Source organism: Monodelphis domestica, chromosome 2 (assembly GCF_027887165.1).
Source record: "Monodelphis domestica isolate mMonDom1 chromosome 2, mMonDom1.pri, whole genome shotgun sequence".
Lineage (NCBI taxonomy): Eukaryota > Metazoa > Chordata > Mammalia > Didelphimorphia > Didelphidae > Monodelphis > Monodelphis domestica.
Genome location: NC_077228.1, coordinates 398,672,496 through 398,744,584, shown reverse-complemented (window position 1 = coordinate 398,744,584; position 72,089 = coordinate 398,672,496). Strand labels below are relative to the sequence as shown.

The 72,089-nt window shown below is 34.7% G+C and overlaps 1 non-coding gene across 1 annotated transcript; it reads left to right on the top strand.

Annotated features, from left to right (window-relative positions):
• The first annotated feature begins 56,850 nt into the window (after nt 1-56,850).
• LOC130457712 (U6 spliceosomal RNA) lies at nt 56,851-56,954 on the top strand. Its single transcript, XR_008916998.1, has one exon. It is a non-coding gene; the product is annotated as a U6 spliceosomal RNA (small nuclear RNA).
• The last annotated feature ends 15,135 nt before the right edge of the window (nt 56,955-72,089 follow it).

Sequence of the window (72,089 nt, the reverse complement as noted above, 5' to 3'; positions counted from 1 at the left end):
GGGGAAGAGACAGAAGAGAAAATGCCTTTAAAAGAGAGAATGCTACACAGAGTTGTGGAATTATTGAAGTAGAGTTCAACTTGGACTTCCATTTCTGCTGGAGGAAAATTCCTCATGCTTTTGAGTTGAGCTGGTAAAGAGGGGCAGAAGGATCTGCTGACTGGACTGATATGTGGTGAGTGAAAAAAAAAAACTGCCTCTTAACTGCTGGTTTTTCTCTGAAGAGACTGGCCTCAGGAAAAGACCTATCTTCTTGAGAAACTACCCAGTTCCTCAGTTTTGCCAAGGCCTGCTGAAACTAATTCTCCCTGCCCAGAGAGGCCAGGAGTAAATTACTTAGTGCTCAGGCTAGATATTTTATCTTATCCTCTCTCTGATTTCTTTCTTCACTTGTTCTACATTTTGTAAATAAATTGTAAATAAGATCTCTTCGGAATTGATTAGATTTTTGGCAACTATCAAGTTCAACTCTCAAAAATTAAATCCTTTTCCCCCCTTACAGTACACAGTAGGGGATTAACTTTTGTAGAACAATTGGTTGATTCCATAGCTTTTAGCACAGGAGTATGTATGCAGTAAGTAGTTAATAAATGTTTATTTAAATAAATACCTTAAATCCAAATTGGGATATACCTCACCAAAAAAGTATGAGATCTTTTCAAGAGGCACATATAGTAATGGCCAAAATTATTTTATATTTTTAGTACAACTCAAGCATGAACATATACACATTTTCCAATGAAAATTAAATTCACAACATAGTCAAAAAAGCAAGCTAAGATTTCAATTTTACTCCAACTGACAGTGGATGCAGGGCAGCGATTATTTAATATAGTATGTACAAATGAGGCTAAACTTTTGTTGGCTCAAATTTCAATGCCAATATGATCTGCCATACTCTTGAAGGTGATTAGAGGTTCATAGTACAGATGAATTATGTTAGTACACTTCTTGCTACATTTGAACATGAAATGCATAAACTTGAAGTTAAACAAAATTGATGAGTAAATTAAAAGTACTATAATGTTTGTTATACTTCTCAAAATTATTTTGGTGAGTACAGTATAATTAACTCTTTACCACTAAATGGAAAATTATTAAGCACTGAAGTAACTTAAAAATAGTCCTAGAGAATCATAATCTTTTTCTCAATTACATATAATTATACTTAATTTTTATTACCTTTAACTTTGAAGAAATGAAATATTTAATGATGAGTACATACATTTCAGTTCAATCACTTTACCCATGACTGACTCTTTGTGACCTCATTTGGGATTTTCCTAGCAAAGATTCTGGAGTAATTTGACATTTCCTTTTTTCCACTCATTCTGTAGATGAAGAAATTGAAGCAAATGGGGTTATGTGGCTTGTCCAAGGTCACACAGGTAGGATGTGTCTGAAGATGGATTTCAACTCAGGTCTTCTTGTCTCTAAGTCCAGCACTTTATACATGGCACCACCAGCTACACATACCTAATTGTATTAAAAAGAAAAACAATTAGAATTGGTGAAATGAATATGAGTAAAGTAGCAGAAATTTAGGGTGAAAAAAGTAAAAAGCTTAAATACAGAAAACATAATTTCATAGGGATTCAACCATACTTCTATTGATGGTGATAAAAGATGAATTTGCTTTCTAGAAATATTTCTGCTAGGTAGCAGAAAAAAAAAGAAACCAAACCCTTGAAATGACAACTTGAAAAAATGTACATGCAGAAGTACAAGACATTTTTTCCCAATGAAAATTAACTTTTAACAAGAAAAAAGGAACTTCTGAACTGTTGACATATTATATGCTTTACTAACAATCTCTTTTCCTTAGAAATATGAATGAGTAGCTAAATTTAGTTTTAGTAGTTATTTTAAGAATCATCATGTGAGCAGATAGTTAAAGTTTGAAGAGACTTTGGAGACATTTTAATCATATTTGCAGATAAGGAAAATGAAGTTGAGAGAGTGTAAGTAGCTTTCTTGGGGGCATATAACTAACTAGTAGTTGAGGGAAGATTTGAACTGAGAACTTCTGATTTTATGTTCCACACTCTACATTTTGTTTCACTATCAATTAAAATGAAATATCTGGAAATGTATGTGTTAAGGGGGCAGAGAATTTTACTAATGTTGTTAAGGCTATGATTATTATTTTTAATACCCTTACCTTCTCTCTTAGAATCAATACTGTGTTTTGGTTCCAAGGCAGAAGAGCAGTAAGTGCTAGGCAATGGGGGATAAGGAACTTGTCCAGGGTCACACAGCTGGGAAGTGTCTGAGACAAGATTTGAAATAGGACTTCCTGTCTCTAGGCTTGGCTCTCAATCCACTGAGCCACCTAGCTGCTCCCAAGGCTATTATTTTTTTAGAAATAAAATTTAGAAAGAATTTCATCATTATACAAATATCTGTGTTTGTTGAATTATTTCTTTTATTTTGGATTTATTTGTTGTAAAAATTATAATAGGGATAATTTTATTTGAATAAAATATGAGCCAAGAAAATTATCATTAGAGTTCTTTTTATAAAGAGGGATTTCTATATAGAGTTTGGTAAACATTTAATTACTTTATAATTGGCCAAGAAATTCTTATGCATGAAGCAATTCTGAACCAGGTAATGCATGTATATGTATATACTAGCATGTGATATGACAGCACATCACCATTAAGTCTATTTGTACTTCTAAAAGAATGACCTATTCCTCAGAGTCAAACTATGTTCTTTGCAGGTCTGCCTACCCTCAATCTGCTAGTCTATAGAAGAGAGGGAGTAAAGAAGTGAGAATAGGCTGGTTTATGGAAAAGATTGATGGCAAGAAACTCAATGGCAGCAACCTGGGACTAAGGAAGTGGGAGCAGTCAAGCTTTGGATGCGGGAGGCAACAGGATAGAGAACATGGAGTGCTTTAATGATTGATATCAAAGAAAGACTTCTATGTGAAAGAAGAAAGCTCCCCAGACATTGGTGTCTTGGAACATATCTCTTTTGACTCTTCCTTTGCTCTATATTGATATGTATAACATGTGTACATTTATATGCATATACTGAAAATATGTACCTATGCAAATAAACACATAAAATATCACTGTTCTTCATTTTAGAAGTAAGAATTCAGTCCAGAGTCCATGCTATTTGCCTTCTTCAGCCTTCTGTTTGCTTGAAGAGAAGTTTATTTTCACAGCTCAACCGTTTTTCATTTTTGGCTCTTGGACCCTTTGACTTAACTAGCCATTTATTTCTAATTCCCCCCAAACTCCCATTTCTGAGTTTCCCTGACTACTGCATTGGTGAAGACACTGTTGCCTTTCAAGTTTTCTGGTCATGCTGTGGTATTGGAAGCTTTGTTTCCTGGGGACTTTATAAGCTTTGCTTTTGATCACTGCTTACTCTGCTTATAAAGATTCTATTTCAGCTAAACATGCCTCAACTCTTGAGTCAGCTCCCTGTTGAACATACTGTGCCTGGGGATAATCCAGGAGAGGGTGTTAGACTGTGCCTCAGTTATTCTACTAAATGCACATACCTTTACAATACTCTTATTCTGTCTTTCTACTTTCTGCTTTTAAATCTTTCTGTAAAGCCCTACATTGTTTGCTCCATTTTGTCTCAAAAGAGTATGATCTCCCAAATTTCTTTCCGTATTATTTTGGGGACAACAGATTGGAGGTTTTCCTTGGCCATCAGTCTCTGGTTTTCTTACTCATAACCATTTATAAATCTTTTCTTCCTTTCACCTTTCTCTGATTTAGAACATTCCTTCCTCCTCTGGAAGATGAACTCTCACAATGCGCTTCTTGACCATATCCTCTTCAGTCAGAATGATAACCTCTGACCCTAATACTCACCTCTGCCTAGTATCTCATTATTAATGTATGTTTTCCTTCAGTGTCTTGATAAACTACATTCAATCATAGAGAGGTTCCCTTCTTCATCTTTGTAATACCTTAGCTCTATTATCTAAATATAGCCAAATATTTTTTTTTCCTATGAATAGCTCCTAATTCACTCCACTAGTGATAAAGGATGAAGGTTTGAAAGTACTGACAAATTTCATAGGTACATAATTTTCAGTTAGGAGTAGTGTTCCAAGTAGGTCAAGAAAATCTGGCTCCATGAATTCTAATGGCAAAGAAATATTAAGTCTATAAAAATGAGGACAAAATGGGAGTAGATTATTCTGCGTTTATTTTCTATGGCTATTGTGGACTACTTTTTAGTTGTCTCAATGTTTTTGGTCATTTTTTGTTTTTTCTTTTGATTTAGTTGATTAAATGAATAAAAAAAATTAATTCCTTACTACATGCCAAGCATTTTTTTAATTGTTGAGGATTTCTAGGAAAAAAGGTAATGCCTCCTATCATCAAGTAGGGGAGACAAATAGGAGGGTACAGCTGCCAAATACATGGAAAGAGATGATTAAGATGGCAGGCAATGTGCTTAGACTTGATTATGGAGGGACATGATAGGATAATAGCTTATTTCTTCCGCTGTAAGGCTTTAAGGGAACTTAGGGGCCATCAATTTCAATCCTCCTTATTTTTAAGAAGTAAGAACTAAAATTTAAATGACTCACTCAGCATTGTACAACTTGTAAATATCTAAGACAGGATTTGAATGTAGGCCCTTCCATTTTCAAGTACAGTGATTTATCAGTTATTTCTTACTGCCTTTTAGGATTGATAAGGGATGAATCTAATGTACAAATATATTTCTTTTACTATCATTTCTATGTATTAAATTATATCAATTTCTTTTTTTAAATAATATTTTATTTGATCATTTCCAAGCATTATTCATTAAAGACAAAGATCATTTTCTTTTCCTCCCTCCCACCCCCCCCCCCCCCATAGCCGACCCGTGATTCCACTGTAAAGCTTCTGGAGGAGAGAGAAGCTTTAAGGTTGGAAGATAGAGGAAGGATAGAAGTTTTGGATACCGCGAGGGGGGTGGCGGAGCCAAATTAGAGATATGAGGAGGCAGGAATGAGTCAGAAATGCAGTCCTTATTAATTATCAATGAGCCACAGCAAAACTCTGATCAGTGGACTACCCAGAAGGCTTGTACCTGTCCAGTGATCCAAACTTAATACCACACAGGTCAGAGAGATGATAGAGAAAAGAAAGTGCCTGGCCAAAGGCCAGGTCCCAGGTGAGAGATAGAGAAGGAACGGAATTAAAGATGGAGCTTGGCTAGAGGCCAAGCTCCACCAAGGACAGACATCCTTGGGAGCTGAGATCCAAGAGGAAGAGAAAGAAGAGAGAAGGCGGAGCTTGCTGTGGCTGTATTTAATCTCTTTGATATGCATATATGCACAATACATAGGGATCATTATCATTGGTTAACGACAAGGTAGAGGTGTGGTTTCTCTTAGCAAGGTGAGCACAAAGAAACTTGTTTTCCCGCCTAATCTGGGGGAAGCTGGGGTCAAAGGTCAGAGACTCTCCTAGCCAAGCGCAAGACTGAGCATGCTCAAGACTGAGCATGCTCTCTTCTAAAATAATCTTTACATACTAACTGTTTCCCTTGCCCATAGCTAGGGGTGGACTGCTACACACTGGGTATCACATGTGTTCTTGATTCGAACCTATTGCCATGTTGTTAGTATTTGCATTAGAGTGTTCGTTTAGAGTCTCTCCTCTGTCATATCCTCTCAACCTCTGTAGTCAGGCAGTTGCTTTTCCTCGGTGTTTCTACTCCCACAGTTTGTCCTCTGCTTATGGATAGTGTTTTTCTCCTAGATCCCTGCAGATTGTTCAGGGACATTACACCACCACAAATGGAGAAGTCCATTATGTTCGATTATACCACAGTGTATTAGTCTCTGTGTACAATGTTCTGGTTCTGCTCCTTTCGCTCTGCATCACTTCCTGGAGGTTGTTCCAGTCTCCATGGAGCTCCTCCACTTTATTATTCCTTTTTGCTCAATAGTATTCCATCACCAACATTAATACAATTAGGTATTATTTCTATGATTTCTTCTCTAACTAAATGATTTTGGAGTATCATATTGTTTAATTTCCAATTAGCTTTTGATTTGGTTTTCCACGTACCTTTACTGATCATTATTTTTATTGCCTTGTGATCTGAAAAGGCTGCATTTATTATTTCTGGTTTTCTGCATTTGTATGCCATGTTTCTGTGACCTAGTGTATGGTCAATCTTTGTGAATGTGCCATGTGGTGCTAAGAAGAAGGTGTATTTGTTTTTGTCCCTATTTATTTTTCTCCATATGTCCATTAATTCTAATTTTTCTAAGATTTCATTCACTTCTTTTACCTCTTTCTTATTTATTTTTTGATTTGATTTATCTAAATTTGATAATAGTTGGTTCAAGTCTCCCACTAATAAGGTTTTACTGTCTATTTCTTCCTTCAATTCTCCTAGTTTCTCCATTAGAAATTTGGGTGCTATATTATTTGGTGCATATATGTTGATTAGTGATATTTCCTCATTATCTAAAGTCCCTTTTAAAAGAATGTAATTACCTTCCCTATCCTTTTTAATCAGGTCTATTTTTGCTTTGGCTTCATTAGATATCATGATTGCAATTCCTGCCTTCTTTTTGTCAGTTGAGGCCCACAAGGTCTTACTCCATCCTTTAATTCTGACCTTTTGGGTGTCTACCCACCTCATATGTGTTTCTTGAAGACAACATATGGTAGTGTTTTGCATTCTAATCCATTCTGCTATTCGTCTACGTTTTATGGGTGAGTTCATCCCATTCACGTTCAAAGTTATGATTATCACTTGTGGACTCCCTGGCATTTTGATATCCTTCCCTAATTCTAACCTTTCTTCTTCAGCTCTATCTTTTTAATACAGTGATTTATTTTAAATCAGTCCTCCTTGTCCCCTCCCTTGATATATTTCCCTTTCTAGCCCCTCCCTTTTTTCCTCCCCTAACCCCCTCTTCTTCCCTCCCTTTTTTATGTTCCCTCACCCTCTACCCCTCCCCCCCTTGGTTTTCCCTTCTCCCTACCCTTTTTGGGTAAGATAGAATTCAAAATCCCAGTGGATCTGGATGTTCTTCCCTCTCAGAGTTGATTTCCCTGAGAGTAAGGTTTAAGTGAAAACTCTCTTCCTCTCCTTCTTATAGGAGTTTTTTCCCCTCCCCTTCCCATGTGAATCTTTGTGTAAGAAAGATTATTCTATTTGGTCTTTCTTTCCCCCCATTAACACATTACATTATCCCCACATATTAATATACATAGATTGATATAAATATAGTCCTTATAGAAGAGAGTTTGAACAAAAGAAAAAGATAACATTTTTCTCATTTTCCCTTTCTTTCATATTTACCTTTTCAGGCATTCCATGCTCTTTGTTTTTCGATATCGAACTTTCTATAGAGCTCTGGTCTTTTCTTTGCAAAAACTTGGAAATCTTCTATTTTGTTCCAAGACCATACTTTCCTTTGGAAGTATATAGTCAGTTTTGATGGGTAGCTGATTCTTGGTTGAAGGCCCAGCTCTCTTGCCTTTCTGAAAATCATGTTCCATGCCTTATGGTCATTCAGAGTAGAACTTGCAAGGTCTTGTGTGACCCTGATTGGCATTCCTTTATATCTAAATTGTCTTTTTCTGGCTTCTTGTAAGATTTTTTCTTTTGCTTGAAAGCTTTGGAATTTGGCAATTACATTCCTTGGAGTTGTCTTTTGGGGATTTAGTGTAGAGGGTGTTCTGTAAGCTCTTTCAGTGGCTGTATTGCCCCCTTGTTCTATAATCTCTGGGCAATTTTCTTTGATTATCTCTTGTATTACGATGTCGAGTTTGCTGTTTATTTCTGACTTTTCTGGTAGTCCAATTATTCTTAAATTGTCTCTTCTCCCTCTATTTTCCAAGTCTATGACCTTGTCAGTGAGATATTTTATGTTCTCTTCTAATTTATTGGTCTTTTGGCTTTGCTTTATTAATTCTTGCTCGTTTTCTTCCAGTTGGCTGATTCTGACTTTTAAAGCCTGGTTTTCCTTTTCAGTTTGGTCAAACTGGTTTTGTAGATGTGTGAATTTCTTTTGCATTATTTCCCACTTTTCCTCCCAGAAGGCTTCCATCTTTTTGATCCTTTCCGATTCAAATTCTTCATGGGTTTGTGGAGAGTTTCCATTTCCTTTGGAAGGTTTTGGAGCATTTGCTTGTGTTTCCTCTTCTATCTCCTCTGTATTTTGTATTTTTGCTCCATAAAATGTGTCCAAAGTTGCCCCCATCTTCTTGTTTTTCTTGGAGTGTTGAAGCTTTTCTGTGCTGTTTGCCATCTCTATCTGAGTGGGGAGGTCTAGCTTTTCTTATCTCTGTCTGGTGTTCAGAGGCTTTAGCCCCAGGCAAATTGTCCGTTCGTGCATGTTACTGCTCTCAGTTCCCTCCAGATGCTTCTTCGTTGCCTTACTCCCATGCTCTGAGCCTGGCTTTGCACTGTCCCTGAGGTATCTCAGAGCCTTTGTGGGCCAGAGAGGCATGCACTCTGAGGGGGGAGGGGCCGAGGCTTTCTGGAGCTCTGAGGGCTCCTGATAGGATTAACTTCAGTTGGGTTGGATTGAGTGGGTCTTAAAGCAGGGACCTTCCCTGAGACTCGGATGGAAGGATCCAGCCAGGGGGCTACAGGCTCCCCTCTGTCTCTGTTTCCCTGCTGTCTGGGTGCCCCCGGGACCGGCTCAGGTTGTTTTCAGGGTGGGGCCTTCAGAATAGCCGCCCTGGGGTCCTTTTTCTGTCTCTTAGGTTCCCGTTGCTGCCTGGAACTCAGTGCTCTGGGTTGGGGGGGGGATGGTTCCTGGGACCTTCCTTCTGTCTATCCCTTAGATCTGAGTGATCTCGGGTTCTGGCTTTTGGGGGGCCATACCTTTTGATCCAGGTCCAGGAGGAGGGTTCCCTGGATCTATCCTATTGTTTGTTTTGAATTTCGGTGTCCTAGGAGCATACAGTTTGAGATTGGTAAGGAAGGGGTTTCCAGAGATCTGAACTTTAGCTCTCTCTAAGCCGCCATCTTGACCAGAATTCCATCAATTTCTGACATTGAACCCTTTGACAATACTAAGGATTTTGGTGGTGAAAATATTCTTGTCCATATCTTGAGTATCTGGGGTTGTAATTCCCATAGCAACATTTATCAGATTGTGTCTCCAAGAAATGACTTTTCTTGGCAATGGTTGTAGCCGTTAGTGGAAAAAATGGTTAGTTGCCCTGGGATCACTGCTACTTGGTGCTTTTGTACATGAGGTCCTTGTGTTGTCTCTATCTGTTCTGTTCTTTTCCTCCTCTATCTGTGCTGTTCTTTGGGGGAAATCAGGAAAATTGTCATTTTATCTACTTTCTCATGCTTTCTCCTGTCTCACTCAGGACACCTTGATACTTTTTTCCTGTTTTATTAATATGCAAAAATGTCGATAATGGCACATTTTGAATAAAATTATAGTTATAATATTATTATAACTGAGATTTCATTGACAAAAAAAGATAAAAAAGAAATAGTAAGAGTGAGAAACATAGGGTAAAATTAACATTAAGCTAAATGAGTATACTTCAAAGTTAAAAAAATATATATATATATACATGTATGTATATACACACACAAATATACACACATATAAATGTATATGTGTATATGCAGAGATAGATATGGATATAGATAAAGATATAGGTATAGTTTCTGAAGTCAGGAAGACTTGAGTTCAAGTCTCATTGCAGACACTTAATAGTTTTGTGACCCTAGGAAAGTCATTTAATCCTGTTTGGCTCAGTTTCCTGAAAAGTAAGCTAGAGAAAGAAATGGTAAACCAATCTTTTCCAAGAAAAACCTAAATAGATCACGAAGAGTTAAAAATGACTGAAAAATATGCACACATACATATATATATATATATAGTTTTGTTTTGTTAATGAAACAAATATAGAGGATGGGAGACATAACTTGCAGTTCTCCATCTGAAAAAGATCTGTGGTTTGGGGTTAGTGGATATTAAGTGAAATATGAGCCAGAAATATGATGAAGTGATGAGAAAAAAGTAAATATGTTCTTTTCTCTTTTGGCCTGGACTTAAAATTCATTTGTATGGGAACTCTAAAGAGGAAATTTCTATTACCAATGCAGGTTGGCATTTTCTCTGAAACTTGTGTGAATTTAATGAATTGTACCTTACTCCATTTGAAAACCCATTTTGGTTATTATCAACTCCACTCTTTGACTGGGCATTTGTGCGTACTATGGGAGGACACCAGAGGCCTCATGTCACCTGGTATTTGGAAGACTGACCCAGATTGAGATCAAGTTTGTCCAACCAAAGAGACTCAGGAAGAGTGACATCACTGGTGTTTTAAGAGAGAAGTGGAAGGAAGCTTAGTGATCTCTTGGGCTGGAGACTCTAACTGATGCTGCTGCTTTTGGCTAGTGAAGGGAGACAAGCCTTGGAAAAATTCAAATTAGTCAGACCTGGTGATTATATGATTTTCTCTCTCTCTCTCTCTCTCTCTCTCTCTCTCTCTCTCTCTCTCTCTCTCTCTCTCTCTCTCTCTCTCTCTTTCTCTCTTTCTCTTTCTCTCTACAACTTTTATTAATAATTATAAATTAATATGAAATCTCCAGAGAATTTTAATCACAAAATACTTTTTGTCTTTAAGACTGGAATTATGTATTACATAATAGAACACATAGGTTCTATATCATATTACCTGCCATCATGGAAAGGAGGCAGAGAACTTAAATCACAAAATTCAGAAAACATTTATTAAGATTATATCTACTTGTAATCTGGAAAAATATAAAGAATAAAACACGAAAAATAAAAATTTAAATTTACTAAAGACTCAGTTTACAAAGGAAAGACAAAAACCATCATAAAATGATTCTTCATGGCATTCAAAGAGAGATGAGAAAAGTTCTTTGGTAGGTATTCAATTCAAATCAATAACTATTTATTAAAAACCTATAATGATCAAGACTTACATGTATATAGTTTTTTTATGCTAAGGACTTTACATCTCTTATCCAATCTGATTTCTGTACAATCCTCTGAAATACTCAGGACAAATATTTTGTCTCTATTTTAGAAAGAAAAAATTGAGACTCACTCTGAAAGATGTATTCTAAGGTCAAATAGCTAAGTGTCAAGTCTGGAAATCAAATCAGGTCAATGATTTTGTCATTAAAACATACTGTGTTCCTAAAAGAAAGGTCATAAATGATAATTGCTTCCATCACAGTTTAGACATAGGATATACATTATGTAAAGGACCAAATACAGTAGAACTATAGGTGAATACCATCCCAATTTTAGAGATGGCAAAGTTGACACTAGGAAGGTGGCATCACATAGTGGATAGAAGGCTTGTTTTTTAATCATAAGACCCTTTGTTTTATTAACGAGGAAATGGAGGTCTAGAGAAAGTAAATGCTTTTCCTAATATCACATAGGTAGCAAGTATCAAAGTGAGTAGTTGAACCCAAGGCTTCTGATTAAAAATACAACACTTTCTGCCCTATATGCCTCCACTTATGTTATAAGGATAAAAAACCCTGATAGATGTGTGAAAATCCAATTTTCAAATTATTATAAAATAATCTTTTACTCAACTAATGATCACTCTTGTGAAGAAAATAAACTTTGGAGATTATGAGTGACATATTTTAAATCTCAGCCTGGTTTTCTCCAGCTACTTGTTGTGGTATGTTTATGTGAAAGATATGGAATGCCTAAAGAGCCAGTGACCTTTCTCTTCTTAGAGATCATAAGGTAGAAGTTGGACAATCTCTTCTTGGAATTCTTAAAATGGAATTCTTTTTGTGTATTGCTGGATTAGATGGTCTCTGAGAGATATAATCAATAAGCATTTACAAGTGCCAAATGCTAAGTGCCAGAAATATAAAAATAAATGTAAAAAACGTTTAAATAAAAAATAAAAATAGTCCTTGTCCTCAAGGACTATATGTATTCTAATAGAGAATCTGCAGAGATGTATAAAATATAATTAACTAAGTTCTTAAAAGAAATAATCCCTTCCAAACCTAAAATTTTTGATCCTATGACCTAGTTCAACACCTTTATTTTATAGATAAAGAAGTTAAAAGTTAAAGTTCAATTATTTGCACAATGGCATATTGCTAAGTTATGGCAGATTCAGGACTTAAAAGTCAGTCCCTATTTATCTTGTACCTAGCTTACTTTGCATATATTTGTTCATATATTTTCTTCCCATTTGGTTTGTAAGTTCCTTGAAGGCAATGATTATCTTTTGTCTCTTTTTTGTATCCTCAGCATTCAGCACTATGCCTGGCACATATAATGGGCTTAATCTATATTCATCAATTGATCTTCTACTTCAGAACATTTTTCACTATATATTACTATATATACCTCACTTCTACAATTTGAGAATGACCTTCAGTTTATCTCTAAAATAGAGATAAAATATTTGTCCTGTATATTTCAGATGATTGTTGTGGAGAGCAAATGAGATAAAAGATGTAAAGCACTTAGTCTACAAGAGCTATATGCATGTATATGGCCAATATACTCTGGAAGATTAGCAAAGGACTTGTTTTGAATTCTAGCAATACAACTTGCTATTTGCATTACCATGGGTAAGTCATTAACCTTTCTGAGACTCAATTTTCATATTTGCAAAATTTGTCAAATAATAATCATAGTACTAACTTTGCAGTATATATATATACACACACATATATAGACACATATAAATGTATATGGTATAAAAGTTTATGTCCATTAACTTGTGTGTTTTCAAGGAATGAAAACTGAAAGTAATGAAAAATTTAATATTACTTAAAAAACACAATTAGAAACATAAAAAATTCACAGAATGTATGAAGCCAGATTGTTGGAGAGGGGATGCTATCTGTTCTTTTGGATGATCTGTAATATAACTTTCTAGAATCAATTCTATGTCAGTAATTAAAATTGACTAAATTTGAAAGGATAAAATGATTGAAATTCCCAAACAGTAAATCCTTATCTGTCCAGAGATCACATATCTGTCAGCCTCAAGGATTTAGAAAACAGCCATGAACCAAAACAAAAAGGGTCCCTGGGCAGACAACATAGATTTCACAATGCCCATGAATTAAAAGGTATACACTTTACTCAGAGTGGTGTCCTTAAGCCCTTCACTTGCATTTATTTACTCCTATTTAAGGCATAACCTGCCTGGTTGCCTGGATCACAGTATATTAAAAATGGAAAATCAGCACAGATATACAACCAGTAGTAAGAAATGACTGAATTTGATAAAGAAAATTGGTAAAAAAAGTAGGCATGAGAACTAACAAAAAATAACACTTTGAAATAATTCTGAAAAGGGAAAAAACATCCCTCCAGACTTCAAATGCTTCTGATGTATCACTATATTATAATACAAAAAGTAATGCTGTATATTCATCAGGAAAGGGTGAAATTATATGCAATATACTTTCAGAGATTATCAAAGGATTTGGGTTTGAATTAGTAATACCACTTGCTAATTGTATGAACATGGGCATGTCATTAACAACTCTGAGCCTCAGTTTTCTTATTTGCAAAATGTGGCAAATAATAATTGTCATTCCAACTTTGTGGAATTTTTATTATGGAAAGTTCTTTGTAAAGTACAAAGTGCTATGAATATGAGTTATTGTCATTATGATTTTATCATTATTATTAGACAGTAAACTGTACAATATGTTTGGTAGATATTTCCATTACAAATAATTAAAAAAATTTTAAAAGTTGTGACACTTCAATAAAGTAAGCTTTAGTTACCCAGGGACTTGCATATTGATAAAATAAAATATTATTCCTAAAAATAATGGATAATCTAATTCTACTATGAAAAATATTTTTGTTGTTAAAACTTATGTCACCAAATATGAAATAAGATCCAATGAAAATATGTATTTGTGGAATATAAGACATTTTAGATATTGTATATATATATATATACATACATATGTAGTACATTATTTATAAAGTATATATTATACATAAAGTATATATATTATATACAAATGTATATATGGTTTGATGATGTCTTTTGCCTATTAAACTAAATTGTGAAGTTTAAGAAAATTTAAAAACCCAGTAGAACAGAATTTTGGAAAGAAAGTCTATATCCATCTAGTGTCATCTATATGCAAATGGAATCCCCTAGTGGTAAATAATCATCCAGTATCTGTTTCAAAACCTCCAAGTAGAGTTCATACTCCCCCAGGCAACTCATTCCATTTTTAGACAGCATTAATTGTTAAGATTTTCCTGACAACCAGACTAAATTGAACTCTTTGAATCTTTTATGTATATCTCCCAGTTCTTGCCCTTTGGCCAAATGGAATAAAAGGTAAAGCACTGAAAGCTTCCCAACAATGAGAATGCTTCCTGGTCATTTAAGAATGAGCCTGAGATTTCTGGCCAAGAAAGTCTAGGGTCTAATCCCCTTTATCCAGGGATTAGAGATCAATTAATTCTAAAAGGTGCTGGATTAAGAGTCAGACCACTGTTTGAATCCAAGTTGTTTCATTTACCACCTATGTGACCTTGGGCAAGTCCCCAAAACTTACTCAGATGCTTTTATAAAATATGTGTGAAACCAGGTAACATATAATTCTCTAATTTAAGGTGATGTCCTCTGGGGTGATGCCATGCAGAAGCAGATATTCTGGAGTTCTGAATAGGATCACTAAAGCCTACAAATCAAGGCTGGATATTTTGATGGAGGAGCTATAAATAAGTTTTAAAGACAAGAATCTGGTGAGATCATTGAAAGCCAGAGGAATTTGGACTTGATTATATTGGATTTGAATATAGAAATATAAACAAAAATATATTTTTATTGTTGTTTAAAGTAGATTTCTAATCTGCATGGCATTTCTGATTAGTAAATTTCAAATTAGAAAATGGAATTAACAAAACTAAATGAGCATTCGTGTCTAATTGGTTCTTTGAGTGTAACATTCCTCTTATATTTGGTCAGTGGTGACTTTGATATAAGAGAGAAGATAGTTTTGATACCACCTGCTCATAGGGCTAAGGAAAAGGACAATACCAAAGTAACTTGCTATCTGATGGGCTTTCTTACAGTTGTTCAACCGATTTTTTTGAAAGTTCTTTCCTTGTTTTAACATTCTGCCATCTTAAAGTTCTGCATTTTATTTTCTTTAATATACATATCTTCCATATGCCAAAATTGAAGGTAAATAAATGGGAGTATTTTAATACAAAGCAACGAAGATTCCCAAAGTCATGTATAATTTTGAATCACAGCTATTTTCATAAATAAAGTGTCTGACACAAAGTAGGTCCTATGATTATTATCATTAAAAATAAATTATTATATAAATGTGAACTATTCTGAATATGGATAGAATATCAGAGAATAATATCTCAAGTTAATATTATTATCTTTCTAAATACATTAAAAGTTAAATAATTTTTCATTTATCTTTGTCTCAAAAGGTATAAAAGCAAGACCTACCAGATAATAACTTTCATTTGAAAAGAGTTGATCCAACTCATTGTTTTGTATCTGGGAGGGGAAATGGGCAAACTGAGAGCTAGAGTTTTATAGAATCACTAATTTGGAGAACTGGAATCTAAGCAGCTCTCTAGTTCAATCCATACCTGAAACACAGGCATCCAACTTCTTGATGACCTTTCCTGGAAACCAGTTCTACTTTTGCTAGGAAGTTTATTTATTTTCCATTTTCTAAAGGACCAAATTTGCCATGTTGCAACTTTTACCCATTACTTCTACTTCTGTTTGCTATTATTTCACACAAGACCTATTTAAAATGTTTGTAGATCGCTTTCAGGCCACCCAAATTTCATCATCTGATTATATTTATGTCTCTTATTCTTGTCTCTAGTTTCTTTCTACAAAAGATTCTTTGTCAATCCTCTTTCTTGCTGAATTTATACACCATCTACATTCTTGCCAATGTTGTGTCACATAGAATCGTAAATTTTGAGCTAGAAGGTCACCTGAGGTCTTCATGTTATAGATATGGAAATGAAAGGCCAGGGATTTTAAGGGACTCATCCAAGGTTACATAGATCATAAAGAAAAGAAGCAGATTTTGAATCAAAGCCTTCTGAGTCCAGTATCAGTGACCTTTCCATGCTGACCCCTTTTTACTTGGTGATATAATTTGGTTTGAAATACTCTGAATTTCAGAACATGAAAAACCATAACTTTGTCCCTTCATTTCAGTTCTTCTGATATCCATTTATCCTGGTTTATTCCACAGAAAGAAACCACACAGTATGTGGGCTGGGTGGATGAAGAATATGGTGGAATTGAAGTCAAGGTGAGCAATAAAAAGTAATGGTCAGATTGAAAGATAATAGTGGGGTTTGGGGGCACTCATATTAGAGACAGAAGAAAACTGAAAACTTGTGATTAGGGGCAGCTAGGTGGCTCAGTGGATTGAAAATAATACCCAGAGATGGAAGGTCCTGGGTTTAAATGTGGCCTCAGGCACTTCCTAGCTGTGTGACCCTGGGCAAGTCACTTAATTCTCATTGCCTAGTCCTTACTGCTCTTCTGTCTTGAAACAAATACATAATATTGATTCTAAGATGGAAGGTGAAGGTTTACAAAAAAGATTTGGGAGTGCCAATAGTCATGAAGATAACAATTTGGGAGACAGCATGTATAATTGAAAGGTCACTCTCTCTAGACTCAGAGGACTCTGGTTCAAATCATGCTTTTTATAATTATTACATCTCTGAGCATGGCATCAGAGATTTTTGAGCTAGAAGAAATTTCCAAAGGAAATTTAATCTACTCTCTTCATTTTATAGATGTGGAAACTGAAGACTGGGAGGGAGGGAGCATTAAGGGACTTTTCTAAGGTTCCATAGGTCATAAAGGAAAGAATCAGGATTTGAATCAACTTCCCTGGACAGTTTCCTGAATTGAAAAAGAAGTTTGGACCAATGGCCTCTGAGTTCCCCTGTACCTCAGTAACAGTCTATAATCCAATAACTATTGCTTCAGTTCAGGAATTAATGACTAACTTGAAACTATAGGAAGATGGAGATGAAGGGAAAGGAGGTGGACAGGAGTCAATAATCAAAGCAAAAAACATCACATATGGATTTAGAGATCTGGAATTTAAATCTTGGTGATGGAATTTACCAATCTCTTCCCTTTACTGTCTTAGTTTCTTCATTTATAAAAGAAGGGGGTTGAATTAGTTGATCTCTAAATTCCTACTCAGATATATTCCTATACAGTAGCCAGTAGGAAAACATTGTGGCTATTGGAATAATTCAATAGGGTGAAGAATGACATAATTATAGGGAGAGTAAGTCAACGGGGAGAAACTAGAATCAAGAGACAAAGAACTGGATTTGGAATCAAAAGAAAAAAGTTAAAATCTTAGTTTTGCTAGTCACTTACTAGAAAGAAAGTCATTCATCAGGTTTCATTTCCTTAAATGTTAAATGAGAGTGGACTAAAGGATCTCTAATATATAGCTTTAAAATAGATGACCAGTTAATAATATTATTGCCATTTCTCACGCCGAAGTCAGTGAGGCCCAGGACTAAGGGGTAAGGAGAAATGAAAAAAGGAAATCAGAAGCTCATTGCAAAAGCAATAAATAATAGGAACCCACCATTGGATAAAAACAAATGATGGAGAAGGAAAAGTCAAAGACAACATCAAGGTTTTTAGCCTGAATCCTCAAGGAACTACATATGACTGAAATGGAGGAGGAAAGCATTCAGAGGGAAGAAAAAAAAACAAAAACCAAATTACCAACCCGTCAATGTGGCCCCTTCAGATACTTTTCAAGTTCTCCTCAAATTTTTGGAACAATTTATTTCAGTAGATAAGTGAAAAGGAAGCAATAAGAAAAGCATTTCAGAGGACAAGGTTAAAACAAAAGACATACTCCAATGGCAGTATTTTAAGCTTTAAGAAATAATTTTATTTTAAACACATGTGCTACCTTAATGACACTACTTATTTAGGCACAGGGTAGTTGCCCTTTGGCAGGAAGTGCTGATTTGCTTAATTCTATTAAGCCAGGCTACAGAAGGTAAATCTGTCTTCAGAAATTAAGCCACCTCTGCTTGCAAGCAAATTTGACATTGACCAATAATCACCCTGACATTCCTGTGGCTTTTGCTCCTTCGGAAACCACTGAATGTCATGATGGGAGAAAATGGAACTGGGAATATCCAGCTGCTGAATTAGGTCACCCCGGCTGGAAGAGTCCACAGTACTGGCCATATCCTCGCAGTAGGGCAAACAAATCACCTGTCAGCTTTGACCATTGACTTTGGGTGGAATTATATCAGATCTATGGGAATTTTCTATAAACTGTTGATGGTAGAGGGGGTGGCTTTCTCCTTGAAGGATGCCAGGAACTTACCAGCGGCTGATTTCATTGGAAAGTTGTTATAAAGACCTATCCAGAAGTGTGCCAGGCTTATACAAGTTTAGCCTTTAGCTCCCTTAATTTTTCATCCAGAAATGTCATTATTGATTGGACTCCAACCCCTAAACGAGTTGTCTCCAGATGGATAAGAGAAGAGAATGATGGTAACCAGAGATGTGAGTTCCTGGAAATTCTGGGAGGTGGCAGTGGGGGTGGATGGGTGTGGGAAGGGTAACCACACTAAGCCAAGTCTAAGGCCATAAGAAGTTCAAAGGTACCAATATTCCGTGAACTGTTGAGTCATCCCAAAGCACATAGCGGTAACTTATTGTGCACTTTGGGTGGTAAGCACATATGGTTGGTTGACATTTATGAGGTGGTATTTCTTCACTTCCTGTCCCAAAATGGTCAGGTCAATGGCACTTTTACTACAGCCTTTGTTTTGCAGAGGTAGCTATGGATTATCTACTAGCTGATGTGAAAATGAGAGACTAGAGAAGAAGAGTTAGATTATGGACCAATCTGATTCCAGTATGTTACAAATCTTTTAGTAAGACAGACATAGCATAATATCTCTAGGATTTTGAGGACAAATCAGTAAATAACTCATTCTCATCAATGTTTGTAAGTTGCAGATAATTATTTCAAATGAATTCAACTGTACCCTCTACTTTATGCTACTCTGGACTTATAAGAACTACAACTGTAATGTGAGAAATGTTTGGAAGTAGGAGAGCCTTGATTGACACAATTTTTTTTCCAGTTTAACCTTAACATTGTTTAAACTCAGCTTACACCTACCTGGCACAGTATTAGGGAAATGCATTTAAAAAAATAATGTCTTTTGTTTTATATCATATATTTCTAAATATATTCTTCCCTGCTAACTCCACAACTAGTCATCTCTTTAAACAAAGTGATTATAAAAGAAAGAGACAAAAACACTACATCAACCAATACAGTATACACAACTTTATACATATATAATTGTGTTGCACACCTTCGCAACGAGGGAAGAATGGTAAGTCTTCTCAATACTTCTTAGGGATTAAATTTGGCAACAATAATTACACAGCATTCAAATTCATTATTATTATTTATTCATACACTCTTTTAATAATTGTGTATGCTCTTTATGATGTAGAGGGAAATAAGTATTAATAGGAAAATAGTATATTTTAGCATATATGTAACTTTTCTTTCTAACATTGACGACCATGGGATATATATCTAGCACTCTTTTGGTTGTAATTCCATATTGTTTTTTGGAATAGATAATCCAATTCAGAGCTGCACCAAAATATATTAGTGTCTTGTAATTATATTCATATGTTTGGGGTGTGTCTTGGAAGATTAAGATAACTTGTATATCTTATAATTCTTTTAATAAAATCTCTCTCACTACTTTTTGCTCCCATATTTGTAGAGAATGATTTATTTTGTAACTTACTGCTTTTCTGACCTACTAGTTTCCTAAATCAACTTTTTTTGCTAATGATCTAAAGTTTTCTAAGTGAACCATCCTTTTTATTTTTAAACCCTTACCTTCCATCTTGGAATCAATACTGAGTATTGGTTCCAAGGCAGAAGAGTAGTAAGGGCTAGACAATTGGGGTCAAGAGACTTGCCCAGGGTCACACAGCTGGGAAGTGTCTGCGGTCAGATTTGAACCAAGGACCTCCTGTCTTTAGGCCTGGCTCTCAATTCACTGACCTACCCAGCTGGCAACCCTTTTATTTTTAATAAACATTTACCTTCTGTCTTAGAATCAGTACAGAAGAGCAGTAAGGACTAGGCAATGAGGGTGAAGTGATGTGCCCAGGATCTCAAGCTAGGAAGTATCAGAAGTCAGATTTTGAACTCAGAACCTCCTATCTAGAGGTCTGGATCTCTATCCACTGAGTACCCAAATGTCCTCATATGTTATCTATTGATTTGAATAAATTTACCTCCTCTTTGTAAATATATAAATATGATTATGTCAAATAACAGTTTGGGGAAAAAGAGTTTCTTTCATTTACTCTTTCATTTACTAATAAAATATCTTATATCTTCCCATTGCAAATAATGCTACCTTTGGCAATTAGATATATAATTTTCATCATTTTAAATGTTTTCTTTCTAAGAATATGCTTTGTACAGTTTTTAGGACATATGAGTGTTATACATTTTCACATTTTTCATATCTATATCTAAATAATTATGTGGTTTGTGATATTTTACTTTTAACATAATTAGATTATTTTCTGAATATTAACTTATCCTCAGTATAAATCTAAATTGGTCATTGCTAATAATTTCTCTATATATTATTGTACTCTTTGTAGAATTTTATTTAAAATTCTTATGTAAATAAATATTAATGAATAAAATTAGTAAATATTTTTCTTTTATTTTTTGCTTTATCTTTCCTTATTTAGGTATTAGTACCAAAATTTACTCATCAAAATAATTTAATACTGTTTTTGTTTTCAATTTTTGTAGAATAGGGATTAATTTTCTTTAAATATTTGGAAGCATTAACCTGAAAATAAATTTGGGCAGGAATTTTGTACTTTAGGTTGTTTCTGGTTTGTTCATTTTAATTTCTGAGATTGACTGGTTTAAGATATCTATCACATGTTTTGTTAATTTAGGCATTTTATATACTTTAAGAAAATCATCCATGTTCTTTAAATATTTTGTTTAGATAACACATATATATGATTGAATCTATAATTCTTTTTACTTCTCTGTCATTATTTAACCTCATTTGTTATTTTTTTTTAAAAATATTTTTCTTTTGTCTAGATCAGATAAGGTTTTTGAAATATTATCTCTTACTTTTGTTTAGTATTTCCATAGTCTTTTTAATATCTTTTTTCCTTTAAAAATGTCTTCTTTTGTATTATTTGAGAATTTCTATTTCTTTATTTTTTAGTTTTTACTCTTAGCTCACTAAATATTATTTTATTTTAATTTATTTCCTCTACAGATTTGATTAGCTATATCCCAACCATGAAATATATTGTCTCTTTTTTCATTTCTAACATAATTACAAGTTGTTTCTACATTCTTTACCCATCATTAAACAAAAACTGTTTTCTCCATTTATATCTCAGTCTTTTGTTTTTCATATCAATATTAATTATATTTTTTTATTTCTGTGAAATTTTTGTTTGGTATAACTGCTTTAAAATTTTATTTTTCTCTTTGGACTAATAATTTCTCAATTTTTGTCAAAGTACTACACAATGCTGATAATTATTTGTATTCTTTGATCTTTCTATTCAAAGGATACCTTAAGTCTCTGTGCCTAAATTCTCTAATTATTCAGTACTATACTTCTTTTTTGTTTTATTTTGTTTTGTTAGATTTATCTACATCCAAGGAAGGATCATTAGATTATCCTGAAATTATCATATTAATAATAATTTATTATTGAAATTAATTTAATTTTCTTTAATGAGTTCATTTGGTACAATAAATTTATGTTTCCTTACTCATGATACCTTGAAGCACAATGACTTTTTTAAATTTAAATTTCGACAGTTTATTTTTTCCAAACTCAATTTCATTCTGGACATTAGAAATGTAAGAGGGAAGTTGTTGGATTTTTCTTTTGCAGCTTATACTAATATTATTTTACTAGATTTTCTATTTCCTTCATATTTAAGGTTGTGATTATTTGTCTTGTTTCTTCTTTTAATATTTTCTATTGAATTTTCCCCCTTTATTATCTCTAGTTTAGCATCTTGCTCATGCAATTATTTTTTTTATGTTTTACTTTGATGCTATACTATTAAAAAATAACTCTTATCTTCCACCTTAGAATTAATACTATGTATTGGTTCCAAGGCAGAAGAGTGGTAGGGACTAGGCAATGGGGCTTAAGTGACTTGTCTAAGGTCACACAGATGGGAAGTGTCTGAGGCCATATTTGAACCTAGGCCTGGTTCTCAATTCAATGAACTACCCAGATGTCCTGTTATAGTATTTTCTGTGATTTGTCTTCCTAAAACCTTTTTATCTGATCCATCTTGAGTTCTTTTAATTCATATAAATTCTAAATTTTGATTTATTAATTTCCTTGATTATCTATTATTTATATCTACAACCATCCATTCATCTATCTATCTATCTATCTATCTATCTATCTATCTATCTATCTATCTATCTATCTATCTTTGATCTATCTAGTTCTTCAAATTCTTTGTCTTTTGGCCTTTCACTTTTTCTGCCCCATCAAGCATCTCATTAAAATTTTCTTTCCTCCTTTCACAAACTGAGGAATAAGGAAGGAGACAAACATTTAATTAGTACCTACTATATGCCAGGCACTCTGTTAAGCACTTTACAAATATTATTTTGTTTGATTCCCACATAACTCTGAGAGGTTATCTGTCATTATTATCCCCAATTTTCCATTGTGGAAAATGAAATAGAGAGTAAGTGATTTGTCCAAAGTCATAGCCAGTAAATTACTGTGTTATGGATTTAGAAATTACTTTAAATGAAAAAAAGGCTAGCTAGCATTTATGCATAATTTAAGCTTTTCAAATTCTACATTTTATTTTATCCTCACAAAAATCTTTTGAGCTTAATGCTGTTATCATCTGTGTTTTCCTGATGAGGAAAACAAAATCCAAAATGGTTAACTCACTTGCCCCAGGTCACACACATAAAAAGTACTTGAGACTGTATTTGAATTCAGGTCTTTCTGACTCCTAGTCTAACATTCCAAAAACTATATGTCATAGCTGCCTCTTAAATAACATATTTTGTAACTTTTGTAATAAAATTTCTTTAATGTTAATGCCATTTCTCTCTGTCTAGTCTATTTGGAGTTCAGGTCTCTAAACTATGAACTATTCCATCATTTATTCCTTCTTTACTCACTTTGTTCATCATTTGGGTAGTTTAAGAAATGTGAAATTAAAATATTTTTCTCTTTTATTTCTACAGAAATGAATTTAGATACCTTACCAACTATTTCTTTTTTTTCTCTCCCTGCCATGCTCAATTCTATTCATGAGAGAGGCAATGTCAAATGGTGATAGAGTCTTGTGAATCAAGTCACTCTGTCCTCCGAGTCAAGAGACTCAACTCTATACCTTGGATTTATAATGACCATTCATTTCTTGCAAATCCTGGTTATGGTAAAAATATTATAACTTCTCTCCTTAATTATGACCAAGGTGAAGCTGTATCTTTGGCTTATCTTTGTCTCCTATCTCCTCTTACTCCATTAATACAACTCAGTTTGTATTTTCACAAATAATATTAACTCATTGGAAAAAATATTATGAAGTATTAACTCAACTTTTCATCCTATCCCTCAATAGATTCTTTAGGTTCATCTAAAATCTTCAAAGCTCATGTCTTTTTTATCTTGGGATCACCTTGTTTTATTCTTATTTTTTCTTTCAATTTCTTTAACATGTATCATATAAACATTAGCACATAAATATTAGATAATTAATTTAATCTTTTATTTATGATTATAACTATTTATCTCTCATTTCTCTTATTTGGAGTGTTTACAAATCCAATATTCAGATTTTAACATTTTTTTATTTCTTTTTTTTAAACAATGTTTTTAAACCCTTACCTTCCATCTTGGAGTCTTGTTAACATTAGTTTTTTTCCCTTCTACTAACAATTATTTTGTTTTTTAGCTTGAGCTCTCTTTTACTTCTTAAAATGTTAATTTTAATTAGACTTGGTTTTCAGTCCCCTAGAAGCATTGTTTAAATTTTAAGCATTCCTCTCCTTCCTATGCAATGAGAATCCATGGGATTTTATTGACAAGTACTTTGTTGTTTGAATTATAAAATCCTCAACTTTACAATTGTGCTATTATTTGCCTCTCTTGAGGGTTTATGATGTAACATGCCTTTTTAGGATACCTGGGATCTCTATGAATCCTATATCTAAGATAAGTTGATTTGACTTGGAGAGAATTTATATTTTTTGTGTTGTCTTTTGCTTCTCTTCTGCCAGATCTTCTTATGCCTTTTGAATTTTTATGTATCAAATCTGTTATTCTTTATTACATAACTTCTATTTTTTGAAATATGTTTCATGGAGGCAGAGTCAAGATGGTGGCTTAGAGGCAGCAAAAATTCAGACCTCCTTAAACCCTTCCTCACTGATCAAAACCACAATGCTTCCAGGGGACTGAAAACCAAATCTAACAACAGGACAGAGCTAGGGAACCCTCCTCTTGGACCCAACTTAAAAGGTACATCCCCCCAAAAGGCTAAACTCTAGAACATGTGAGTTTAAGGGGAAGGAAGAAGGAAGGTCCTTGGACCCTTCCCCTACCTATAGCTTTGAGCCTTCAGTGGTGGCTAGAATCTCTGGGTGGGCAAAGGCACTAGTCTGGAGGGAGAACCATGCTGGCAAAGCTGTGCCAGGCTCAGGGCTTAGAATACAGGTGGTATAGAGGTATCTGGAGGAGAAGCTAAGATCAGGCAGCCCAGTCTCTGCCAAAACACTCCATCTTGCCCCCCCCTCTCCTTTTCTGGATGTTTTGGTCTCAGAGCACATTCAGCTTTGCAGATCAACTGTGCCCTGGCACAATTTCATCAATAACGGCAGTTAGGAAGCCTTCAGAGGGCAGAGAAGCTCAAGCTCCAACACCCCTCCCCCACAGATTGATCTGAGAGCTTCAGTGATTGAGCTCCAAGGGGAAAAGGATGCAAAAATCTATAGGCAATAACCTTGACCATAGGGCAGGAAGCCCAGCTCCTTCTCCGCTTCTGCTGTCACCTCGGGAAGATCAGACTATCTGATCAAATAGCAGAAGAGATAAGAAGCCCCTTCAGGACAGAACATCCCAAACTCACAGATTCAGCACAAAATGAGAGGAACAAGACTACAGGCAACTACTGGGGAAAAAGAAGGGGGAAATATGAGTAAACAACAGAAAAATAAAAATAAATTACAATTGATAGCTTCTATCCAGACAACGAACAAAGAGTAAATGAAACAGAGGAGGATCAAGGAACACCAAGAAAAAAAAAACACAGAAGATCCAGTGAATTGGATACAGGCTTTGGAAGAACTCAAAATACAATTCAAAAAACAACTAAGAGAGGCTAAAGACAACTGGGAAAAGAACTTAAAAAGCAAAATAAATCATCTGGACACAGAAAATAGTGTCTTGAAAGCCAATATTAGTTGGCTTGAAACTGAGGCAAAAGAGATGAAAGATGAGGTAAAGAAAATGAAAGATGACCTCCAAAGAATATCATATCAGAAGGAGGATGACCAAAAATCCAGGGATGAAGTTCAGTCTTTAAAAACTAGAATCCAACAACTAGAAGCAAATGACTTCACAAGGCAGCAGGAAACTATAAAATAAAATCAAAAGAATGAAAAAAATTGAGGAAAATATGAAACACCTCATCCACAAAATGGAAGATTTAGAAAATCGTTCCAGGAGAGACAACTTAAGAATCATTGGAGTACTGGAAGATCATTACAAAAGAAAAAGACTGGACATTATTTAGGAAATTATTCAAGAAAACTGCCCCAACATTCTAGAGTAAGAGGGAAAAGTGGAGATTGAACAAAACACAGATCACCTCTTGTACTTAACCCCCAACTGACAACATCCAGAAATGTTATAGCCAAATTCAAGAACTACTGGACCAAGGAAAAAAATATTACAAACTGTGAAGAAGAAGTTATTCAGGTACCATAGAACTACAGTTAGGATAACACAGGATATGGCTGCATCTACACTGAAAAACCAAAAGGCATGGAATATGATATTCCAGAAAGCAAGAAAACTAGTTCTAAAACAAATAATCAACTATCCAGAAAAACTGACTATGTTCTTGAAGGGAAAGTATAGTAATTTAATAAAATAAAGACTTCCAAGTTTTTCATGAAGAAAAGACCAGACCTAAACAGACAATTTGATGCCCAAACACAGAACTCAAGAGAATCACCAAAAGGTAATTAAGAAAGGGAAAAAAAACAAAACAAACAACAAAAATAAAAAATAAACTTTTTTTAAGGGACCCAATAAGTTAAAATGATATGTATCCCTACAAGAAAAGAGGATATTGGTAACTCTCAAAAATTGTTATTAATACCTGGGTAGCTAGAAGAAGTATACTTAGAGGGAACAGTGACAAACTATATAGGATGAAATGCCAAGACATATATATGTATATAGATATATATATGCATATATATATATTATATATTAATCTCTTTTTTACCTCTAATTATGCACTTAATTAGAGGTAAAAAAGAGATTAATACTAAGAGAAATGGGAAAAGAAACAAAATGGGGTAAATTTATATGTCATAAAGAAGCGCATGACAGGAGTGGGGGAGAACATCAATACACTGGAAGAGTAAAGAGGTTGGAGATAGGAAATACTTAATTCTTATGTGTTTTCAAATTGACTGAAAGAGGGAAGAACAATCAAATCCATTGGGGCAGAGAATTGATTTGTACCCTCTAGAGAAATATAAGGGTAACAAACGGACTGTTTGGAAGGGAAGCAATATGAGGGAGGGAAGGGTATGTGTGGGGTGTAGGTTAAAAAGACCATAAAGAAAATAAGAGAGGAATAAGAAGGAAAGATAACTGCTTGATTACATGGGTTGAGGGTGATATGATTAGGGATGTAGACTCTAAATTATCATCTTAGTGCAAACATCAACAGCATAAAAATAGGTTTTGATAAAGGACACATGTAAAACCCAGTGGAATTGTGTGTCAGCTATTGGAAAGGGTTGGGGGAGGGGAGTGAAAGAATATGATTCTTGTAATCAAGGAATAATGTTCCAAATTGACTAATTAAATAAAGTTTTCAAAAAAAAAGAAATGTTTAAATGACTAATTAAATAAAGTTTTCCAAAAAAAGAAATGTTTCATTATATATTTTTAATCAGGGTGTTTTCACTTATTTTCCTACCAGTATAAAACACAGTTTCATTTTACTACAGGTTCACTTAAAATTTAAAACTGATTTTTCTTTCTTCTTTGTGAGATTTTCTCTTGGGCTATATGCTAGGGAACTAGATTTTTATTTAAATTTTCCTACTTGAAGTTTTGACCATTCATGCGCTTTCATTTTTATTCCCAATCTTTTATGTATTTTTTCCTCACTCTTCAGTATATCCTCTTTCCAAAGCCACACAAGACTCCACCAAGGCTTAATATCCTTGAACTTGCTTTTGGTGGTGTGTGCATTTGGTCCTAGTTCCAGCACACACAATAAACTTTCAAGAGGAGAAGACTCATCCCATCTGGGTTTTTAACATCTTTTTGTCAGTCATTGAAGCTCTTGACTCTCTAGGTAGCTTTATTGCAGTGCTTCATTGACTACATCCTTCCCTCTATGTGTCCTCAGTTGTTCTCCCTTTCCATTTAGTAGTAGCGATAATTAATATCTACTTCCTCTGCTGGAGGGAAAGGGAGTAGTCAGATTGAATTATTTCCATGGATATATAGGCAAAGATCCCCTATCCACTCCTTATGGTGGGAGAAATGGTGATGCTGAATGGGAGTTCATAGAATTTAAACTATCTTATTTCTTAAATTACTTTGTGTAGTATTTCTACATATTTTGTGATTTTGGCTTTAATTAGTGTACATACTTATGTGGACATATATATTGTTAGAAGTATATATATATAATATATATATTAATATACATATATGTACCTGTATATGTATATATTAAATATATCCATATAATTTCAATCCCAGAGTATTTTCAGAGAATTATCTTCATCTTTTGGTCGCTAGTGAAAACAATGGCCAATTCTGTGTGCCTCAGTGAAGGGAAGAGTTGAAAGCTTAGAAGAGGAGAAAAAATTCTTCCTCATTTTGAGAAAAGACAAATGCCATTCTAGATCCCCAAATCTGCATAAAAAGAGAACTGATTTTAGAAGGTAGACTTATAGGAGAAAGTTGTCTCCTTCAACATGTCCCTGATTTACAGCTTGCTTACCTAGAGACTTTGGGGAATTTTCCTTTGAGTGATATTAAGGATTCTCTGGATTGGACTGAGATTATTATCACAGTGATAGAGTTCTGTGTATTGTGTGGAGTATTTTAATTTGTACATTTTTTATGATTTTTGTTTTCTATCTACTTATAAAAATGTTCACTTGCTACTCACTGTTTATAAGTCTTTGGTACAACAAACATCTGCTGGGAAGGAACCAAGTCTGAATATGTAAATTTGAGGTACTCTATGGAATAATGATCAAGAAAGTAGCTTGAACCACCAATCTTTTCCCTCGATCCATGATGGTGAACCTATGGCATGTGTGCCAAAGGCAGCATGCAGAGAAGTCTCTGTGGGCACCCCTGCACCCATGCCTGTAGTTGCTCCCTTCTCTACCCCTACCCCTGCCGCTCTTTGTTTATTCCCTCCCCTGAGCAGAGCATTCTGGCCATGTCCCTTCCTTTCTCCCTCCCCTGTCTGGAACTAGGGACTGCAGGGGGTGACAGGGGGTCTCCTCTTCTACCACCTGGCCTGGCCCCACTCCCTAAAAGATCTCCACTTTCTTCCTTCCTTCCCTGCCAGCCATCAGTCTGGGCAATCAACCTGCCCCCAAAGGCTAACTGTGCTCCCTCTACCCCATCCTCCTACCCCTACCTGGATGGCACCATAATAGGCAGAGCAGTGGAGTCTGAATGCAGAGGCAGGTCCCTGTGGCTGTAGGAGGTAGCATACCCTAAGGAAGGCCCGAACAAGCTGGGAGTCACACACCCCTTACCCTAACACAGAGTTAGATTGACACATGGTAAGTGAAAGGCTGACTCTTAACTGCTGGTTTTTCTCTGAAGAGACTGGCCTCAGGAAAGACCTATTCTTGAGAGAGATTTCCCAGGTCCTTGGCTTTGCAGAGGCTGGCTGAAACTAATTGGCAGGGGGTGGAGTCAAGATGGCAGCTTAGCAAGCAGCAAAAGTTCAAACCTCGTGGAAGACCCTTCCTTAACCGATACAGATTGAATGCTCCTAGGGTACCGAAATTCAAGCTGAACAACAGGACAGAAGCGGGGAACCCTCCTTCTGGACTCAAATCAAAAGGTACACCCCTCAAAAGCCGGAATCCGAGAATACTCAGGGCTAAGGGGAAGGCAAAGGGTAGGTCCCAGGACCCCTCCCCCACAACCCAGAGGGCTGAGCCCCCAACAGCAGTGGGAACCTCTGAGCGGGCAAAGGTGCTGGTTTTCAGGGTCTACCTTGTGAGCAGCGGGGTGCCGGGCTCAGAGCATCCAACTTGGACAGCGGGGAGGAAGCCAGGGAGAAATGGGCTGTGGCTGGGTCCCTCCATCAGGCTCCAGTCTCACCATTGCCTCGAGGCACATCCAGACCAATCCAGTTAAATCTAATCCCATCAGAACTCCTCAGAGTTTAGGAAGGCCGGCAAAGGCACTTGCAGACAGCAGAGAAGCAGCTGGAGAGAACTGGAGAGAGCCTGGGCGGCCCAGCCTTCCAGGAGTATTCAGAGCCTCAGAGCTTCATACCATATACAGCCCAGCCCAGTTCAACTCAATCCAATCAAAAGCCTCCAGAGGACAGGGAAGCTAACATTCCTCCCCTAGAGACTGTACCAAGAGATCTGACAAAGCTCCAAGAGGGGAGACTGACAGTCCCAAAACCAAAACAAAATGAGAGGAGCAAGAGCACAGCCAAATATGGGGAGCAAAGAAGGGGTAAACTTGAGCAAACAACAGAAAAAGAAGAAAGAAATTACAATAGGCAGCTTCTGCACAGGTAATGAGCAAAGAGCAAATGAAACAGAGGGGGAGGATCCAGCAAAGGAAAAATCAGAAATCCCAGCGAATTGGATACAGGCTTTGGAAGAACTCAAAATGCAATTCAAAACACAATTAAGAGAGGCTGAAGACAATTGGGAAAAGAACTTAAAAACTAAGATAAGTCATCTGGAAACAGAAAATAGTGTCTTGAAAGCCAAAATCAACCAGCTGGAAAATGAGGTGAAGGAGATGAAAGATGAGGCAAAGCAGATGAAAGATGAGGTGAAGAAGATGAAAGATGACCTCCAAAGAAAATCCGACCAAAAGGAAAAGGACGACCAAAAAACTAAGGATGAAATCCAGTCTTTAAGAAGCAGAATACAACAACTAGAATCGAGCGACCTCACAAGGCAGCAGGACACTATAAAACAGAACCAAAAGCATGAAAATATTGAGGAAAATATGAAGCATCTCATTCACAAAACAGAGGATTTAGAAAATTGTTCAAGGAGAGACAATTTAAGAATTATTGGCCTACCAGAAGACCATGACAAAAGAAAAAGCCTGGACATTCTATTACAGGAAATTATTAAAGAAAACTGCCCCGAAATCCTTGAACAAGAGGGAAAAGTGGAGATTGATAGAATCCACAGATCACCTCCTGTACTTAATCCCCAACTGACACACCCAGGAATCTTATAGCCAAATTCAAGAACTATCAGACCAAAGAAAAGATATTACAAGCTGCCAAGAAAAAGCCATTCAGATACCAAGGAACCACAGTGAGGATAACTCAGGATCTGGCTGCATCCACACTGAAAAAAAGAAAGGAATGGAATATGATATTCTGGAAAGCAAGGGAACTAAGTCTACAACCAAGAATCAACTACCCAGCAAAACTGACTATATTCTTACAGGGGAAAGTATGGTCATTTAACAAAATAGAAGAATTTCAAGAATTCGTAAAGAAAAGACCAGACCTGAACAGAAAATTTGATGTCCAAGCACAGAACTCAAAAGGTAATTAAAAAAGAGGGGAAAAAAGAAAAACAAAAACAGAAAAAAATTTTAAGAGATTCAATAAGTTAAAATGTTATGTATCCCTATAAGAAAAGAGGTCATTGGTAACTCTTAAAAACTGTTGTTATTACCTGGGCAGCAAAAAGAAGTATACTTAGCAGGAACAGCAACAAACTGTATAGGATGAAAGGACAAGACATAAATAGGTATGTAGATATATGCATGCAAAAATACATACGCATGATTTAACTAGAGCTTAAAAATAGGTTAATATTAAAAATGGGAAAAGAAACAAATGGGGGTAAATTTATATGTCATAAAGAAGCTCATGGTGGGAGGGGGGAGAACATCAATACACTGGAAGGGTAAAGAGGTCAGAGACAGGAAATACTCAAATTTACATGCTTTGAAAGTGACTCAAAGAGGGAAAAACAATCAATCCATTGGGGGCAGAGAATAGATTTGCACCCTATAGGGGAGTAGAAGGGTAACAAATGGTCTGGTGGGGAGGGAATCAGTACAAGAGAGGGAGGGAGTGGGGGGTTAATTTTAGAAAGACTACAGGGAAAATAAGGGGGGATAAATAGGGAGGGGGTAAAAAGGGAAGTAAAATAAGGGTGGGAACAAGGGGGACTGTTCAAAAGCAAACATTGGTATAGAAGGAAATAGTGAAAGAAGAAAAAGCAGGTAAAGGAGCACAAATCAAAATGTTGGGAAATACACAGCTAGTAATCATAACTCTGAATGTGAATGGAATGAACTCACCCATAAAATGCAAGCGAATACCAGAGTGGATTAGAGTCCAAAACCCTACCATATGCTGTCTACAAGAAACACATATGAGAAAGGTAGATACACATAGGGTGAAAGTAAGAGGGTGGAGCCAAATCTATCGGGCATCAACTGACAAAAAGAAGGCAGGAGTTGCAATCATGATATCCGACAAAGCCAAAGTAAAAATAAATCTAGTTAAAAGAGATAGGGAAGGTAATTATATCCTGATAAAAGGCAGTATAGACAGTGAGGAAATATCTCTACTCAACATGTATGCACCAAATGGCATAGCATCCAAATTTCTAAAGGAGAAACTAGAGGAACTCAAGGATGAAATAGATAGAAAAACTATACTAGTGGGAGACCTGAACCTTCCTCTATCCAAACTAGATAAATCAAACCAAAAAATAAATAAGAAAGAGGTAAGAGAAGTGAATGAAATCTTAGAAAAATTAGAGTTAGTAGACATGTGGAGAAAAATAAATAGGGACAAAAAGGAATATACCTTCTTTTCTGCAGCACGTGGTACATTCACAAAAATTGACCATGTATTAGGGTATAAAAACATTGCAAACAAGTGCAAAAGAGCAGAAATAATAAATGCAACTTTCTCAGATCACAATGCAATGAAAATAATAATTAGTAAGGGAACATGGAGAGGTAAATTGAAAATTAATTGGAAATTAAACAATACAATTCTCCAAAACCAGTTAGTTAAAGAACAAATCATAGAAACAATTAATAACTTCATTGAAGAAAATGACAATGATGAGACATCCTTTCAAAACCTATGGGATGCAGCCAAAGCAGTACTCAGGGGGAAATTTATATCCTTGAGTTCATATATTAACAAATTAAGAAGGACAGAGGTCAATGAATTGGACATGCAAATTAAAAAATTAGAAAGTGAAACTAATTGGCAGGAGTAAATTACTTAATGCACAGGCTAAATATCTTACCTTATCCTCTCTTAGGATTCTTCCTTCATTCTTTCTACACTTTGTAAATAAATTGTAAATAAAATCTTTTTGGAGTTAAATTCCTGTAAACCACACTCTTAAATAATCACGTCCAACCCTTTAAAAAATAACCCCTTTCCCCCCTTATAACTAGTATTTGGAAATTAAATAACATCTACACCAACAACCAGGGCTTTTCCCTAAGTATAGTTTCCTTTTGTGGGGAGTAAAATGCCTTCCAAGGATAGATGGCTAAGATATACATAAGAGAAAAATAAAAATCGAATACAGACAAAGGTGGGGAAGGGCCCTGCCCACATTCATGCATATGGTCCTCAGAAGAGAGATGTAACTTGTAAGAGTTAAAGATTATTAAAGAATAACCAACCTCTAAGATTTTGGAGGAATAAGTCATTAAATGTAAATAGATTGCCCTCTTTATCTCATACAAATGTTTGGCTTTGGAAAAGAGGACAAATATAACATCTGTAAATGGTTAGTACCCATTCATTGTGTTCAGAATCAGAGGCATAATTTGGCAATTTACTCAGTCCTCCAGCTGCCCATCTGGGTTGCTTGGAAAGAGTATTTTTTTTAAATCTATTTTAACATGATAGGTTAGATCTATGGTGGGAAATTTCATATATAGTGAGGGAAAAATATAACTTTTAACCAAAGAAGCTGACAATATCAACACACAAATGTTAGTTCATTGTCTTTTTTGTCCTTCCTTCCTTCCTTCCTTCCTTCCTTCCTTCCTTCCTTCCTTCCTTCCTTCCTTCCTTCCTTCCTTCCTTTCTTTCTCCTTTTTTCCTTCCTGATTTATAGTCAAGAAAACTTGAATTTGGATCCTTCCTCAATCACTTGTTAGCTAGATAATCTTAGGCAAGCTACTTAATTACAATCATTCTCTGTTTTCTCATCTCTAAGTGGGTTTAAATAAAAAAAAAAACCCATCTAGTTGTAAAAATTCACTGACAATATGCATGTGTATGTATGTATATATAAAGCATTCTGAAAAATGACATTAAATAAATATGACATATTATTGTTTATTCCTTTATTGCTTTAAAGTCTAGAATTTTATGTGTAATTACTTCACTGAAGCATATCGAAACCTTCAGTAATTGAGATGTACTTTGAGAATTTCCACGGATGAAAGATTCAACACCCTGTTGTCAAACATATTATTAATTTCTTCATGTTTAATTGGGCAACAGACAAATAGTTCTTCATGTGACTATACTCTCTTAGTTTCATAGAACACACCCACACTTGTATTTTACTGTCATAATCTTCAAGAACCTGGGTTGTCTCACTTTCATAATGAAACATCTAAAGGGAAGTTTAGGCAGGGTAAGTAAACAGCTTTTGTTCTAATAGAGAAAAATTGCAAAGTTAATGTAAAAATCTGCCAAATGATGCCTCTGATTATGAACACAGTAAATATATTCTGTTTTGATGGGTGGCATCTATGAGGAGAAAAATGTTTTATTTTCTCTTCTGAACTTTCACTGTTTTTTAATTTATATTATAGTAGTTCTGTTCTACCTTGTTCTTTTAATTCTGTTTATTTCACTTTGCATCAGTTTATACAAATTTTGTACAATTATTGTACATTGATTTTTGTTTACATTTCTTTAGTGTGATCCTTTTGTTAATTCCATTGGATTGTAAGATCTTAAGGGGAGATTCTGTCTTTTTCTTCTTTATATATTTCCAGTCCTTTGCCCATTACCTGTCACATAATAGTCATTTAATTAATGTTTATTCACTGACAATTCTCCTTTTGATTCCTCTAACTTTTTCACTGTTTCATTTCTGAACTTCAGATTTTCTACTACTATCAAACTGAACTATTCGATAATTTTAGACCCTTCTCTAAATATCCTTTCTTGACACATATTTGGAAAATTATACCTTTTTCTTTTTTCTCCTCTGATCCCTTTTGGGTACATATTTGGACTATATATGTAAAATATTTTGTGTGTGTATGTTTGAAAAACTTTTATTGTGTAAATATCAGTGAGAAAAATAAAATAAAAGACAATGTCATTCATTAAAAATATACATTAGCAGGACCCATCAAATCATCTAAATGGAATCCATATTTTATCTGGAATTGGTATTGGATTTAGTACATCACCTGATTAACACCTTTGTTGAAAAATATTTCTTGTCTTATGCCTAACTTGAATCATATGATCAGAGAGCCACTAAACAACATGAATTCTGTTATATCATTAAAGGAAACTTCAATGATTTTTGTGAAAGGATAGAAATCATCTTGTTTAAAAAAAAGCCTTAAGGGGATATTTGTGTTACTAAATCAAAAATAAACTTTTGTTACAATCAACAAACATTAAACATAATAGTGTCTTATATTCTCTATGTCTGTTGGTTAAAATTGCAAAATTTAATTTTAATATATATTTAGAAAAATGCAAAACACCCAGATTAATAGGGCAAGAGCCAGTTAATAGCCATATGCTAGAAACAGAAATGAAACAAATCATAAAAACTTGAGTCCATATTTTATTTTTTGTGTATATATATATATTTATATATGGAACTATGTCTGATTTTTTCTATGGAATAAATACAACCTAGAAATCAAATAATGTAGAGATAAAGTAGAAAATATAGCTCAATATTAGTAATAAATATTTATGTAGATTAGTGAATAAAATTTAATTAAAACTACAGCACATCTAAAGCAGTTTTTTTATGACCAAGTAGGATTTCTGCCAAGAATTATTGGGATAATCCAACTATTGAAAAAAATCTATGATAAAGAAAAATGGAGGCACAAAGTTCCAAACAGTATTAATTTGTTAGCAAGGTTAACACTTGCTAATAAATGGAGGACCCATGGCTCCTCTGATAGCCAAAGGAGTTCATTTTTATTTAGTAAAAAGATATTATATGAGGTGCCAAAAATAGTTCTATGTTGAAAATTAAACCAAGAGTGTAATTAGTCTATAGCAGAGGTAAAAGGTGGACTTATAGAGGTAAAGGGCAGACATTCTTTGGTTTGACTCACAAAAGGGGATCTCCAGGGCCCATGGTAATAGGGAAATACAGAGCTAACTTACATCTTTTGGAGAGTCCTATGTCAATTACCTGCCTACAGCAGAATGGTTTGGTGCTAGGTTTATGGCTAGACAGAACATCTTATGACTATATTGACTCATTCTTCTTCTCTCCTCTCTTTCCTTCTATAGTGACACAGATGTGATTCTAGATTATAGCTCAGAGGAATAGGGAAGTTAAACTCTTACAAATTTTACAACTAAGGCATATAAAATAAAATCTAAATCTGATTCTTAAGTACTGATTCCATTGATTAAATATAATTTTCAATTAAGATAAAATATAGTAAGGTATCAATTTTCAAGTTCATACTTTACAAATATTGTAAGTAAGAACAGTATTTACTACATGCAGATAAACTTTCAGTAAATACTCAGCAAATATCTATCATTGATATTAAAATATTAAAATCATAGAAATAAATAGATTTTTACTTATAATGATAAAAAGTTTATTTAGAATGAAGAGCAAGAATTATTTGGAATAAACATTAGAAGGCTTCCCATTAAATATAAATAAAGGACATTCATTTTCACATTATTGCTTTATATATCTTTTTGACATATGAATTACACTAATAAGAGAAAGCAAATTGAGGAATTAAATATAAATAAAGAAGAATAACAATTATTTTCATTGGCATAAAATGGTAATTTATTGCAGTGCTCAGATTTAATGAAAAAGTTATCACAGCAATTAATATCTCCTATAAAATAGTAATATATAAAACAAATCTATAGAATTATCATGCTTTCTGTTTTTCATTCCATTCCCTAACTCCATAAGATGCCACAATATCTGAGTGTTAATTTATCAAAACATCCTGAGCACTTGTATGAATATAATTGGAAAACATTCTTCATAGAAATAATATTTAAGTGCTTTTTGAGATAGCAAATGCTTCTGTTTGGGTTGTCAAATAAAATCCAGAGCACGGTAATACCTAAATTAGTTTACTGATTTAACATCATTCCAAACAATCAAGATCTTTGGAACTATAAAAAAACAAACAAAAATATGTATCGGAAGCAGCTAAAGATAAAAAATTTCCAGAATAAAATTTAAAACTAGGTATGAAAGGGATTTAATATTACCATGTTTAATTTACATTACTAAACAGTAATTATCAAACATATTTGGTACTAGTCAAACAAGAGAAAGTTAATCACTGAAACAGATTAGGTAAGTAGGACACAGAAGCAAGCAAACATAATAGCCTACTGTTCAAGAAAACTAAAATAGAGATTTGTATATGGAATCCCTATTAAACTGTAACTGCTCAGAAACACTGGAAGATATTTGGCAGAAACTAGGCTATGAATAGCAACTAAAACTGCATACCCAAATTTGAACTCCAAATGCATGTGAACTTAATGTAAAAAGGTTACTTTAAAAAAAATTAAAGAAGATAGGAAGGTAGTAGTTTTCACATATATGACATTGTAGGAGGTCAGGGAGAATTCTTAAACTAATATACAGCTTTAGCTTTAAAAAGGCTTTTATACAGATAAATAAGTGTAACTAAAATAAGAAAAGGAACTGTTGATTGGGAACATTCACCACATATATGAAATCTTATCCAAATCGTAAGAGAAAACTAAATAACTCAGGTTCATTTGATCACATTGACAAAGTAGACCAAAAAAAGTAAAAAAATATTAGTGAATTCAGTCCCTAATAAAGTGTTATTAGAGTTGTAAATTTTTCTAGTCATTCTGGGGAACAATTTAAAACTAAAATAGTAACTAAACTGCATGTAACATTTGATTCAGTGATTGTTTTACTGGAAATAGATAACAAGGTTAACAACAACAAAACCAATAACAGAAGGATCCCATGTATACTAAAATAGTTATAACATCACTCTTTTCAAGCCAAGATTAAAAAAAACCTGTTTTTTCATAAGTTAGGGAATGACTGGATAAATATATTGTATCAAAAAATGACAAATATGGAGAAGTCAGGGAATCTTGTCAGCAGTTGATCAAATTGATGCAATATGAAACAAACAAACAGAAACTAGAGGATAATCTGCAAAATGACCAAAATAATCTGAAGGAAAACAATGTTGATATCAGATTCTCTTATAAATGATTTTATCAACCTTGTATTTAGAGTCTGACAGTAAAGTATAGAGCTGGTAGACTTGTTCAATAATGCATTACATTGCAAATGTGTTGGGATGTTTCATTTCTTCTCTTTCTTTTTTCATTTTTTGGTTTTGCTGAATTATAATTCTTTGTTATAAGGGACAGTTGAGAGCAATATTGGGAAGTGGAAACAATATTTATTTTTAAAAGTATTAAGAAGTCTATCTGATTAAGTTTATTTGATCGATAGCATGTAAGCTACTTGAGTGTTTTTCTTTTAATTTTTGTGTTAGTGCCCCCTGTGCAGAACATTGTGCTATTATAGTAGCTGATTAATAAATATTTATCTGAGTTTATGAAAAGGGCTTGAGCTGTTATACAGAGAGAAGTTCAAATTGTTATATTTCAAATGAGAATCATCTTTGCTCTCTGTTACAGAATATGTTTTGATTTTCAATTTTAATAGCAATATTGGAATCTGTGTGTTGATTCTGTTCTGGGGGATTTTCTGAGGGGTTACATTCAATGTAGAGAACAAATTAGAAGTTATCTACCTTCTTATGAAAAAGGCACATAACATCATGATGTACTAGTTTCTAATATCAACCTATTGTATCACTTCATCATCAGTACCTAGCTTTGATAGCATAGTGCCATGTTGGCAAAGCACAGGTGCCAGGGTGGCACAGAAGGTGCTGTTCCCTTCCCCCCTCTACACAGCCTGAGGACATTTTTGCATGCCTTAACTCTGTGTCCAGTCATCCAATGCAAGTAGTTTCTCCCTCCACTGGCTGGAGTAATCCATGGGGACTCACAGGCAGCTTGAAGTTACATTTTGGGCATGTGATCTTGAAATGTTCACCAATTCTGGCATAGTGTAATAGAAAGTGCATTTGATTTAAAGTCAGAAGTTCTGGATTTATATATTGTCTTTGTCATTTATTATCTATGTTACACTGAGCAAATGTCTTCCTTCTGGGCTTACTTTCCCCATTTGTAAAATGAGGTAGTTGGAAAAGACGATCAAACATGCCTTCTATCTTTAAATCCCACCCTCTAGATAATGGAATCATTAGGCAATAGATACAATCCTAGTCTCTCTCTTCTCTCTTTCCACTATTCCCTCTCCCCTCTCTCTTACTTTCCCTCTTACTGCCTCTTAGTCTCTTATTGTCTCTGACTCTATGATTCTGTTTCTGTTACGCTATTTCTGTCTCTTTGTTGCTTTGCTTCACTGTCTCTGTCTTTATGTCTGTCTCCTCTAAGTAGTTTTTCATGACTTTTATCCCTTCACTCTCTACTTTGTGATTCTTTGTTTTATCCTGTATTTGCTGGACTGTTTTTCTAATGAAATAAAGGTTCTTTTGTTTTTAATATCCAAAGATGAAGTCAGTGAACATTTTAAAGGATCAGTAGACATGGCATAAATGTATTTATGTTAATGGGAATTTTACCTGTATAACTAATGCCGGATAGAGCTGGGATTACATGCCATGAGTAGTGTTGGGGGAACAAATGGACTTTTTACAAAGTGTGAACATTTTCAGGAGTATCATATTACAGAAGCCTTAATTTCTATCAAAATGTATTACTACTTAACAACACACAATGAGGACCAAAGGGTTATTCTCTGTAATATCAGTTCTAAATCTGCCTCATGTACTCAAATCACTTTTAGTTTAGGTATTCCTAGGGCTATGGATTTATATGATTAGGGGACATTCTAGCCTTAAAATCTTATAACAATTATATCTTTCAGGGACTTTGGAATATGACATGTTAAAGAGGATATAAAACTTAGTTTGTAATAAATCTAGAAAAAGGATTATTAGATTAAAACATTTAATGTTAATTAGAAAAATATGTTTACTGAATCTAACATTGTTTTTGTTCTATATTATATGTGGTATGCTCATAAGCCTGTATTTTATCCATTTCAATAATTCTTATCATGCCACTCTTCTATTTAGCAACCCAAAATGAATGGCTCCCAATAGAGCCATTGGCTCCAGGGAATAGCGTAACATCTTCTTAGCTTGTCATTCATGATCCACCACACTCTGACCCCAATCTACTTTTCCATTACTCTTAATAGCACTAAAGGTTATATAGCACTTTACATTTTGCAATTTCTATTAAATAATTAAAGTATGTTTAATTTATTTGAGACCCAGAACAATATCATGAGAAAAATAATGCAGGTATTATTAGTAACATTTTATAGATCAGGAAACTAAGGCTCCAAAAGGTTATATGATTTCTTCATGTTCCCTTAGTTTAGAAATATCAGAGGTGGGAGATTTATCTTAGTTCTTCCTGATTTCACACTTACTACTCTATCATGATAGCATGCTGTATTTCTGTATTCTTTAGGTTTTAGTCAAAACAATTGAACTATTTGACATTTTTTGAAGATGACTTAAAATTCTGTACTTGTGATTTTGTATATGCTTTTCCAGTCACCCAAATTTCTTTTCTTCCAGTCAATCTGTCAGATTTATGTGTACCTTTTGAGGCTCAGTTTCAATGCCACTTGCTATTTAAAACCTTCTCTAATCTCACCATATTTGAAAGTCATGTCTCACTTCTTTGGACATCTATACATCCCTGTTCATATTATAGTTCTTTGCTTATATCACTTATTTCCTTTTTTAGATTGTTTGTTCCTTGAAGATTGTGATCATGTTTTATTTGTCCCTTTAATCCCCAGTTCTTAGTATACTATACTAGTAGGTAAGACATATTTATCAAATTTAAATAAATCATGATATTCCCTTCCTTACTATTTAGAATTTGACTTTCTAAAGATTAAAATCATAGCATTTAAAACATAGAAGCTTAATATTGTTTACCTTTTAATATCACTGATCATTGCAACAAAGCAGATGCTAATCCTTCCTTTCAAAGCTAGAAGGAAATCTAGAGATCATTTAACTACTTCAATCTTTACATTTTAAGATGTTGTAAACTGAGGTTAGAGAAGTTAAAGGACTTGTTCAGTCACACAATTTATTGAGCCCCTACAGCAATAATGCAGGGCACCCATATGGTACAGTGGATAGAATGCCAGTCCTGGATTTAGGAAGTCCCAAGTTCAAATATGACCATAGATATTTACTAGACATGTGACCTTGCGTAAGTCACTTAACCCTGGTTGCCTCAGATACCTCATCTATCAAAAGAGCTGGCAGTTCTTAGATAAATAAATTAAAATTATCATTAAGCTTATGAAAAAATGTTCCAAATCACCCTTGATAAGAGAAATGCAAATTAAAACAACTTTGAGCCACCATATCACACTCATCAGACTACATGACAAAGGAAAATGATAAATGCGAGAGGGGACGTGAAAAAAGCAGGAAACCTTACATCATATTACTTGATTTCTTTGTGGAAAGAGTGGGAAAGAGAAAGAGAACATGGAATGTAAAATATCAGAAAACAACTATGAAGAAATTGTATTGAGGGGACAGCCAGATGGCTCAGTGGATTGAGGGCCATACATGGGGATGGGAGTCCCTGGGTTCATATTTGGCCTCAACTAATTCCTGCCTTGTAATTAAAATACAGTATTGATTATGAGATAGAAAATAATGGTTAAAAAATTTTATTGACATCTAACCTGGAAAATAAAAATTAAAATGTATATTTTAGAAAAGAGCTAAAGGAGAAAATTACAAACCACTCCAGTGCCTTTGCCAAGAAAACAAGAACTATAATAGTAGTAATGTTTGGTTTTATATAATAGACTCCAGATTCTGACTAGTGATGTTTTGCTTTTACAGAGAATTTAAATAAAATTTCCTCTATTAAAGACATAGTCACATGTCCTGATTATTTAAGACTCTAATGATCATGTTGTCATTTTGATATTGTGACAAGGAAATCACTTTAAAAGACTGATATATATTAATTTAAGGTCGCCAAGGAATTCAGCTATGTAATTCCTTAATGAAAACTCAAGTCAGCAGTCAACCTTTTATGGAGTTTAATTACAAACAGGAGGAAGAAAGGTATTAGAGATAGAGAGAGAGAGAGAGGGAGAGAGAAAGGGGAGAGAAGGGAACAGGGCTTAAATACCCCTTCTGTTTAGGCTGGGCCAAAAGGCCCAAACCCTTAGATAGCTGAGGCAAAGAAAAGAGATCAGTCCCTATCACTCACGTGACCAAAATGGAGAAACAGTCTCAGGGGCCTCCACCTCCAGCTTCCTTCAGAGCAAGCTTCTCAGAGCACAACCTCTCAGAGCAAAACCTCTCCAACCAACCACCCCTAGTCCTCAGACCCCGCTATCTTTAAGGAAACCATCCAAGTTCCCTCCCCTCAGTTCTCACATCTACCAATCACTGTCCATGTCTTCCCTGTGCCAATGGTGGCTCTACCTTAACCCAGGACCACCCAGAAGTCTGTGGCTTTGCACATGTCTGTTGAAGGTCATATTCTCAAATAATTAAATCTTGATCCTTTGCTGCAGCCCTTCCTAAATCCCGTTACCCTGAGTAGGGTGGAGATTGGAATAATTAAATTTTGATCTATGCTGCAGCCCTTCCTAAATCCTGTTAGGACTGAGTAGGGTAGAGATTATAATTTCCAAGACCTGGTTCTGTCATTCCAAGTATCTCTATTGTATCAATTCTAAAATCAATCATGACTCAAAGAACTTCCTGTTCTATGCTTAAGCATAGGTCAAAGCCCTTTCCATTGTTCAGCAAAAGGTTTCTGTCCTAAAGTAATCTTAAGAAGGGAGGAGGAGGAACCTCCCATGCCAATGGGGTTCACATTCCAATAGAGTTCCCACTATCAGTAGGAAATTCCCTCCAAGCATGAAACCTTCCAATAGTGAAATTTCCAACATTCACAAGTCTAAGAAATTTTAAGGTTTACAATCCCCCCTGATGATCATTGGGAGACTAGTCTCCCCATTGATCATATAACATAATCATTTTGTAGTTCTAAATGCACTTCTAACTATAGATATACACAATATTCAATTTTCTAAGAGAAATTAGAATAGTGAGAGAGGAAATAGAAAAGAAAAGAAAGCAAAACCAATGTTTTGCTAGGCGCATTGACAGAAAGCCAAATTAGGGGCAGTCCCTTTTGGCATAAATGTGTACAATTACAATAAATGTTCAATCAAAAGTTCAGTCCAATCAATCATATCCAAAGTTCATTCTTGATCTTCTTGATGAAGTGTAGGTTTTCGACATCTTTCTGCAACAGTTCATTCTCTGGATATAAAAGTTTCAAGCTTCTTTCTTGAAGATCATTTCTTGAATAGAATCAAATCTTTGATTTTTTTTTATAACAGTAAAATCTTAAACAAAATTCAAAATTCTTGGATTTTTATAAAAATAAAATCTCAAAAAAAGTTCAAAAATTCTTAGAATTTAAATTAAAATACAATATAGTAGCAGAATTTGAATATTACATTGTGTTAATTTATTTCCTTAATTCTATCTGATATCCATTCCATAATTCATACACATCTTCAACCTATATTTTGAATGTTATTATTGTTTTTCATCATTCATTTTTGAGAATGTCCAATAATATCTTGATTTAAGTGACAGAGTTTCACAACATTGTTAGCTACATTTTCTCTTCTGGAGTCATTGAAGTTCAGTGGCAAGACAGAAGTCATACTAGTATTTTGAGGGCCATTTAGAGGCATGTATTTTATATTATGAATTTCACAGAGAATGCTTCTTACTTTATATAGAGACTTGCTTATTCCAAGGATTCCCAGGATTTGGATCAGAACTATTTCTACTTTTAAATGTGTCTCTATCACTGATGTTATATTGGGAAAATATAAGCATTAAAAAAAATCCAAATATCTTGTTCATTCCTTCAAGGACCTCCATTATTTCTCTGCTTATAAAAGATAATGACCTTCTGAAGTATTTTAGCCTCTAAATTGCCTCTTGCTGGGTATTTGGTAGTTGCTACATTTTAATAATCTACAGTGATATGTTGCACAATTAAAAAACATTTTCTTTTATAATATTTATTTATCAGTATATACAGACATCTTAAGAATAACTCTTCTGTTATATCTAGTGAAGATGATCTGAACATTGAGGGTAATTATCAACCCCTCCATTTTAATAAATTAATCTGAAACACACAGCCATTTATCCAATGCCTATGGATCACCAGATTCTTGACTAGATTCTTGATTGACTTCAAATGTTTGCTGCCCATATTTTCTTCAGGAAATAAAACCTCTTTGGATACCTTCTACAAATCCACCATTTTAAAGCATTATTAGCTTTTATTATAAGGAAATATAGTGATGTCTGTTCTAAAAGTACATCAATAAGTTTTGTCTTATTTATCATGTGCTCTAAGAAGATCTAAAATTTTTCTTCCTAATTTTTAACAAGAAATATTAATATTTACCTAAATGCCTTTGTATAATGAGACCCATATTTTTAATATATTACCTTCTAAATATGTTGTTATTATCATTATAATTTTATTCTCCCCATAGTCATTTAATAGATTTCAGAACTAAATGATCCTCTGTTAAGCTTCTATTCTGTCATTCTTTTATTTTGAATGTTCTGTGGATTCTTTTGCAGATAGAGAAAATGACTTTTTTATCATTGAATAAAAAAGTAGGAGTCATGACTAAAATTTTGTAGTATTACTTTCATTTAAAAAATTAATAAAGTTTTCTGAAAGGATTAGAGAGTTTTTTGAGTGTAGAAATAATGACTTGTTCATCTTTATATTCCCCTCTGTACTCTGTCTCTGACTTCTTGGACTTTGACACCATGCCTCAATAGCCTTTGTAGCTTGGAATTTTTCTCTATCATGATGACCCCATCTCTTTATCCAATTGGCAAATTCCTCTTGTGACTTTTATTCAGTGAGGACCCAGATTGACCAACTTTTATTGCCTTCACTGCTCCACTCCTCACTTTTTGGACTTTGATGCCATATCCTCTTTGATGCCCCCCATGCACTGGTACTTTCTCCCTTCTCCTCTCCCTGATTTGTGCATTGTCTTCTGCAATTAGAATGTAAGATCCTTGAGGGAAGGGTCTGAATTTCCTTTTGCATGTATTTGTATTCCCAGCACTTGGCACAATACCTGGCATATAGTAGTAATAGCTCTTAATAAAATCTTCATGCCTCGTCTTGCCTTATGTCTTTAGTACCTAGCACAATACCTGGCACATAGTATGTGCTTAATAAATGTTCAAAGCAATAAATGAATCTATTAGTTTATCAGTACTAATCAGATTGAATGACATTAACCAATGACATTTTTTTCTTTCAAAATAGGATAATGGTTGTGTTTAAATGAGTTCATGAGTGAATTTTTAATGAAAAGTTAAGGCTAAGACTGAGAAACATCTTTAAAGAATGCTGAATTTAAAGAAAAATAAAATAAAACTAATGTAGTTCTTACAAGGACAAATGGATATATTATTAATGATTTTCAGTATATTTCTAGTTATTACATTGAGTTTTTCAAATTAGTATTAATTTCTAAATTGGCAGGCTTTTCTAATTTCCCCAGAGCAGTATATTTGATGTGAATTGCCAAGTATCCTACATTCCAAATATGTGAGTTCTGCTCATAGTTGAGGACAGGGTTGTGTCAACTATTAATGTTTATAAAAGTTCCAGGCATCCTGCGGGCATTTAACAAATTAAATGATTGATTGCAACCCCTTTCAAGAAGAAAAGGTTTTTTTCTTTTTTAAATCCTGAGGTCAAAACATTTTTCTTCTTAGAGAAAATATTTTGTTGTTAAATGATTGTATTCTTTGAAATACCTTAAAATATGTTATATGAAATATATTATATGTGTAATTTGAAATAAATGTAATCATTGCTTTAGACAACACATTTCCAGGAAGTCATTATTCTGAGACAACCAAATGAAGTATAATGTGTTAACAATTTAGATATAAAAGAAGTGGGAACAAATCTCTCAAGGTTGAGAAAAAAATGGTAAAAAAGCTGATAAAAACATACAGAGAAAATAAGGATCATATATATATATATATTTGGATGATATCAGAATACAGAAAGAATCTGTGATTCTATTAAGTGAGATATCTGTCACTGCTGAAGTACAGGATGATCATAGGGATTAAATAATTTGCTTAAGGTCACATAGCTAGTAAGTATCTGTTTCAGGATTTTTTGACTTGAAGATATAGGTTTTTCTGACTGAAAGTCCAGTGTTTTATTCAGTATGCCATATTGTTATTTTCTTAGTCTAAGTCTTATGTGGACAGTCTTTTAAAGAAAATCTGGTCTTTACAAATTCTGGTGAAAGGAGAAAAAAAATTATGACCAAATATTTCTTATTTTGTTTTGTTTTTTGGTTAATGGAAATTGATCCATATTTCAATTTCTTATATTATTTTATGAAATGAATATTCTACAAAAATATTTCAACTTCAAGTTCAAATTTTCATTCACTCATTCATGCAACAAGCATTTACCACATGTCTATGAAGTGCCAGGAATCTCTGATAAGCATAGCATTAGCAAAGACATTAATTTTAAAAAATCTCTTCACCCAAAGAAGTTTGTATTTTATTGAGGTGGGAAGAGTAAAAGAATACAGATAAATAAAATACATACAATTTATTTATATCTAATTTAGTGAGGGGTAGGGATATACTAACAGCTCAGGGGACAAGGATGACCTTCTTGTACAAGTTAGCACTTGATCTGAGCTTTAATGAAAACTTGATATTCCTCAGGGTGGAGGTAAGGAGGGAGTGAATTCCAGGCATGAGGAATAGCATGGACCATTGAGTAATGTATAGGAAATAACAAACAGCCTAGTTTGGTTATAATGTAACATAGCATCTGTAGAATAAAGGGCAGGAAAAAAGGTAGGCTGAAGCCAGAATGTGGTAAACTTTAAAAATAAAATCAAGGCTATCTCTGAGTACATTGGGACTCTGAGTTGGTTCTCTTCTCCTTCCTTAGCAGTCATCTCCTAGGGTAACACACAAATGGCAATGAGAAGAGATGTTTGCCTAGGGGTGCCTGAGAATAGCCATCAAGATCATGGATGTCTCTTTTCTCTTTCTTTCTCTGTTCACAGGTGACCAAAGAGTAATTTTGATATGGTCATTTCCATCCTTAGTTTTAACTCAATGAGTTCAAGAGGTCAGGAGCTCCTGGGTGCTGGTTCTTAGCAGGTGATCTCAGCAACAACTTCACAGAGGAGATAAAAGAACTAAGAAAGCCCTAACCATGCCCTTTGTAAACTCCACAGTCAGTATAGGTCAGAGGTGAAAGTGAAATATCTCTTCAATAGTTTCACAAGTCTCCCAGGAGTCTTTAGACCTCCATTTCCTCCCCAACTGCCCCATCCATTCAGCCCACAAGAGACACATGGTATAGTTGGTATTTTAAGTACTTGATGAAGCATACTTTTATGTTTTCCATTTTAAATAGATCTTTTGTGGTGAGAGAGTTTGTTTTTTAATCCTAGAAGTGCTGGGGTCCTTGGGAAGCAGAGTGACATAGTCAAATTTATTGTCAAAGAATATCAATTTGGATACTAATACACAGTTGGTGGAATTGTGAACTAATAATTTTGAAAAGCAATCTGGAGTTATGCCTAGAGGATTATAAAACTATCCTTCAACTCGGCAATACTGCTATTGGAGTCTGTTTCCTGAGGTGATAAGGGAAAAAGGAAAAGAACCTACTTGTTCTAAAACACTGATAGCAGCTCTCTTTGTGAAATTGCAGGATATCCATCAATTGGGAAGAAATGGCTGAACAAGTTGTGGCACATGGATATGATGGAATACTACTGCACTATAAGAAATGATGAACACATTGGTTTAAAAAACATGGAAAGATCTGCATAAAATTAAGAAAAGTGAAATGAATAAAACCAAGAGAACATATACAGCTACAGAAATAACATCTGGAGAATAACTTTTGAATGTCCACCTCCAAAGAAAGAACTGATAAGTGAAAACATGAAAGACATAAGTTTATATATGTATATTTGCCAAATGATGCCTTCTTTAATGTGGTGAGGTGGGATGAGGGAGGATTCTTGGGAATTTTAATGTAATCAAATAAACTGATTAAAAAAAGAAAAATAAGAAAATAAGGGGGAAAAGAATATCTGTTGGCAGCTATATGGAAGATGCATTGGAGAAGAGAGAGGCTAGAGGCAGTGAGATCAATTAGGATACTATTATAATAGCCCAAATAAAGGGTAATGAGGACTTGAACTGCTGGCTATATATTTGGAAAGGAGAAAACTATCTGAGATATCATGGAAGCAAAATCAACAATGTTTGGCAATTTTTGGGATATCTGGGGTGAGCAAAACAAAAAAAAAACAACTAAATCCTGTTTTAGACATGGCTGTGTGATAAAGTATTGCTATCTAATACTAGGAAAATCATACTATAGGCATTTATCATTTGCTTAGGCCAAATGCACTTGTCATAAAATGTTGGCTTTTGGATTACATTGTATGGCTTGCCACTTTCAGTAACATCTTAAGGAATTCATTTTACATTCTTGGTACAAATCAAATCCTTACACTATGAATTTTGGGGAAGATGAATTATATTGGCCCTTTCTATTACTCCTAGAAGTAAGTAGTGTATTGGAAGAACACTGGATTTAGTGGCAGGAAGCACAAGGTCAACAACCTGACTCTGCTACTTACTAAGGAGGGGGTTGTGATAACTGTTCAAGTCACTTAATTACTTAAGCCTTGGTTTCATTCTCTATCCAATGGGGATAAAAATGTCTATGATCCTAGCTGTAAAATTCCGTTGTGAAGATAAAATGAGATTCCCTACTTTAAGTGCTTTGTAAAACTCTAAGTAAAACACTACTAGTAGTAGTGACAATAATAATGACAATAATAAATATAATGGGAAAACCAGAGGGTTGATGGAGAAAACCAGAAAAATGAAGAATTGGAGAAATGACATTTCCTTCTTTATTTCAAAAAGAGGAGGCTTAAATAGTTAAGAAGAAAGATGAAAATGTAAATAGAAAGTGAACTCTTAGACTCAAAAAATGGCTGAGCTGAAAGGCATCTGAAAGGTGATCTAATTGAAGTCCCTCATTTTACTAAATGACAAATCAGAGGTTCAGAGCAATAAACTCTTCTGTCTATAGTCACACAGCAGAACTAAAATTAGAACTTGGGTATTTTGACTTAGTGCTTAATATATTTTCTTATGTCTTTTTAAACTCTTGCCCTCTGTCTTAGAATCAATAGTGGTGTATTGGTGACTTGCCCAGGGTCACATAGCTAAGAACTCTCTAAGGCCATATTTGAACCCATAACTTCTCATCTTTAGACCTGGATTTCTATCAACTGAGACTCCTACCTGTCCCTCATGATTTATATCTAATAGGGAAAGAATATTTGACCTGGAAGTTGGATGACACAGTGATAGAATCCTGAATTTGGGGTCTAGAAGCCTTGAACTAAAATCTTGCCTTAGTTGCTTACTAAGAGACATGTTGCTTCACATAAATCACTTAAACCCCCTGTAAACTACGAGTTTTTAAATCTTTTAGATGAGGGGGTTATATTTGATGACCTCCAAAGTAATTTATAGATTGAAATCTATCATCCTGTGATCCTTAGAAGAAGCAGCTGGATAGGTCACATGGGGTTATTTTGTATGGGGACACAGGAAAATCAGACATGCCCCTTTCCTTATCTGAATAAAACAGCTGAGCTCACTTTTGCTTTCCATTTACAGGTGGCCTGATGTGGTACCTCATAGTAGGGAAAGAACATTATATTAGAAATTAAGACATTTGGGTTTTAATCTCTGAGCAGACAATTTAGAGAAGACATTCAAGATCATAGCTAGAAAGGACCTTGGAGATCATTCTTTCATTTTAAAGAGAAAATGACAACTCAGGCACACCAGGTCATTTTTCTACAGAATAAGCCCTAATTCCTTGACATAATATGCCTTTATCTACCCAAAGCAACACCCCACCCACCTTCATTCACATACAAGGCACATGCATATACACAGTTCAGATCCCAAGAATAGCCTCTACTGCTATTCAAAAGGTTTTGGTGATCACTGCAAGTAGTTGGGTTTCTAATAGTCACTCACAAGCGCAAAGTGGTGTTTTAATATTGATAATCAGTTACCTAGACTTCAATGAACTTTTAGAAAGTATATTTACTCATTCAGTAAGAAATGATGATCAGGGTAAGTAAAAACAAAAATGAAAACTTGGAAAGACTTCCATGAAATAATGAAGAATGAAATGAGCAAAACCAAGAGAATATTATATAAAGTGATAGAATTAATAATTGAACAATGCCTTGTGAATGTTTACTTGCAAAAAAAGAACTGATAAACAGAAACATGAAAGACATAATTTATATTTACAGATCTTCTGTCATTCAGGTTGAATTCAGGGAATGGTTGAAATACCTGGGAATAAATTCTATTTTTAAAAAGTGCATTTACTAAGCTGGAATAACAAGAACAGCAGGTACTGAACAATCTCCCCTCACTTCACCCAAATGAGACCATCCTCTGCCCTTGGAGACAGTGTTCCTAGGGAAAGTGAGATTAATTAAAGTACAGTCCTTGGAAACACACACACATAGCAAACACATAACAAAGGGATACCTCTTGACTTCTGACTTTGGAAGTTCTCTTTTTCCTTTATAGAATATTCATGAAATTCTCCTTAAAAGTAGCTATGCAGGGCAGAACATCCATATATATCTATGTTTCTATCTTTGTTTCATTTTTAGTATTTGTCCCCTTCATTCCAGTCACTCTCCACCACACTGGTGCGGACCCTCATCACCTCACACCTAGATTATTACAGTAGCCTGCTGGTTGGTTTTCCTTTTTCAAATCTTTCCCTACTCCATTTCATCCTCTATTCAGCTGCCAAGGTGATCCTCCTAAAACAAAGGCCTGACCTCGTCACCCCTCCACTCAATAAACTCCAGTGACTCTGTATTACCTTTGGGATCAAATATAAAATCTTCTGTTTGGCTTTTAAAGCCTTTCACAAGCTAGCCTATTCCTGCTTTTCCAGTCATCTTACATCATCCTCCACCTTACCTGCTCTTTATGATCCAATGACATTGGTGTTGTTTTTTGCATATAATAATCTATCTTCAAACTTTATGCCCTTTTATTGGCAATCCACCATTCTTGGGATACATTTCACCTTCTGGATTCTTGTGTTTCACTAACTTTCTTCATGACTCACCTCAAATTCCACCTTCTGCAAAAGGTCTTTCCCATTCTTTTTTTCTTCCTCCATAACCCAGTGCCTTTTCTCAGAAATTACTTCCCATTAACCCGGAAAATATACAATCATTCCTCATTATATCACAGTTCACTTACCACAGCTTCATTGTATTGTGAGTTAAAAATATATATATATATATCTAATTCTGATGTGCAGAGTTTTCACTGTATTGCGGGATTTTGCAGATGAATACCATACTGTACACAATGGAAATGCACTATGCCACTACTTCGTGGATTTTCACCTATCATGGGGGTCCCTAGAACATAATTCCTGTGATAGGTGAGGGATGACTGTATCTTGTATGTACACATATTTTGCATATTATCTCTCTAATTGTAATGAGTTCCCTAAATATGTGTATTGTGCTTATGCCTGTATATCTCACAACTTATCACAGTGCCTGACACAAAGTAAGCATTTGACAAATGCTTATTAAATGGTGGCTAAGTGGCTCAATGGATAGAGAACCTGGCTTGAAGACAGAGATGTCCTGGGTTCAAATATGACCTCAGACAGTTTCTAATGGTGTGTCAAGTCACTTTACCTCAATTGCCTAGTCCTTTTCACTGTTCTGCATTGAAACTCTTACTAAGTACTAATTATAAGACAGAAGGCATAGGTTAAAAAAAAGATAAATGTTTATTTCTTGACTATTGAGTTTTCATTTGACACTTCTTTCTGTCAAGATTCCTATATTTGTAACCATTCTTGTTAACCTTTCCACATCTATCTGTTTCCATTTCTATTGCTGTTTGCCATTACTATTTTGACAACCACTGTGACTGTCTTTGATCACCTTAATGATGTGTTTTTTTCTTATATCGTATAATTGTTACCTCAATACTTTCACCCTAAGACTGTTGATTACTTACACAAAGAAGGAAACATAAAAGAGACCCCTCTCCCAGTGAGTTTTATCATAGAGAAAATATATGTTTGAGGCAGTCATTCAGCCTTGTGGGAGAACAGACAAACACCCTTTCCTCCTTCCCATTCTCAAAAGGCAACTCAATGCAGCTGTCCTTCTTCAAAGCCCTTATGGAAGGTAAGAGATGGACAGGTTACCCATTTCACATGTATAATCCATTCAGACTCAACAAGTCCAGGGTCACCAATTTTTCAGGCTCTATTGGCAATTAGAAGAATTTTGTCACATACAAGGTTTGTACCAAGCCTTGAGTCATCATGGCCAGAAGCAAGCTTACCCCAAACTTACATGTGGACACTTGAGCTGAAACTAAGAAAGGAACAACTGCAGAAGTTTCAAGCACTGTCCAGATCACCCTAATCATATACACACTATGAGGATTCACCTAGATGAGTGACAGCAAACCTTTTAGAGACCGAGTGCCCAAACTGCAACCCTCATACCACATGTGAGTCCAGCCCTTACCTCTAAGTAGGGAGGGAGGAAAAGCTCCCATTGGGCTGCTGGACAGAGGGATGGGTGATGGGGATGTAGACTCTAAATGATCACCCTAGTGCAATTATCAATAATATGGACATAGGTCTTGATCAATGACACATGTAAAACCCAGTGACATTGCATGTCAGCTATGGGGGGGAGGAGGAAGGGAAGGAAAGAACATGAATCATGTCACTATGGAAAAATATTCAAAATTAATTAATTAAATAAAATTTTAAATTAAAAATGCTGCTTGGTTCAGACCTGCGTCAGAATGCTGTTCCATCAGTGGTATTTGGGATTATGACTTATGACAGATGAGTATGCCAATAGTTCTCATGTTACCTGTATGACAAAAATGATGAAGACATGGCTTTATGTGTTCTTTGTCTCACTTGCTATTTTTGCTTTAGTGAATATAACTAGCATTTGCTTGGCTTTCATAGTGGGCATGTTTATTGTTTTACATTATTCCGGTAGCAGTTCATCAGAAGTAGTGGGTCTAGTTATTTCCTGACACATGCATAGAATTCTCACCAACTTCAAATATAGTTAAGGGTACATAACAAATCCTACAGTGGAAATTTTATTCTAGGCAACAGAAATCACTTAAGCTAGTGGAATACTATATGCATGGATATTCCAGAACTGAATTTGTTCTTCAAGGATCAAAAATCACCTAATTATTTTTTTTCTTTCCTTAGTAAAATGTCAAATATAAAAAAATAGTGCAATAGTCACTAATTCTTGAAAGTGGACACCAAATGAAACCCTGCTGTATTGCAGTATCTATTAAATTATATTAGTAGTAGAAAGCATGGAAACATAATTGAGAGAGAATTGTAGCTAATTGACAATTCCCAAGCAGAATTGTTGTAGTTTAGGTGTCTAGAACCTCCTTGCATCAGTATTAACCACTAGCAGACCCTGGGCTCCAGGAGCTTTCAACAATGACAATGGAGAACATATAAATAGCAATAAAGGGCTTTATGAGAAATGAATTATTTCCCCCCTCTAAACAATAAAGGCCACCTGATATTGGCATGCACATATTAGGGTATCATTACTATTAGTTGTTACTTGAATCTTAAAGGCCCTTTATTTTGGAACAGTGATTGATTAGTTTTAATTGCAGATAGAGTGCTTAGGTAAAGATAAATTAGCTCTTTTTTTACTCCTATTGCCAAGGGTCAGTGTGGTTTAGAGACAGTGGTCCCTGGAGTTAGGAAGACCTCAGTTCAAGTCCTATAGCTGACAACATCCTGGACATCTGATTCATTTAACAGTTGCCCAGGCAATTCTATAAGACAAAATATCATAGACCAGGAAGGATCCAATGTGTGTTGACATTGGAAGTTTCTCATTGAAAGCTCTGTAGATGGAAGAAATTACAGGTCTGGTTATTTAGAAATTAAAAAGAAAAACCTGTAACTGCTACCTCTGTTAACAAAGTGAAAATAAGAGCTCCCTCCCTTCCTAGTATGTGGAAAGTTGCCAGCATCTCTGGGTTGATTTCAGCTGGCTTCTGACCAATGAACATCCCAGTAAAAATGGTTTCAGTATTTCAACCTATTCTGATTTTGGCTTTTCTTAAATAGAGCTAATTAGATCTGAGAGGTGACATTCTATTGATAGGAAGACTGATGCCCAGAGAGTTACCTCTTAAGATTCACTTAAGGTCATACAGTGAGTAAACAGTAGGTAGTGCTAGAACTATGTGTCCTGACTCCATATCTAGTATTCTTTCTTTTCTTAAAATATAATTTACTTATATTCTTTTGGACTTTTTATTGCACTCTTTTTAAATCCTTAACCAATAAATTGTTTTCTTAGTAATAGTTCTAAACATCCCAATAAATCAGGGAGTGAATCAAAGAAAAAATATTTATTTGTTTATATTTTCCAATGTACCCTATTTTATATGAATGCACATTTAGAGCTTGAAGCAATAGCAGATATCATTTAGTTTGACCCCTTGTTTTTCAGATGAGAAACTGAGGCAGGTCAGTGAGGTGAATTATATACCAAAAACCAAAAAGAACTACAATAACATTAACAATAACTGAAATTTATGTATCACTTTAATGTTTTCAAAACACATTATGTATATATATGTATATATATTACTTTATTTGATCTAAACAACCCCATGAAGTAGGTACTACTATTATCCTTATTTTACAGAAGAAAAAACTAAGACCAAGTTTAAGTGACTTATTCCATATTATTCAATTAGTCTTTGAAAGCAAATTCAAACACATATCTTCTTGACTCCTTGCCTAAGGTTGCCAAATAGATGATGCTCAAGGTGAATGAGTGTCCCAGCCACTTCCTTGTTCCTTGATTTATGGTCCAGTGTGCTTTGCAAATACACCATTCTTTTGCCTATCAATATTCCATTTCCATAAAGATGAGGATTATATCTTAGTACTTGTAATAGCACAGTATAATATTTGTATATAATATAATGTAATATTTGGCATAGGTTAAGATCTCAATAACTCATTTCAAAGAAAGAGCTTAGCTAGTCTTGAAGGGACAGAGAAATGTTTGAAATGAGATGAAAACTTGGAATATCTTCTATAGATAAGCAAATAAGTTTATAAAGATCACTGCAAAAAAATTATACATTCTTACTATGGGTAAAGAACAATGTTTTATTTATGCAAGTGTGCGCAGCAATGGCAAAACCAGCCTACATGAATAGAGATCTTGAAATTGAAAGTCCTATGAGAAATGTCATTGGTTTGTTTAGTTTTATTTTTTATTTATTTATTATTTTGCTTTAAAGGACCAGTCACAGGGTCACCATATGGAGGTGATTTAGAGGATTACTCAAATAAGTTCTCACTGCCACTGGTTTCTTACTTCATCACAAATCTGTCATAAATTGGAAGTTTACCTAACAACCATATGGATACTGTACTTGTACTGCCAGTTGATACGTGTAGAAGAATTAGATTTATTCTGTTTAACTCTAAATGAAAGAACTAGGGATAATGGATAAATATTACCCAAAGTTCAGTTCAGTGGATAGAAAATTTTACTAGTGCTTAGAGCTATCCTAAATTTCAATTTCAATTGTCTATTGAACAATATTTTAAGTTCTCTCCTACTACAAGTCTTTAAGCAGATATTACCTGTAATAAATTTCATATGTTGATCATCCTTCAAATAAGGTTTGGTTACCCTACTTTTGAACTAGAAAGGTGGCTTCTGAGGTTCTGGTCAATTCTGGTTATTCTATCCAACTATGATGATTCTATAACACTTCACACAAGAATAATATTTAGAGGCAGAATTTAGTGGTTTACTGGATATAGGGACAGATGACATAAATTCTATTATTTTACAATTATTAATTATAATTCCAGCTTTGTCATTTAAGGGCTTGAGCAAATTGTTTTGGGCTTTCTTTTTTTATATGCAATAGCTAGCATTTATAGAGACTTTAATTGTAGCTGAGTGCTTTTACAATGATCTTGGGAGAGAGTTACAATTATTACCCTCACTTTAAAAGCAAAGAAACATAAGCATACAGAAGTGAAGGGACTTGGCCAGGGTCACAAAGCTAGTCAATGTTAGCGAGGGAATTTAATATCACATCTTCTTGATTGCAGGCCCAATACTATATAATACTTCCTCCAGTCAGTCTCTAAAGGTTGAAGCACTTGTGCTCTTATTATAAGGGAATTTTACCTTTCAGATTCAATCTCTATACTTTATGAGGAATAATCTCATACTTGGGGAAATTAGCATTTTTCTCATCACAGTTTCTCAGATCTAGATACACCAGTTCCAAAGAGGATTTACTATAAGTTTCCAAATAGTGTTAAACATTTCCATTATTAAAGTTCACAGTGAATTCATTCTGTCATCTGGCTACCCAAACTCTCCTGCCCTATTTAGCTGTTTTCCTTCTTGTCTGCCTCACTCTGATTCTCATTTCCTAGTGTTACCACTCTGATTTAGATGCTAATAAAATTCTCTGGGGAAAACATAAATGTTCCCAAACTTACTGACATCCTTTATGTTTGATGTTTATTTGTGAGTTGTGATAAACATCAAATGCATCTATTCAAGGTAAAACTGTTATTCATAGTACTTAGGTTCCCAGGTCAATCCACATAGAACTATTCAATCAACCTCATTTTTGTCATCACATATGATAAAATTATAATGATACAGAGATTAGCATGGCCCTTGAACAAGGATGACATGAAAAATTCTTAAATGCTTTGTAGGTTTTTTTTTTTATGTAATGAGTACTACTCTACCCTAACAAACAATAAAAAAGATGATTTAAGAGAAACCCGGGAAGATGTGTATGAACTGGTGTAGTAGGAAGTAAGCAGAACCAGCAAAGTAATTTGTAAAATAAAACTGACATTGTAAAGACACTTTTAAAAGACTTAAGAACTCTAATCAATGTGATGGTGAACCAAGATTCTAAAAAAAAACAATGATAAAGCAGGCAACCTACCACCTGACAGAGAGATGAAGTATTTAAGATTCATATTTAAAAATCTAAGACTTCAATTCTAAGTGAACTATTCTGTATCCTGGGTGATTTTAATAGGATAGAGGAAATTGCCTTTAATACACATTTAAGTGTGACTGTGAAAACCTCAATCCTACCAGGGACCATTTCCATTTTCAGACAAAAGCTCTTTAACTTAAATGTCAAATTGGTATAAACCAATTATAGGGAAAAGGTATGTTTGAGCAGCAATGTTATTATGCAAAAGGATTTTCTATGTTCACATTCTCACCTCCATAGTATAGTACAAAGAGTATAAGAAATAAAGCCAGGAGATCTGATTTTCAGTCCCAACTTTGCCACTTACTGATAGGGTGATCTACTAAAAGTCACAACTGCTTTGAGCTTCAATGTCTTCATTCATTTTAATAATTAAATATAATTATATGTTTATATTCAATTAAATATAATTATATATATAATATAATAAACAGATGTATGATAATTCTTGGATTATTGTAAGGATCAGATAAGGTAAAGCAAATTATTCCATAAATAAAATTTCTTCATCTAATTATTGGGGTCACTTGCTCTTGTCCCCTCAAATTTTCTACAACACTCTTGCCACTTTCACTAATTCAATAGGGAGTTTTAACCTCATTTATTTAAGGTTAAGTACTAGTGGCCACACCCACACACTCCCCTCTCCCTACCTTACTCCCTAAACACCATCCATATTCTGCTTTCCTTTTCTTTCCTTTATGGTTATATCCCCATTACTTAGCACAATATGTTGATTTTTAATAAATATTGTCTCACTAACTTAACAATTTTACAGGTAGAACTGTATTTAGTAAAAATATAGTCACTAGGGGTGAGATCACAGATTGGTTTGGCTACCTCCCAATACTGGAAATTAAAAACACTGAAGAGAATTGACTATTAAGTGATTTTCCCTTCATTTTAGACACTCCAGTTTCATTTTTATCTTATCTAATTCCAAACAGGAATACTAAAGTCTTGTGATATGGGATCCAGAAATTTATAAAGGAATTTAAAACTTCAGTTTACTATAGGATGGTTTTCTTCCCTCCAAAAGAAACATTTGGTTCCAAAAGATTATTTTCTTAGGTATAGAAACAAGTTTTGAAAAAGAATGTGCCTTAACTGTCCATATAAGCTGACATTGAAGACGAAGACCATGAAATAATCAGAGCATGGAGTTGACAAATGCCGACATGAGAACAATCTTCTTATTTTTTAAACTCTGAGCATGATTTCAGCTTCCCCCCTTCCAGCTAGATGCATAGTTAAATGTATAGAAAATGAGATCTTGTAATTCAAAGGATTTGAGAATTTAAACTGTATTTGATTGCATTCAAATGTAATTATAGGGGCTTGTAATGTAATAGTTTCTTTCTACTGGATGGGAATTGCAGATATGCAATATGGGTTTACTTACCTGATTGCACATTTACTCTAATACTTTCTGAGTATTAAGAAACTGCAGCATGCACAAAAATAATAGGACTCTGTTGTTTTACTTGGATTGCAGTCAGGTATATCATTGAATAAACACTAGTACTGTTTCCAAGAAAGATGCAGTTGTAATGTTGGAATGGTGCACTGTGTGTGGTTTGCTTTTATTTTACTCTGAATTTATTTTTATACCTTGATACTTATTTTGATTTAACAAGCATTTATTAAGTGCTCAGTATATTGCAGTACTATGCTAAGGACAGGGGTAGAAATACAAGATGAAAAACAGTCTAAACTTTCAAGGACTAGTACCCCTTATATAGCATTTAAATAGAGAATTAATTACGAAGTAATTTGAGGAGCAAAAGAGCATTAACAACTAAGGTATCCAAGAAAGACCTTTTGAAGGAGTTGGTATCTGAATGGAACTTAAAGGAATCCAAGGAATCTTACAAAAGAAGTTGAGGGAGCAGGTAGATGGCTCAATGGATTGAGAACCAGGCTTAAAAATGGAAGGTCATGGGTTCAAATCTGGGCTCTGACATTTCCTAGCTGTGTGACCCTGGTCAAGTCATTTTGTCCCCATTTCCTAGCCTTTACCTCTCTTCTACCTTGGAACCATTACACAATATTGATTCTAAGACAGAAGGTAAGGGTTTTTTATTTTTTTTTTAAGAAAAGGAATTAAGGAACAAATAAACTCAACTCATAGGAGGCAATGTGTGGAGTTTTAGAGGTGGGAAATGTAATATTGAGTTCAGAAAAGAAAAAATAAGGAAGAGGAAGGGAATAAGCATTTTTGTAGACCTTGTTGTATGTCAGACCTTTCCTTCTTTTAAAAAAATTATCTCATTTAATCTTACCACAATCCTTTGAGATAGGTGCTATTATTATTCTCATTTTACAGTGGAGGGAATTAAGGCAAATAGAGGTGAAGGGTCATTTTAACTAGACAGATTATGTAAAAGTGAATAGTCTCAAATATGCCTATAAATAGACACTGGAATAAGATAACAGTGGGTTTTAAATAGTAAGCTGAAAGATTTGGATATTGCCATAGATATTATTGGGAACCCTGAGATTTTTGCACAGGGGATAAGTGGCATGATGAGGCTTGTGCTTCATAAATATTATTTCAGATCAATGAAATAATCAATACTATTAGCTATAAATAAGTGAATAAGGATATTGAGTCAGAAAGATGCTCTGAGAATTTTTTCCAAATTGAAATCTAAGTATAATAGGGTTATGTCACTTAAAAACAAATCTTTTCAACTTTTTTATTAGCAAAATTAAGTGGCTCAAGTCTCAAACCATTTTGAAAGAGGGCTATCTAGTGGGATACTTGCCCTACTTCTTTTCTCAACATTTATTCCAGAACCATAGAATAGACTTTTCCTCTCTCACTTTTTGATTCCCCTTTTTCAATTGGTCCATTTCTTCTTGCATCACATTCTTTTCTCTTCTCCACTTTTCTTCTGCCTCTCTTATTTGGTTTTTTAAGTCTTTTTTTGAGCTCTTCTAGAATCTGTGTCCAATCTATGTTTTCCTTTTGGAATTGGAATGTGTAAGCTTTGCTTTCACTGTCCCCTTCTGTGTCTGTACCCTGCTCTTTGTCTCCATAAAAATGTTTTAGTTAGGTGCTTTTTTTGGTTGTATGCCCATTTTTCCTTTCTAATTATATATGTGGACTCTTTTTTTCTGGAAAGTTGGGTTACTCTCTCAAACTTCAGTCCTTCCTTGATACTATGATCAGGTTTTTTTTTGGGGGGGGGGTTACCAGTTTCAATTCTTTGAGGATGATGTGATGGCTTGAGGGCTGAGAACTCTGAGATCCCCTATTCCTGCTGATTCAATTAACTCTTGAGATCCTGATAACTCAAAGATTTGCCTTAGGTTTGGTTGTAAGCTTTTTTTTTAACCCTTATCTTCTGTCTTAGAGTCAATACTGTGTATTGGATCCAAGGCAGAAGAGTAGTAAGGGCTAGGCAATGGAGGTTAAGTGACTTGCCCAGGGTCACACAGCTGGGAAGTACCTGAAGCCAGATTTGAACCTAGGACTTCCCATCTCTAGGTCTGACTCTCAGTCCACTGAGCCACCCAGCTGCCCTCTTCATTGTAAGCTTTTGGTCTTACATGGATATTAATCAGGTCAGAAACTACTTAAATTGTAGCCTCAGGCTTAGGTGGAAGTTTTTGGTCTCATGGTATACTTGTTCTAATCAGGCATACCCTTGATTTCCCTGTTCTGGAACTCTGCCCTGAGCTTTAGGCAAAAAGATCCAAGTTCCCCCTTAGTACTTATCAACCACCCCAAACTGTGTCCTCATCCCAAGTCCAAACTGGGATTTCTGGATTCTCTCTGGCCCCAAACAGAATAGCCCCCTTTAACCCAGATTGCCCTGGGCTGGTACTCCAGACTTGAAATTTCAAGGGGTGTGGGTTGACTTGGACAACTATTTGGCCAGGCAGGATCTCAGGGTCTGATTGTTGGGTTGATATTATGTTCCAAACCTGTGACAACAGATGTGTGGTGGTGGGGTGTGGCTTGCTCTTGGTTTGCTCTTTACTCCTTGCTACAGTCTCTTGCTGGCTCTGCTCCCCTCTCACCCCAGTGCCCCCAGATGTTCTCTGCCCAAATTTTGGGTTTTTCTTTTCTTGAAAGTTGTTTCATTCTGTATCCTTATTGGTTCTTACACTCCTGTATTCATTTTGTGGAGATTGGTTGAAGAGGATTCTCATGGTGACTCTGAACTAGTTACTCCACCATCTTGGCTCTGCCCCTGGAAGTGACTATAGCATGGATTTTTAAGAGAAGTTTCTAAGGTATAAAGAAGATAGGAACCAGTGTATAATGAGGGCAAAGTGATCAACTCGTTAGGATTCAATAAAAATTAATTATATGCAATACTTACTTTTAAAGTGCCTTCTATTTCAATGTACAGTAAATATAAAATTAATATCGACAGCATCTGTCCTTATTGAGTTTATGCTCTCCCAGAAATTATGCAAAATTTACAAAGATAGGTATAATACAAAGCAGAAGGGTAATGTGGACAAAATGAGGATGTAAATACACACCAAGATGCCTTGGTGAAAGTAGCTAATAGCACTTTTTAGCAGAGACCTTGCAATCTGTTCTAATAAAGTTTCCCAAACTTTAAGAGCTATGTAAATAGTTCTTGATATTATTGTTACAAATGCTTTAATGGATGAATGGTTCTTTTGTTATTTATTCAGCAACCAAGCTTATTGATTTGGGTAAACCTTCCAAAAAGCTAGACCCATTTAAACCTTCTTTTTATGGCTTCTCATGAATGCTTCACAAAAGATCTACCCTTCATTGAGAATTTTTAACATTTCAAAAATCCCAGTAGAGCACTGGGATTGTCTATCTATTACTCGTAGATTTTTATCCATGACTCATATAACACTTACTCTGATCAAAATTTCCTAGGTGATGGCTTTCACATTATTTCCTCTATGTAAGCCATTGTAGGTAATCTGCTGCAGAATACTCATAACTCTCTACATGATTTCTTTATCCTTTTCTTTTCTTGAAATTTTGATTATCCAGAGATTATAGCATCCCATGATTAACATATTAAGCTTTTAATTTTTACTATAATAAACATAATTTCATCCCATTTAGTCATTGCAATTTTATCCCAATGTTTAAAAAATGGCATGAAATTTTTATTCCATTCTTCAACTTTTGGAAGAGAGTCATTATGACCTAGTAACTAGTGAGGCTGAAGTATAAAAAGATAAATCCATACTCTACTTTTGATAAGAAACTATGGAATAATTGGTAAATCATTTAATTTTTCGTACCTTCAGTTTTCCCACCTGTCGAATGGGGATAATAATACCCCAATTATAAGCATGGCAGGTTTGGCTGAGAAATTCTAGGTAAAGCACTATAAAAATTTCATTTATTGTAATGTTCATGACTTGTTAATATTACCATACATTCCCGTTTTCATGAGAATTTATTAAGCACATATTATGTGTGGCAGGTGAAAGATGAAATGACTAAAGAAATAAAGGTTTGAGCTTCTGAGCATTTTGATTTATTAAGGAACACATGCCAGTTGTCTATCACATCAGGACCAGGCCTTTTCCTTAGCTTAGGGATGGACCCAGATTATAGGGGGAGACTGACTTTTGCACATTAAAAACAATTAATTAAGGCCAATTAATTGAAAAGGAACAATACAACATTAGGTAATCTGATTTCTATTTGGATAAAAGATTGTAAAAGATTACTTTTTAAGTTTGGAGAGGGAGAATTAACAGATGCAATTTCCTGAACTCAGAAAAAGAGCTGTTCAACTATCCTCAAGGGTCTGTAAATAAAAAAGAGGCCTGGAAACAATAATTGATAACTATGAGGACAGTTTTCAGACAAGACATATAAGCTACTTGTGATGTACAACTGTGAAAAAACTTGCATCAGTCTTTGAGCCTAACTGAGTTTCTGGTCAGCGTAGCCTTGGTGCCTAGCTTAGGTCTCTAAACTGCTGGTAGAGGTGGTCTAGCATCCCAGCCACATAGGGATAGTTTCAAATGACCCAACAACATTTTCTCACAGTTCCCACAATTAACATTTTTTTTCTTATGAGACAGAATTTGGACTAGACTTATGATTGAATAGAAAGGGGAACCAAACCAGTTCCAGAATTGAGTCACAACATGGAGTCAATGTTGTTTGCTCAGTTCCCACCATTAACCTACTTGCTGTTCCAACCTCCTTAGTTCTCTCATATGTACCAGGCCATGTGGCAAGATCTATGGATACACAACAAAGGCACAATATTGAAATCACTGTCACAGACCTCACTGTCTTATAGTTGAGACAACATGTAAACAATTATAGATAAACAAGATATATGCAGGATAAATTGGAGATAATAAAAGGAGAACACTACCATTAAGGGGTATTAGAAAAGACCTCTTGTAGAAGGTAACATTTTAGCTAAGACTTGAAGGAAACCAGAAGAGTCAAAAAATGCCTGAGGAGGGATAGCAATGTAGGCATGGAGGAAGCCTTTGAAAATGCTTAGTGTAGAGAGCTAGAGTCTCTTGGGTAAGGAAAAGAAAGAAAACTACTGTCACTGAATCACAGAACATGAGAGTATGAGTGGGAGGGAATAAGCTGTAAGAATTCTGGAAAGATAGGAAGAGGGTACATTATGAAAGGCTATGAATATAAAAAAGATTATCTTGTTTTTAATCACAGAGAGACACTAGTTTTCTTAGGTAGGACTGGGGGTGATATTCTCAAGTTTGTGCTTTAGAAAGATCATTGTGACAATTGACTAGATAAGATTCTGTAATGAAGTGAGATAGCAGGGAGCAAATAGCAGTCTAATGAAATCATCAATATATGAGTGTAAAGAACTATATCAGGGTTGTAACAGTGTCAGGTTAGAGAAGAAAAATATACAAAAGATATCATGAAGGTAAAATTGAAAGGGCTAGGCAGCAGATTGGACATTGGGAATGAGAGATTGAAGAGATGAGGATGATATATTTGTTGTGAGTCTGAGTAATTAGGCAGATGATACCCTTAACCATAAGCAAAGAGGGAATATTTGGGAGTGAAAGAGAATGAGTTAGGTTTTGGAGGTGAGTTCAAAATGACTATGGGGAATCTAGTTAGAAATTATCCAATAAGTAGTTAGAGATGCAAGACTAGAGATCTACAAAGAGATTAGGACTAGATAAGGAGATATGAGAATTATAAGCATAGGAATGATAATTGAATCTATGGATACTGTTAAAATCATCAAATCAAGTACCATAGAGAAAGAAGAGAGGAGGGCTCCAGACAGAGCTTAAAAGGTACCCCCCATTAGTGGAAATGATCTGGATCTGACAAAGGAGACCAAGAAAGGAGCAATCAGATCAGTAAGGTTAGAACCATGAGAGAGTCATCTCACCATCTAACAAAAACCTAGAAAGAAGATAGTATGAAGTAGGTAATCAAAAGATTCAAAGGCTGCAGTGAGACTGAGAAGAATAAAGAATGAGAAATAGTCAATGGATTTGGCAGTTAAATGATCATTAATAACTTCAGAGAGAAATAATTCTTTTAAATGATGATGTCAGAATTCTGTTAGATTGTAATGAGTTAAGAAAATGAAAGCAAAGGAGATGGAGATACCAATTATAGATGGCCTTCTAATGGAATTCAGCCATGAAATGGGGCGGAAATATCAGATGGTAGATAGTGAGGACAACTGGATCAAGTTTTGAGGGTTTTTTTTTTCTAGATGGGCAAGAAATGGGAACTTTTATTTATATACAATAGGCCAGCAAATAATAGATGAGGAGATCGAAGAGTTGGGAACAATATACTAGAGAAGGCAAAATGGAATAAGATAACTTGTGGAGAGAGAGAGAGAGAGAGAGAGAGAGAGAGAGAGAGAGAGAGAGAGAGAGAGAGAGAGAGAGAGAGAGAGAGAGAGAGAGACAGAGAGAGAGACAGAGAGAGAGACAGAGAGAGAGACAGAGAGAGACAGAGAGAGAGAGGAAGAGAGAGAGACAGAGAGAGACAGAGAGAGAGAGACAGAGAGAGAGAGACAGAGAGAGAGACAGAGACAGAGAGAGAAAGACAGAGAGAGAGAAAGAGAGAGATAGAGAGAGGGAGAGAGAAAGAGAGAGAGACAGAGAGCAGAGAGAGAGAGAGAGAGAGAGAGAGAGAGAGAGAGAGAGAGAGAGATGGAGACAGAGACTAGGGGTAAAGGAAGAGATAGTGACAGAAACATCTGAGTGATGTGAGATAAGAGAGTTCCCTGTAAATGGCCTCAGTTTTCTCAGTGAAATAAAAGTCAAGGCATCAATTGAGGAATGACTGAACAAATTTTGGTATATGATTAAAGCAAAATTGTCTTGTTCTATAAAAGATGACAAAAAGAATGTTTTCAGAAAAAATCTGATAAGACTCGTAAGAACTGATGAAAACTGATGAAAAGTGAGCCGAACCAAGAAAACACTGTATATAGTACCAGTAATATCATTGTTACATTGTTTTATTCCTTTTTTCTGATTCTTGGTGATCCCATTAGGGGCAAAAACATTAGAATGGTTTGTCATTTCCCTCTCCATTTCCTTGGATTTTATAGATGAGGAAACTGAAAGTAATAGGGTTAAGTGACTTGTCCAAGATCATATAGCTAGGAATTGTTTGAGGCCAAATTTGAACTCAGGAAGATAAGTCTTCTTGACTTCAGGCCTGATGACATTTGTACTACCTGCCCTGCAACTTAGCTATTCTAATCCAGGAAATGATTGAAGACAATTCCAAAGAATTCATAGTGAAAAATGGCATTCACTCCAGAGTGAGAACTAATAAACTTTGAGTGTAGATGGAGGTGGAAATATATATATATATATTTACTTTCTTTATGTATGTCATATTGCTTGCCTTCTCTATGAGTGGGATAAGGGAAGGGACTAAAAATTTTGGACTAAAATTTTCAGACTAAATAAAAAAACAATGTTAAAAATAAGTATATACTTTTAAAAAGTATCTTTTATAAGAAGGAAATTTAATTAATTTAATTAAACAGCCCCTTGTTTGTATTAGTTTAAGAATCCCTTTAGTTTGATACTATGTAACTGTGGGATTTGTAATAAGAATATAGTCCCATAGAAAAGTCTATGTATGTAACCAGATTAAGAATATAGTCTCAGGATATCTAAATTATAATTTCAAATGTATATATTGTTTTAGTAATTTTAAGTGTTACCATTGTAATTATAAACAAGTTACTATGTTAATCCTAAATGTATGAACCAATTTTATAACATATTTATATCAAACCAGTTCATGTAAGAAGTTAGAGACAAGAAGGTCATCCAAAGGTCTTGTGGACCAGATCTCTAGGACCAGGTCTCAGAGACCTCTTGTGGGAGTTGGGGATTTCTCAGAAATGGAGGTTGTAGCATGTCAAGAATGACCTATAAAGAAGCCCAGGTCAAAAGTGTTCTGACCTCTCCATGACCTATAAATTACTATTACTCATGTCAAGAGTAATCCTTGTTAGTGTTCAACCCCACTCTGTAAATTCCTCTTTTTTGCCTTTAAAAAGCTGTCAATGTCAATGATCAGGGTTGCAGATTCACTTGGGAAATCTGCAGACCTCTAGCCCTGTAATTTCCCTAACACAAACCCAGATATTTACCCCAAGTAACTCCCAGCATCTTGTTTTTACATTTTGAAACACTGAAGAATCATGGAAATTTCATAAGCCTGGAGGGCAATAGAGGATCTATTGATTTTATATCACTGTAAAATGTAAAAAGAAAAGAAGAAAATATGATACAAAGTTTGCCACTTAGAGAACAGTGAGAAGGGGGAGCTGTGGAAGGTTGGGGAGGGATAAAGAACTTTGGAAAAGTTGCTGTGGAAAGTAAGTGAGTTAATTAGGAAGGTGTACAAGGATGGCTCGATTGAGATTATATAACATATTTAGAGTGGATCTTGGTAGCATACTTTTGTGATTTTTTGGTAGAGAACAGCTTCCAGAATTTTTATTGAGTGATAGATATGGCAGTTATGGAAGAGGGATTAATGAGTGTTGGTGACTGTGAGTTTGGAAGTGGCAACAAGGATTAAGGAATAGTCCAAGTCCCTCAGCTATACTAGTATGTTAGAAGAAATGAGTAAAGGTATAAACAGTACTGGAAAAGGTGGCTAAGAAGGCTATGTAATCAGGAGGGAGGCAAGTCTCAGTGACAGCCAAAAAATGGAAAGAATGTGAAAAGAAAAGATTTAAGATGAAAATAAGTTTGTTACCTATGGATTCCTGAGTATTTCAGGGAGCACATTGAAAGGGAATTATAGTTTTAGAGTGATTCATTGGAGGGTTTGGGTTGAGGGGAATAGAAACAAGAGAGTGGACATTTGGAGATCAAGAATAAGGTATGAATAATGACAAGCAGGGGTTCAGAATCACTGATTGGGGAGGGTATTACCAGGTGGGCGTCTGTTAATTATTGACAAATATGTTCAGGTACTTTAACAATATCTTAAAGAGCTGGCCTAGGATTTGTGTCCTCTCAGGGTTACACATTTTAGAAGGGGCAAGTTGTAGGAACTGATAAAATAGTACTTTTCTTTGCAGACAATCTAGACTAGGCCAAAAGACCAGTGGATGTAGCATTATAACATCCCTCTCCTTTCCTTGTAGACTGGCCATGGAGGCCAGGTGATTCGTGGAAGGAGAATGATGGGATGACATCTTTCTCTCTTCCCTAAAGTTAGGATGAGATAAGTTTAGAATACCACCAGTAGGTAATAAAACAGTATCTTTCTGTTTTCTGTATTTAGGAAGGATCCTTAACAAGCAAAGTAAGGCTAGCTTAGGATACCGATGAACTTTCTGTCCCCATTTAGATAAATGTTCTTTGGATTTCTCCTACAGTCTTAATAAACACATGTTATTGCCATTATTATATAGGAGATTTAAAAGTGGGAACTTGGGAAAACGTGAATTTGCTCAAGGGCAATTTTTTCACAATGTTCAATTTTATTCTGAAAGTAGAATTTATTCCCCCCCATCTCATTCACTGATATTGTGAGAAACTGTGCCAAAAAACCATTAAATTCCCCTTTTCCCATAAAAAGGTGCAATTCGACATATTCCTATTTCCATGAAACATCTTTTGCCTGTAATGACTTGAATTTAGAATTTAAAAGGAAATTATACAGAAAATATGAAAAGTTGGTCTCCAAAGTAAAAAATAAATTTATTCCTTTACTGTTAGGTTTTTTCTATCATTCTTTCACTAATCCATAGCAAAGTTACTGGGAACTTCTGCTAAGCAATTAAGATAGACCAGAATTCCAGCTAGTGAGTGATAATTGATGCTTACAAATTATGTGATCATAAGTAAATCAACTAATCATATTGAACAGAGGTGTCAAACATGAGTCTGCAGGCAGTGCACATCCCTTAGGAGTACGTCTTAAAGCAGAATAAAATAAAATTTGGGAATATTTAATAAAATAACTAAATTTCAACAAAACAGATAACATTACATTTAATAACTAAGTCAATATGCTGACTTCAGGGATTGTTATGTATGATGTAACCCCCATTTCAATATGAGTTTGATACCACTAACCTTAAACATCAGTGTCTTCTTCTGTAAAATGGTTTTACTGAGCCTTGGAACTGGATGAAAGAAAGAATGTTCTTTCGACATCTCCTCACATTCCTGACCCAACTTCTAAAACTTGTTGATTTTGCCACACCTCAAATCTGTTAGGGTTCTAGGACTCCTTCAGTTGATCTTGTTCCTTTGGACTAACAGATTTAACTATAAAGAAACTTTCCTTTTTTAGAGCTTTGGATTTACTAAACTAAACTAAACTATAGTCTGAAAAAGTGAAGTCTCTTCCCTACCTAAGATTACTTAGTAATTAAATAACATAGCCAGGTTTCAACCAGAGGGCTTAGGACTCCAAATTCAATATTGTTTCCAATAAATGACTATTGATGTGACTGGAACTGATGGGAGGGGAAAAAACTGAAAATGAGACTAGTTGGGTTTTTACCTTCTTTTGCTTCAAAGGCCCTTTGGGAATATACTTGCTGATTACCTAAAGTGGAAAAAAATTACTATTTTCCCATTTTAATGGAGTTTATTTCAACATTTTTTAACATTATGAATGCAAGCAGGAGCATGACTTAATTGTACTTTTTGATGTTTCTTTCCCAGATTCCCAGATCTGTAATCTTGGGCTGACTAGCTACAAGCAAAATTAACTCAGTTCATTGTTGATAAATCAACTACTTTGTAAAGCAATTTTGCTTTACAATGTATTCAACTGCCATAAAACAATCATTCCAGTTGTCTTTCCAGTTAGAAACACTGACACCATGCACCAATAGCTTCTCTCATTGTTTTCATTAACATCTTTTTTATTTGTTAAACTTACTTTTTTTCTATTTATAATAAAAGAAACTATTTTCCACTCCTCTAAGTGGATAATATAAGTAGAAAAATAAAAACCTTGTGGCAAATATGCATAGTTAAGCAAAAGAAATTAACATATTGAACTTATCCAAATGAACTCAAAATCATGTGTATATTACCTGTATATCAGGAAATAGGTAGCATATTTCATCATTAATCCTCTGTAATCATTTTAACATTCTATTCTATAGCATGGGCAGATAAGTAGCACAGTGCCTGGCCTAGAGTCAGGAAGACCTTAGTTCAAATCCTGTCTCAGACATACTACCTTTGTTATACTGGATGAGTTCCTTAACCATTTTTGCCTCTTTCCTCATCTATAAAATGAACTGGAGAAGGAAAAGGCAAACAGCTCTAGGATCTTTGCCAAGAAAACCCCAAATGGGGTTACAAAGAGTCAGACATGACTAAAATAACTGAACAATAACAATTCCACAACACATTTTGAGAAGGCAATTCATAGTTCATCCATGCAAAAACTCTACCTCAAGACATTATTCTTAAGTATTACTAAAATGTTTTGCTCTGAATTCATCAGTCCCATATATTGTAATTACCTCCCTGAATATTTTCCTGCCCTGTCTTCATGGGCCATACTCATCTACCACCCTTCCCATTCCCCTAGTCTAAGAAGTATAACTAAACATCACCATTACCTCTGGAAATGGTACATCAATGAACTGCCATTTCTCCCCACTTTTCTTGTGACTCAGAACAAAATACCTTTCCCTAACAAGTTTCCAAGGAATGTTCTCTCTGTTAGACCAGAAGTTCCTTAAAAGCAGACTACCTTGCTTTTGTGTTTTTGTGCTTTTTCATTCATTTATAAGGTACTCATCTCAAGTCTGTATGTAGGTAGCCATACAGAAAAAACAAACAAACAAACAAAAAAACAAGCCTAGAAGACTTTAAGCTTTCAAAGAGTCACCTTAGTGTAAGGTCAACTAAAATGTTGGCATTAAAGTAAAAAAAATTAAATTATAATTTGAATCATGTCTCATTTATTAGGTATATCATCTTGGGCAAGGCATTGAAACCTCTGAACCTGATATTCCTCATCTATGAAATGAGAATAAACAATAGCACACATCTCATGAAATTGTTATGATGACTAAATGAGATGAGTTATGAAGAACACTTTGCAAAACTTAAGAGGTTATGTAAGTGGTAGCTTTCATCCTTTCTACCTGCAACCCCAAATTGGGGATTCATTTTTAGATTTTCTCAACCTTTTAGTTTCTATTGGAGCTTGATAGCTTCATTGGAGGAATATATTGATTAATCATAATTGAGTAAACATAATTAATAATAATAATATCAAATGATAATCTAAATATATGTAAAAGAGAAAGAAAATACATGCACCTAAATATGTGTATATGTATATATATATATATATATCAGAATATCATATAAGTCTTATGCACAAGCTTAGCTTTAGAGGTGAGAAATTTCAAGTCTTAACTCCCTCTGAAGAAGTGGGATATTAGGGAAGTGGTAGCTGTGTAAGTTAGTTTAGTTAAAATACTTTTAGCTCCTTTCTCTTTTTTATCTTTGTTATAAAGGGTGATTCTCTAGGTAGGGGATGGCAGAGGGACTTCCATCTAGATATAGCTATATCAAAATTTATACACACACACACATACACATACATATGCTGTTGTTTGGTTGTTTTTTTCAGTCCTGTCTGACTTCTGGTCCCCATTTAGGATTTTCTTGGCAAAGATACTAGAGGGTTTTTCATTTTTTTTCTTGAGTTTATTTTATGAATGAGGAAACTGAGACCAATAGGGTTAAGTGACTTATCACACAGATAGTAAGTATATGAGGATAGACTTGAACTCAGAAAGATTAATCTTCTTCACTTCAGGTCCAGCACTTTACACACTGTGCCACCTAGCTATCCATATATATATATATATATAGTGTGTGTGTGTGTGTGTGTGTAAATGGAGAAAGAAAGACAGAGATATAGTGAGACAGAGCAAGGTAGATGGAGACAGACATGTAGATAGTAACAGACAAAGAAATATAGAGTAGATGTAAGAAAAAGTTATTAATAAAACATGATTAAAAGTAAAATTAAATAAATGACACTATCCTTATTTTCCATGGCAATTCAGTCTTATCCACCTTCACTGCCAAAAACAAGAGGCAAGTTCCATTATTTCATTCCAATGCATTCTTGTTGCTATGACAAATACTGACCAAAATGAATGGTGCAATGCTGAATATCTTTGGGGGAAAAACACCAAACCTCTCTAGATCTCAGTTTCAACATTTGTAAAAGAACCTGAAGATGGAAATAGCAAACCATTCCAGTCTATTTGCCAACAAAACCCCAGACAGGGTCACAAAGAGTCAAACATGACTGAAAAAAATTGAACAACAACCAGAATTTGTCAGGTACTGTGCTAAGTTTCAGGGATAAAAA